This window comes from Leucoraja erinacea, chromosome 12, assembly GCF_028641065.1.
Source record: "Leucoraja erinacea ecotype New England chromosome 12, Leri_hhj_1, whole genome shotgun sequence".
NCBI classification, from domain to species: Eukaryota; Metazoa; Chordata; class Chondrichthyes; order Rajiformes; family Rajidae; genus Leucoraja; species Leucoraja erinaceus.
Window position 1 is genome coordinate 21,516,818 of NC_073388.1, and position 72,089 is coordinate 21,588,906.

General features: G+C 40.5%; 2 protein-coding genes across 2 annotated transcripts; one reads left to right on the forward strand and one right to left on the reverse strand.

Moving 5' to 3' along the window:
* Positions 1 to 42,146: 42,146 nt before the first annotated feature.
* Positions 42,147 to 54,121, reverse strand: si:ch211-153b23.3 (uncharacterized). The gene is made up of 10 exons (XM_055643767.1): positions 52,102 to 54,121; positions 48,822 to 50,285; positions 47,293 to 47,385; positions 47,068 to 47,172; positions 46,851 to 46,969; positions 45,680 to 45,874; positions 45,389 to 45,551; positions 44,816 to 44,981; positions 44,623 to 44,717; positions 42,147 to 44,168 (listed from the first exon to the last, which is right to left on the reverse strand). Exons 1-10 carry the CDS (start codon positions 52,256 to 52,258, stop codon positions 44,083 to 44,085), a joined length of 2,643 nt encoding a protein of 880 aa, XP_055499742.1. The 5' UTR covers positions 52,259 to 54,121; the 3' UTR covers positions 42,147 to 44,082.
* A 5,612-nt stretch (positions 54,122 to 59,733) lies between these two features.
* Positions 59,734 to 65,282, forward strand: irg1l (immunoresponsive gene 1, like). Its single transcript, XM_055643768.1, has 6 exons — positions 59,734 to 59,998; positions 60,121 to 60,178; positions 60,754 to 60,941; positions 61,692 to 61,784; positions 61,953 to 62,158; positions 63,830 to 65,282. Exons 1-6 carry the CDS (start codon positions 59,873 to 59,875, stop codon positions 64,746 to 64,748), a joined length of 1,590 nt encoding a protein of 529 aa, XP_055499743.1. The 5' UTR covers positions 59,734 to 59,872; the 3' UTR covers positions 64,749 to 65,282.
* The last annotated feature ends 6,807 nt before the right edge of the window (positions 65,283 to 72,089 follow it).

Below are 72,089 nucleotides of genomic sequence, written 5' to 3' on the forward strand. Positions count from 1 at the left end.
TATGTGTTCGGCACGGAATAGAAGGGTCGAGATGGCCTGTTTCCGTGCTGTAATTGTTATATGGTTATTGTTATAAGGTTAATAAGAATTCTGTAGTGCCCGTGTGAAATCTGTTATGGTTAATGGTTAAATAAATAATAAAGGAAAAAACTGTACAAAAGATCACATGAATCTTTGTTTGGTGAACAGTCTAGCTTGGCTGTTGCCAACGGTCGTTGTACTTGACGCTTTTACATAAAGTATAGCTTGGATTGCCGTACCCCAACCTTGTGTTTTAAAGTTTTCTTTAACAGTGTATGCAAAAGTTACATTTTGAAGTGTATGCAAAAATAAAAGTTCGATTTTGAGTCGGGGATCAATATGGTCAGCAGTGCAGGAACATATGACACAATCCATGATATGGGGAATTCTTCAGGGAGTCATGAGCTTAACGGCAAAAATGAAAGCAAAACCATGAGGAGGTTCAACACGGGATGCATCACGGCCTGGAGCTGGAGGAACATCAGCAATGATAGAAATGGGAATTGATAAGCAAAGGAGACATAGTAGCATTCATTTTATTTAATGTGTATTTGGAGAGTGAACTCATATCACAGTGCAGCACAAGAAAACATTAGGCATAAAAAGCAGAGCTACGGAAAGCCAAGGTACAGAGACCAGTTAGAGTGTGCACATGTACAGATAGATAAATATCAGGAGCCGTTGGAGCATTTACTGTGAGAGGAGGGTACATGGGACAGTAAAGATTACATCAGGAATAGGATTAATTATTCAGGCATTGGGACAGAATTAAAGAAAAATAGAATGTAGCCCTTGGGGTGGGTGGTCGCTGAGTAACAGCCATGGCACAAGCCAAAGAGGAAGGTAACAAGGTGGATTGGGGAGCACTAGCTCAGGAGGTCAACAAGTAGGAATATACCAGCCTGTGGGACAGTCTAGATCCAACAGTGTTTATCAGGAAGACACCCACTGAGACTAGTTGATGGCAGGCTCAGAACCCTGATGACACCATCCAGCCACTCACACATTTCATCATCGTGAACCCTTCAATCCAGGGGAAAATGGAGCATACTGTCCGAGCTTCCCTCTCTCTAAGATGTGTGTGGAAATATGTAGTTCTGGCGTGCAGTAGGGATGATGATTGAAATCTTCCAGATGCACCTAAAGTGGGATATGTTTTGGTAAAAGATAAATGCCTGTAGAATACATGAGACAGCATAGCTCAGTGTGTGGGATGATGCACGGGCGAGTGAGGAATGTCTGTAGCAAGAACAATACCACAGCTTTAGATAGACACAAAAAGCTGGAGTAACTCAGCAGGACAGGCAGCATCTCTGGAGAGAAAGAATGGGTGACGTTTCACATTGAGACCCTTCTTGGGGTAGAAGATTGCAACCTTCACGTGATCCACCCTGTTTCGACTAATGCAATCAACTTGACGTGCACAAACGGAAGATCACTTAGAACAAGTTGTCCAACAACTTTAGGCTGTGCACGCCACACGATAGAAGAAGAAGAGACCCTTCTCAGAAAAACGTCACCCATTCCTTCTCTCCAGAGATGCTGCCTGTCCCGTTGAGTTACTCCAGCTTTTTCTGTCTATCTTTGGTTTAAACCGGCATCTGCAGTTCCTTCCTACACAATACCAACGTTTTAGCGGGGGAAGTGAAACAGTAACGCAGGGGTCATGAAAGGGCTGGGCATTAATAACATCTATGATTCAAAATATCCGTCATGGTTTTTATGAGAGATTAGGCTTACGAAAAACAATCCATGACTCAGTGATCAGAATATGAGCAAGAATTGGGAGAGCTAAATCCATATGCAGTTATTGGATCTGACAAACGAGTGGTCCAGACTGGACATATTAAAGCAAAGGTATTTGCAGTAATGGAAATCGCTATCAAAATATGGAGGGGATGGGATGACGGGGGGGACACAATTTCTTGGCAGCCGCGCGCGCATGCGCACACTCTCACACACACACCCACACACACACGAGGCTTCAAAGCAAAGATTATAGAGGAGCTAAAATCTTTGCTTCCAAGGTTTCTGCCGTGGGCCCTGTGAACGGTAATTACAGCTCAATCCTGCGCTAAATGTAACTCAACTCTGCCTGTCTCGCCGGGTTAACCTACAGCCCTGCCTGGACTGACGAAATACCAGTCCGGAGCCGTGGAGCTAGCGCTGATTCTCCGCACTGGCTGTAAACCTGGGCCATATTTCCCTTAAGTCCAGGCAGGGCTGTAGGTTAACCCGGCGGGTGAGCCAGAGTTGAGCTGGGTTTAGCGCTGCTTCTGTGCGCTGGCTGTGGCCTCCGTCCCCACCTCAATGAGTTCTGCGCCCGCTGCGATTTGGAGCTCTTCTACCGAGGGCAGTCTTATGACAATACTGCCAACATGACTGGTAAGTACAAGGGTATGCAGCAAAAAATCCTCGAAAAAAATAAATTTGCAAGATTTATTCCATGCGCTGCTCACTCATTAAATTTGGTGGGCCGTTCGGCTGTTGATTGCTGCCTTGATGAAGTGAACTGTTTTGGAATTATCATTAAAATGTATACCTTCTTTTCATCCTCCACAAAGAGATGGGCAGTTCTAAAATCATTTTTGCAACCTCAATCAAAAGTGGCTAAATATTTGTCAGATACTAGGTGGGAGAGTCATGCAAAAGCTGCGGAAGCTATTTTGGAAAGTTACAGCGCTATCACTGATGCCCTCAGTCATTTGTACTCTGATGTTAATGTGAAGGGTGATACCAGGCTTCAAGCTAACAATCTTTTGCAGAAAATGGAAGAACTGGAATTTGTGTTTATGCTGCATTTTTGGACCCGTCTGTTAGGTCATTTCCACAAGGTCAACAAAGCCATTAAGAAATCAAAACTGTTATTGAGTACTTGTGCAAGTTTGTACAGTTCACTTCAGGATTTTGTAAGCTAAAGAAACAAGCAAAGGCCACCTTGCCAGACGTTAACTACAGAACTGTCACAGGAAGACAAAGAGTAAGGAAATGGCAAGGAAATGATGGAGGTGCATCTGGTCCTGATGCTTTAGATATACTCTCTTCAAGGGATAAGTTTAGGATAAAATCCTTTATTCCTATACTAGATGCACTTGAAACCAATTAAAAAATAAGAGGTACTGTGCACAGTGAAGTTGCACAACAGTCACATTGTCACTGTCAGGTAGTCATGGTCCTCTAGTCGTGGGGGTGGGGGATGGGGGGGGGGGGGGGGGGGGGGGGGGGGGGGGGGGCTCACAAGTGAAATAGCTTAGGGCCTCTCTTCATCTAAATCCGGCCTTGATGATTTTGCAACAATTCCACCCAGGTTGAAATCAGGAAACAATGTTCATAGAAAATGCTCTGGAGATATCGTCACTGCTTCAGGCAAGCTCCTTAAGTTATGTGTTGTATTTCAAACTGCAGGTTAAAATTGAGACCACGACTACTGTGAGTTTCATGTCCACAGGCAGAGAGGTGTGGCACAGGTTGATCAAGAGAGCTGTTCAGCAGCAGTTGGCTGTGGTTACCTTATTTGGAAAAAAAGATAGACACAAAAAGCTGGAGTAACTCAGCAGGACAGGCAGCATCTCTGGAGAGAAGGATTGGGTGGCGTTTCGGGTTGAGACCCTAATTCAGACCTATTTGGAAATATTAGTCTCTGAATGCACTGCTGGCCAGATAATTGTTTGGTGGGCACTTCTATCTTTGTTAGTGTGGCATAGATTGAGGACAATCAGTAACAAGTGTAACATTCGGATCATCAAAGAAGTCACGTATACTAATTTAGATTATATTCACAGCAGGGTGTTTGTCTGTATAAATGGTTATGCTGAATGTGTGCGTGCATGTCTGTGTTTGCAGGTGTTGTAAAAGAATAAAACTGTAAAAGACAACAATCATTGAGGAGAAGGTGGAGAATGAGGTGAAAACGTAACAGGACGGCTGATAGCTGCCATGGGGGTTGGTTTTGAAGAAAACCCAAGCACATGATGTGTAGAATTTATAGCTATTTTTAGAGCATTCTGAGAATAAGTATTCTGTAGTGCCTGTGTGAAATCTGTTATGGTTAATGGTTAAATAAATAATAAAGGAAAAAACTGTATAAAAGATCACATGAATCTTTGTTTGGTGAACAGTCTAGCTTGGCTGTTCCCAACGGTCGTTGTACTTGACGCTTTTACATAAAGTATAGCTTGGATTGCCGTACCCCAACCTTGTGTTTTAAAGATTTCTTTAACAGTGTATGAAAAAGTTACATTTTGAAGTGTATGCAAAAATAAAAGTAAGATTTTGAGTCGGGGATCAATATGGTCAGCAGTGCAGGAACATATGGCACAATCCATGATATGGGGAATTCTTCAGGGAGTCATGAGCTTAACGGCAAAAATGAAAGCAAAACAATGAGGAGGTTCAACACGGGATGCATCACGGCCTGGAGCTGGAGGAACATCAGCAATGATAGAAATGGGAATTGATGAGCAAAGGAGACATAGTAGCATTCATTTCATTTAATGTGTATTTGGAGAGTGAACTCATATCACAGTGCAGCACAAGAAAACATTAGGCATAAAAAGCAGAGCTACGGAAAGCCAAGGTACAGAGACCAGTTAGAGTGTGCACATGTACAGATAGATAAATATCAGGAGCCGTTGGAGCATTTACTGTGAGAGGAGGGTACATGGGACAGTAAAGATTACATCAGGAATAGGATGAATTATTCAGGCATTGGGGCAGAACTAAAGTAAAATAGAATGTAGCCCTAGGGGTGGGTGGTCGCTGAGTAACAGCCATGGCACAAGCCAAAGAGGAAGGTAACAAGGTGGATTGGGGAGCACTAGTTCAGGAGGTCAACAAGTAGGAATATACCAGCCTGTGGGACAGTCTAGATCCAACAGTGTTTATCAGGAAGACACCCACTGAGACTAGTTGATGGCAGGCTCAGGACCCTGATGACACCATCCAGCCACTCACACTTATTTCATCATCGTGAACCCTTCAACCCAGGGGAAAATGGAGCATTCTGTCCGAGCTTCCCTCTCTCTAAGATGTGTGTGGAAATATGTAGTTCTGGCGTGCAGTAGGGATGATGATTGAAATGTTCCAGATGCACCTAAAGTGGGATATGTTTTGGTAAAAGATAAATGCTTGTAGAATACATGAGACAGCGTAGCTCAGTGTGTGGGATGATGCACGGGCGAGTGAGGAATGTCTGTAGCAAGAACAATACCACAGCTTTAGATAGACACAAAAAGATGGAGTAACTCAGCAGGACAGGCAGCATCTCTGGAGAGAAAGAATGGGTGACGTTTCACATTGAGACCCTTCTTGGGGTAGAAGATTGCAACCTTCACGTGATCCACCCTGTTTCGACTAATGCAATCAACTCGACGTGCACAAACGGAAGATCACTTAGAACAAGTTGTCCAACAACTTTAGGCTGTGCACGCCACACGATAGAAGAAGAAGAGACCCTTCTCAGAAAAACGTCACCCATTCCTTCTCTCCAGAGATGCTGCCTGTCCCGCTGAGTTACTCCAGCTTTTTCTGTCTATCTTTGGTTTAAACCGGCATCTGCAGTTCCTTCCTACACAATACCAACGTTTTAGCAGGGGAAGTGAAACAGTAACGCAGGGTTCATGAAAGGGCTGGGCATTAATAACATCTATGGTTCAAAATATCCGTCATGGTTTTTATGAGAGATTAGGCTTACGAAAAACAATCCATGACTCAGTGATCAGAATATGAGCAGGAATTGGGAGAGCTAAATCCATATGCAGTTATTGGATCTGACAAACGAGTGGTCCAGACTGGACATTTTAAAGCAAAGGTATTTGCAGTAATGGAAATCGCTATCAACTGGCTAGATAGTTCCACTCAGCAGTTGGAGTGGATAAGAATGGAGAAAGAGGAGTGCTATCCGCACGATATAGGAACGATCCTGCTCTCACCGATAAAATTGAATAGTATAATATATAAGAAGAACCCAATTATTCACAATATAATAAGAATTTGGAAACAAATAAAAGCATCCTTGAAATTAAATAATTTATCAGTACTAACCCCACTATTGAACAACCCCGCATTCAAACCTTCTCTTATCGACAACACATATCAACAATGGGATAGACTGGGGATTAGGAAAGTAGGGGACATGTATGAAGTGGGCAAACTGTTATCATTTCAACAATTAAAATTAAAATTTAAATTGAAGGATAATCAATATTTTAAATATATACAGGTATGTGACTTTATGAAGAAACATACACATAGATTTCAAACTATATTTTTAGATCCTTTAGAAGAAGCAATGAATATCAAGGCTGATTCACAAAAATTAATATCATACTTTTATAATAATATATTAAATAGAGAATCACCCTCAACAGAAGCATTAAGGGAAGATTGGGAACAAGAGCTAATGACAAAGATCTCGAAGGATAGATGGGAAAAATATTTGATGAATACACATAACTGTTCTATCAATGCAAGATAATTTAATTCAATTCAAATTATTACATAGACTATATTATTCAAAAACGAGGTTGAATAAATTTTATCCAAATGTCTCTCCCAGATGCGATAAATGTTTGTTTCAAAACGCTAATATAACACACTCATTTGTTGGATGTACAAAGTTGAATAAATTTTGGAGTGATATATTTGATATATTTACAAAGATTTTCAAGTCAAGAATAGAACCCAAAACGGAATGGATTATATTTGGAATAATAGGAGAAGATACCAATTTAAATAAAGATCAAAATGTTTTTTTTAATTATGGGTTAATAATTGGAAAGAAATTGATACTTAAATTTTGGAAAAATACAACCACACCAACTGTTAAAATGTGGATTAGGAATATGATGGACATAGCACGCCTTGAAGAAATGAGACTCCGACTAATAGATAAATATGACCAATTCTTAAAGAGTTGGTCTCCTTTCATCGACTTTTTGGAATCATGTGATGCAGCGGTGCCGTAAGGATTGCCGATTTCAGTTCATGACGCGGATAGAGCTACATCTCCGAATACAGATTTGAAAAATTCTCTTCTAAGGGGCCTTCTCTTCTATTTCTACTTTCCTCTTTCTCTCTTCCTTTTTTTACTTTTTATATACACACTTCACGTTTTTCTACTCTCTACCGTCTATTTTTCCACTTTTTCCCCTTTCTATTGCTTTCTTTTTCTTGTTCTGCTTACTTCTTTCTTATAACATAAAACTAGAGGTTGTACATAGAATGGATTACGGTATTACATAGTTGGCACCTAAAATTAGGTGCCACTGTACTGTTTTGTGCTGTATTAACTTCTAATAAAATAAACAAAAACAAAAAAAAAGGAAATCGCTATCAAAATATGGAGGGGATGGGGCGACAAGGGGGACACAATTTCTTGGCAGCCGCGCGCGCATGCGCACACTCTCACACACACACCCACACACACACGAGGCTTCGAAGCAAAGATTATAGAGGAGCCAAAATCTTTGCTTCCAAGGCTTCTGCCGTGGGCCCTGTGAACGGTAATTACAGCTCAATCCTGCGCTAAATGCAGCTCAACTCTGCCTGTCTCGCCGGGTTAACCTACAGCCCTGCCTGGACTGACGGAATACCAGTCCGGTGCCGTGGAGCTAGCGCTGATTCTCCGCACTGGCTGTAAATCTGGGCCATATTTCCCTTAAGTCCAGGCAGGGCTGTAGGTTAACCCGGCGGGTGAGCCAGAGTTGAGCTGGGTTTAGTGCTGCTTCTGTGCGCTGGCTGTGGCCTCCGTCCTCACCTCAATGAGTTCTGCGCCCGCTGCGATTTGGAGCTCTTCTACCGAGGGCAGTCTTATGACAATACTGCCAACATGACTAGTAAGTACAAGGGTATGCAGCAAAAAATCCTTTCGCAAGATTTATTCCATGCGCTGCTCACTCATTAAATTTGGTGGGCCGTTCGGCTGTTGATTGCTGCCTTGATGAAGTGAACTGTTTTGGAATTATCATTACAATGTATACCTTCTTTTCATCCTCCACAAAGAGATGGGCAGTTCTAAAATCATTTTTGCAACCTCAGTCAAAAGTGGCTAAATATTTGTCAGATACTAGGTGGGAGACACATGCAAAAGCTGCAGAAGCTATTTTGGAAAGTTACAGCGCTATCACTGATGCCCTCAGTCATTTGTACTCTGATGTTAATGTGAAGGGTGGTACCAGGCTTCAAGCTAACAATCTTTTGCAGAAAATGGAAGAACTGGAATTTGTGTTTATGCTGCATTTTTGGACCCGTCTGTTAGGTCATTTCCACAAGGTCAACAAAGCCATTCAGAAATCAAAACTGTTATTGAGTACTTGTGCAAGTTTGTACAGTTCACTTCAGGATTTTGTAAGCTAAAGAAACAAGCAAAGGCCACCTTGCCAGACGTTAACTACAGAACTGTCACAGGAAGACAAAGAGTAAGGAAATGGCAAGGAAATGATGGAGGTGCATCTGGTCCTGATGCTTTAGATATACTCTCTTCAAGAGATAAGTTTAGGATAAAATCCTTTATTCCTATACTAGATGCACTTGAAACCAATTAAAAAATATGAGGTACTGTGCACAGTGAAGTTGCACAACAGTCACATTGTCACTGTCAGGTAGTCATGGTCCTCTAGTCGTGGGGGTGGGGGATTGGGGGGGGGGGGGGGGGGGGGGGGGGGGGGGGGGGGGTGAAAGTGAAATAGCTTAGGGCCTCTCTTCATCTCTAAATCCGGCCTTGATGATTTTGCAACAATTCCACTCAGGTTGAAATCAGGAAACAATGTTCATAGAAAATGCTCTGGAGATATCGTCACTGCTTCAGGCAAGCTCCTTAAGTTATGTGTTGTATTTCAAACTGCAGGTTAAAATTGAGACCACGACTACTGTGAGTTTCATGTCCACAGGCAGAGAGGTGTGGCACAGGTTGATCGAGAGAGCTGTTCAGCAGCAGTTGGCTGTGGTTACCTTATTTGGAAAAAAAGATAGACACAAAAAGCTGGAGTAACTCAGCAGGACAGGCAGCATCTCTGGAGAGAAGGATTGGGTGGCGTTTCGGGTCGAGACCCTAATTCAGACCTATTTGGAAATATTAGTCTCTGAATGCACTGCTGGCCAGATAATTGTTTGGTGGACACTCCTATCTTTGTTAATGTGGCATAGATTGAGGACAATCAGTAGCAAGTGTAACATTCGGATCATCAAAGAAGTCACGTATACTAATTTAGATTATATTCACAGCAGGGTGTTTATCTGTATAAATGTTTATGCTGAATGTGTGCGTGCATGTCTGTGTTTGCAGGTGTTGTAAAAGAATAAAACTGTAAAAGACAACAATCATTGAGGAGAAGCTGGAGAATGAGGTGAAAACGTAACAGGACGGCTGATAGCTGCCATGGGGGTTGGTTTTGAAGAAAACCCAAGCACATGATGTGTAGAATTTATAGCTATTTTTAGAGCATTCTGAGAATAAGAATTCTGTAGTGCCCGTGTGAAATCTGTTATGGTTAATGGTTAAATAAATAATAAAGGAAAAAACTGTATAAAAGATCACATGAATCTTTGTTTGGTGAACAGTCTAGCTTGGATGTTCCCAACGGTCGTTGTACTTGACGCTTTTACATAAAGTATAGCTTGGATTGCCGTACCCCAACCTTGTGTTTTAAAGTTTTCTTTAACAGTGTATGCAAAAGTTACATTTTGAAGTGTATGCAAAAATAAAAGTTCGATTTTGAGTCGGGGATCAATATGGTCAGCAGTGCAGGAACATATGACACAATCCATGATATGGGGAATTCTTCAGGAACTTAACGGCAAAAATGAAAGTAAAACCATGAGGAGGTTCAACACGGGATGCATCACGGCCTGGGGCTGGAGGAACATCAGCAATGATAGAAATGGGAATTGATAAGCAAAGGAGACATAGTAGCACTCATTTTATTTCATGTGTATTTGGAGAGTGAACTCATATCACAGTGCAGCACAAGAAAACATTAGGCATAAAAAGCAGAGCTACGGAAAGCCAAGGTACAGAGACCAGTTAGAGTGTGCACATGTACAGATAGATAAATATCAGGAGCCGTTGGAGCATTTACTGTGAGAGGAGGGTACATGGGACAGTAAAGATTACATCAGGAATAGGATGAATTATTCAGGCATTGGGGCAGAACTAAAGAAAAATAGAATGTAGCCCTTGGGGTGGGTGCTCGCTAAGTAACAGCCATGGCACAAGCCAAAGAGGAAGGTAGCAAGGTGGATTGGGGAGCACTAGCTCAGGAGGTCAACAAGTAGGAATATACCAGCCTGTGGGACAGTCTAGATCCAACAGTGTTTATCAGGAAGACACCCACTGAGACTAGTTGATGGCAGGCTCAGAACCCTGATGACACCATCCAGCCACTCACACTTATTTCATCATCGTGAACCCTTCAACCCAGGGGAAAATGGAGCATTCTGTCCGAGCTTCCCTCTCTCTAAGATGTGTGTGGAAATATGTAGTTCTGGCGTGCAGTAGGGATGATGATTGAAATATTCCAGATGCACCTAAAGTGGGATATGTTTTGGTAAAAGATAAATGCCTGTAGAATACATGAGGCAGCGTAGCTCAGTGTGTGGGATGATGCACGGGCGAGTGAGGAATGTCTGTAGCAAGAACAATACCACAGCTTTAGATAGACACAAAAAGATGGAGTAACTCAGCAGGACAGGCAGCATCTCTGGAGAGAAAGAATGGGTGACGTTTCACATTGAGACCCTTCTTGGGGTAGAAGATTGCAACCTTCACGTGATCCACCCTATTTCGACTAATACAATCAACTCGACATGCACAAACGGAAGATCACTTAGAACAAGTTGTCCAACAACTTTAGGCTGTGCACGCCACACGATAGAAAAAGAAGAGACCCTTCTCAGAAACACGTCACCCATTCCTTCTCTCCAGAGATGCTGCCTGTCCCGCTGTGTTACTCCAGCTTTTTCTGTCTATCTTTGGTTTAAACCGGCATCTGCAGTTCCTTCCTACACAATACCAACGTTTTAGCAGGGGAAGTGAAACAGTAACGCAGGGGTCATGAAAGGGCTGGGCATTAATAACATCTATGGTTCAAAATATCCGTCATGGTTTTTATGAGAGATTAGGCTTACGAAAAACAATCCATGACTCAGTGATCAGAATATGAGCAAGAATTGGGAGAGCTAAATCCATATGCAGTTATTGGATCTGACAAACGAGTGGTCCAGACTGGACATATTAAAGCAAAGGTATATGCAGTAATGGAAATCGCTATCAAAATATGGAGGGGATGGGGGGACAGGGGGGACACAATTTCTTGGCAGCCACGCGCGCATGTGCACACTCTCACACACACACCCACACACACACGAGGCTTCGAAGCAAAGATTATAGAGGAGCTAAAATCTTTGCTTCCAAGGCTTCTGCCGTGGGCCCTGTGAACGGTAATTACAGCTCAATCCTGCGCTAAATGCAGCTCAACTCTGCCTGTCTCGCCGGGTTAACCTACAGCCCTGCCTGGACTGACGGAATACCAGTCCGGAGCCGTGGAGCTAGCGCTGATTCTCTGCACTGGCTGTAAATCTGGGCCATATTTCCCTTAAGTCCAGGCAGGGCTGTAGGTTAACCCGGCGGGTGAGCCAGAGTTGAGCTGGGTTTAGCGCTGCTTCTCTGCGCTGTCTGTGGGCCTGCGGGCACCGCGACCATCTGACTCCCGACGTCTCTGGCAACCCCCGGGCATGGGGGGGGGGGGGCACTCGGGTGGGGACAGGGATAGTCCAGTGGAGGTTCGGCAGCGATTGCAGCGCCGGAGACCCGGGATCGATCCTAGCTGCAGATGAGGTGCAGGTCTGTGTCCAGCAAAGATCCTATAGCGGAGATCCTATCTTTGGTGTCTAGGACTGCCGATGTGACCCTATGACCTGGGAACACCTCCCTCCTCCAATCATCGCACTCAATCATCATGTCCCGCCCCCCATTGCCTGCTGATCGACGTCTCTCTCGTCCAATCGGCGCCCTCGATCAGCAGTCTCACCCCCACACTCTCACCGGGTTTTAAAATCCGGATTACAAAAAATGGGGTGTCTCTCAAAACAGAGGGGGGTGGACGTGCCTGTGGGGGATGATTTTTCTGTGTGTAAGGTACTTTGTTAGTCTGTGTCCAAGATGGCTGTCGGAAGAGAGAGTGGACGCTGGCACGCTTTAGCTGCCGCTGCTCTCTCTTCACATTGTATTTTTTTTGATTTTTTGATTTTGTGTCTTTGGAGCGATTTCTATCTTTAATTTGTGTATTGATGATGTCCTTATTATTTATTTTTCTCCGACTCCATGTTTTTTTTCTCTTCTGTTTAATCTTTGTAAGGTGACCTTGAGATTTGAAAGGCGCCCGAAAATAAAATGTATTATTATTATTATTAATATCTTATAGAAACTTACAAAATTCTTAAGGGGTTGGACAGGCTAGATGCAGGAAGATTATTCCTGATTCACAGTTTAAGGATAAGAGGGAAGTATTTTAGGACTGAGATGAGAAAATCATTTTTTACACAGAGTGGTGAATCTGTGGAATTCTCTGCCACATAAGGTAGTTGAGGCCAGTTCATTGGCTATATTTAAGAGGGAGTTAGATGTGGCCCTTGTGGCTAAAGGGATCATGGGGTATGGAGAGAAGGCAGGGATGGGATACTGAGTTGGATGATCAGCCATGATCATATCGAATGGCGGTGGAGGCTCGAAGGGCCGAATGGCCTACCCCTGCACCTATTTTTTATGTTTCTATGTTTCTATCTCGCATGTTTTAAACATAATTCTGTTTCAACACTTTTTCTTTAGTTAACATTATATTTGACTGAATGCAACTCATTCAGACTTCCAATTTATACGTAGTTTGGTATCACATGAATAATTCACAAAAATTGACGCTGGCAGAGTGGCACAGTGATAGAACTGCTGCCTTATAGTTTCAGACACCCAGGTTCGATCCTGGCTATGGGTCATGTCTGTATGGAGTTTGTGCTTCTTTTCTGAGTGCTGTGGTTTCCTATCACACTCCAAATACATGCAGGTTTGAGGGATAATTAGCTTCGGTAAAAAAGAATTGTAAATTGTGCTTAATGTGTATGATAGTATTGGTATACAGGTTGATTGCTGGTTGGTGCAGATTCAGTTGGTCAAAGAACCTGTTTCCGCGATGTATCTCAAAACACTAAACTGAACAATAGCTTTTTCCAGTGTTTCACTTCCATCCCATTGGTGATCACCACAATATTATCTCTACTTTCAAATGAATATATCCAAAATCTATGCGTCATGGAGTCTTACAGTGTGGAAACAGGCCCTTTGGCCTAACTTGCCCACACTGGCCAGCATGTCCCATCTACATGAGTTCCACCCACCTGGATTTGACCCATATCCCTCTAAACCTGTCCTAAACTATTTCCTTCAGCAGCTCGTTCCATGCATTTACTACACTTGGTGTGAAAAAGTTACCCCTCCGATTCCTATTAAATCTTTCCCCCCTCACCTTAAACCTATGTCCTCTGGTTCTTGATTCTCCTACTCTGGGTAAGAGATACTGTGCATCTACCTAATCTATTCCTCTCATGATTTTGTACACCTCTAAAAGATTATCCCTCATCCTCCTGCGCTCCAAGGAGTGCAGGAGGATGATCTTTCCCTATTGCTCAGGCCCTCGAGTCCTGGCAGCATCGTCGTAAATCTTCTCTGCACCCTTTCCAGCTCTCCTCTAACTACTAATTTTGATTTGTTCCAGTATGTTTTGACTAATGTTTCATAGTCAGTTTTTCTGTGGGGTTTGTGTCTATTTATTGGTGGTTTTGATTGCTATTTAATCTCCTGAACTAGATTAATCATTTACAACTTGCTGCTGAGGTCAGAGATTTGTTCTTGGTTGTAAATTCATGATGTATTTCCACAGTACAATGCCTCACACAATCAATCATATTTGTATTTCACTTTAGTATCGTGTTATCCAATGCAAAGCACCTATCCCTTCCACGTAATCTTCCAAAGAGCTCACCATAGTATTCTGTAGGCTTGGACTTACCTCTCTATATCTCAGACGGTGGACATAATATCAAATACAATTCTCCTAAGCTGGGGGGCATTATTAGCTGTGTGGAGGATGCTAGGAGGCTGCAAGGTGACTTGGATAGGCTGGGTGAGTGGGCAAATGCATGGCAGATGCAGTATAATGTGGATAAATGTGAGGTTATCCACTTTGGTGGCAAAAACAGGAAAGTAGACTATTATCTGAATGGTGGCCGATTAGGAAAAGGGGAGATGCAACGAGACCTGGGTGTCATGGTACACCAGTCATTAAAAGTAGGCATGCAGGTGCAGCAGGCAGTGCAGAAAGCGAATGGTATGTTAGCATTGATAGCAAAATAATTTGAGTATAGGAGCAGGGAGGTTCTACTGCAGTTGCAGGGTCTTGGTGAGACCACACCTGGAGTATTGCGTACAGTTTTGGTCTCCTAATCTGAGGAAAGACATTCTTGCCATTCTTGAGGGAGTACAGAGAAGGTTCACCAGACTGATTCCTGGGATGTCAGGACTTTCATATGAAGAAAGACTGGATAGACTCGGCTTGTACTCGCTAGAATTTAGAAGATTGAGGGAGGATCTTATAGAAACTTACAAAATTCTTAAGGGGTTGGACAGGCTAGATGCAGGAAGATGGTTCCCAATGTTGGGGAAGAACAAGGGGTCACAGTTTAAGGATAAGAGGGAAATCTTTTAGGACCGAGATGAGGAAAACATTTTTCACACAGAGAGTGGTGAATCTCTGGAATTCTCTGCCACAGAAGGAAGTTGAGGCCAGTTCATTGGCTATATTTAAGAGGAAGTTAGATGTGGCCCTTGTGGCTAAAGGGATCAGGGGATATGGAGAGAAGGCAGGTACATGATACTGAGTTGGATGATCAGCCATGATCATATTGAATGACGGTGCAGGCTCGAAGGGCCGAATGGCCTACTCCTGCACCTATTTTCTATGTTTCTATGTTTCTATGTTCAGAGACATGGACACAAACTTCTCTGAAAATAATAATCAGATTTAATTACACTGTTAAGTAATTGAAGCAGGTACAATAACATTTAGACATTTGGACCGGCACATGAATGGGATGGGTTTCGAGGGATGTGGGCCAGAGATATGTGAGTCAATGGGACTAGGTTAGATGGGACATTTTGTGTGGCATGGACAGGTTGGGATGAATGGCCTGTTTCATTGCTGTATGCCTCTATGATTCGATTCCATGAATGAAAGCCCTAAGTAACATGTCGCTTATTCTGCGACAAATGCTGTTTACTTCAGTAGTCAATTCTTTGGATATTTCAACTGCTCTTTTGTTCTCTCTATCTCTTAATCAGTGTTCTGGGGTGTAAGATTACAACCTGCATGAGGTCCGCCCTGTTTCGACGAATGTAATCAACCCGGCGTGCACCATTTTACAATCCTACGTTATCTTCATTTGTATTATTCCTACATCCTCATCAACTTCCCCAGAATATACCACTCATGACATGAGATGATCTAGAGTGGCCAATTAGCCTGTCAACCAGCTTGTCTTTGGTATGTGGGAGGAAGATAAAACATTTCAGCGGAGAGCTCCGTGATTGTAGGAGAATGTCACAATGCCCCTAATGTCATAAATGCCACCTAATATTTAGCATTTAAATTGGTGCAACTGATTACACCAGTATGATCCTTTACACTATGCACAGAGACATTGATCATTGGTAAACTAACTGACCAAATTGTACATTAATGAATGAATGATACTTTATAATCACATACGACATGTCGCAATGAGATTCCTTGTTTTGCGTAGACTAGTCTGCAAAGAGTCACCACATATTGGGCTCCGACAAAGTTACAAAGTATTCCATTTAGACCCCAATGGTCTCCCTTTGTCCCCAACCCCTTCCCCCCCTCCCCCCACACACCGGGTCCCACTTTGTTCTCGATGATTCTACTGACGAATTTTGGCTGTCTGGAAACAACATGGGTAATATCGAAGAACTGGTTTCTAGGAGACGCTCGCTGCCTTCTCCAGTCCCGACTCATATTCCCATGGAGTTGCACAATAAGATGCACGTTCCTACGACGACCACAGAGAACATGGCACAAAGAGTACAAGTGGGTAATCATATGAGGGGAGGTTACAGTATGTTATCAATGCCTGTGACTTCACTCTCTGAGTTTCCATTCTCTTGATCAGTTCCTTCCTGATCATTACCTTGATTATCGTGCGCCACCATTCTCGTTATCATTGCAGCTCCCCTCCCCTCAATTGATGTGCCAAATCTGCAGGAGAGATTCATAGGCTATGAATGTGAACAACTCAGGTATAAGGTTTTAAGTACATGTGTGTGTGCCCTTGTGTGTTGCAAGAAATATCAGATGAGAATAGGATGTGCTTACTTTGGCAGATTCTATGATGTGCTTACTTTGGCAGATTCTATGATGTGCTTACTTTGGCAGATTCTATGATGTGCTTACTTTGGCAGATTCACAGAAAATGATAATTAAACTTTATGGTGAAACTTGAAGAACATCCCTGCAGCGTTCCATTACTGCAGGAATTATTGTGATATTAAGGATGGAGGTTGTTTGTTCTCTTTCTTTCTTTGCAAAAGGTATTTATGCTGAAGAAGGCGGTTACAGATTTTAATGATCTCAAGTAAATAGAAACTCAATTAATCAAACGCCCTTTGTCAAGTGGATTTTTCTTCCAAATTCTTGTATGGTGTTTGCCTGTTCAAAATGGCCATAAAAGTCCTTAAGTTCATTTGGCAAAGATAGGCTGTTGCAAGAGATTGTCTCTGATTTTGACATAGACTGTGATGGTATTCAAGCCATGCTACAGTCATCTGGCAATCATTTAATTGATTGAGCCACTAATTAGTTCTTTCTTGGCATCCTTCATGCCTTATGAAGATCGTTATTGGCCATCTTCAAAGTATATGGTCATTCATCTTAGAAGTCTCGAATCTGTTCTTTAGCAGGGAGTAAATCTCCCAGCTCATCCAAGGTTGCTGGTTAGGATTAACCCTAATGGTCTTTGTCAGAACGTAGTTGTCAATGCACTTCTTGATATAACTAGTGACGACTGTGGTATGCACGTTCAGGCTGGATGAATTGCTCTTGCATATGTGTTCCAGTTCACCACCTCTAGGCTGTCCTGAAGTAGACCATCAGCCTCCGCAGAGTACTGTTGCTTTACTCTCATTTTTGATACTGAACGTTTCAATCGCTGCCCGTAAGCTGGCAGGAGCAGCACTGAGCGGCAAATGATGCTGCTGGTCACAAAGAGGGCGAGGGATGGAGCGATGGGCATATTTGATGGTGGAGTAGTAGTGATCTTTACTGTTATTGCCCTTTGTGGGACCGGAGACAAGCTGATGATAGTTTGGGAATATGTTCGTGAAGTTAGCTTGACAGCGATGATAAATAGGGCATCGGGGTTTGTTGTCCAAAGAGAGTTGACGTCCAAGTATAATTCATCCAGTTCCATCTTAGCATTGGATTGGGGTAATATGTATGAGTGTTATGTAATAAAATGATAGAGGTTAATTCAGTAAATAAAGGATACATAGAAATAGAAATAGTAAATAGGCCATCAGGCCCTTCGAGCCTGCACCGCAGCACTGATACGGCATTATATTAACAGGTATTCTAGGCCAGTGGAGCAGAAATTAATTGTAAAGTGTTTTATTAGTTGTCTAATAGTGTATTTGCCCTTTCTAGGTCACATGCTAATTTATAGTTTTTATATGTCCTGTTATATATTACACTGACAAAGTTTGATGTGACATAAATGTTTCTTGAGGCTCCTTTTGTAAGTGGTTCAATTCATAGGTAATCAGTTCTCCCTATCTTTCAACCGTAGAACCCAAAATATCAACCTCTTTTAACTCACAACCTTAATTTGTTCTCATATAGTTTGGTCAATTTAAATGTTTCCAATTCACTTTCTCTGTTCAATTTGTGAGAAATGCATTGATGGCTTAATATTTTATGTTTCTTCTGGGCTGAAATAGCCACTTCTGCATATAGTATACTGAGCATGTCAAATTTATTCTTCAATGTAAAATCAACATGTATTTCCATTGTTCCCTGTCTCACTTACACCCAGTCACATTTAGTACAGTATCTGAACAACATATTACATGTGTCAACAATTGATGACTAACCTTTGGCTTTTACGTTATCTTGAAATGAAAACAAAATATCTGTAGATCTAGGCATGTCTATGTGTGCAGCAATTGGGCCGGGGCATAGATTTGTATGTTTAAAGAGAATAATAAATGATATTTAATGACAACTAGTGTGATGCTATCACCAAATAAAATGTCATATCTTCAGTGACTTGTACGGAGGGAATCAATCTTTAATCCCATTCAAGAAAAGTTTTGGAAAACTTCCCAGTTAGGTGCGTGACCTCCATTTGTCAACATTAAGATCAAATGTCCAGTAGAACACTTGATATCACAACTAGTATCTTTATTAACCTGAGGAAAGGAAATATCTATTTCAAGGAAAAATAATGCTTAATATTATTTCACATTTGACCCCAAACCACGTCTCCTCTCAAATGTATATTTCTGTTTGGGATTTATGACTCTCAATGTCCACATATCATTAGTGTACTGCTGGTAGATTTAATGTGGTTGTTGTGTTGCAGGCATTAACAGTGAGCCACAGTCTACATTAGTGCTCTGTATTTTGCGCCATACAAGCTTTAACCATAATTCTTTGGAGCATCTTTGCTGTTGGTATTATTTTTTGTGAATAAGTTTAGTCTATTCTAGAATTTTACATTATTTTTTATATCATCTTTGTCATGGTACATACCATAAAAATCCCCTACTATTAAGTGCTCTGTTGAAACATGGCAAGTTGCCTATCCTCTGTCTTTACGTGACCTGTATCATCCAATTCTAAAGGTTTAACATCACACATGAACATTTTCTGGATCAGTCTTCCAATATTCATCTATTAACTTTTTGAATAACTGGACACGAGACCTCTGCCCCTGATCAGAATATCATCAAAACAAATCGTGCCTTTAATCCATCCAGCATCCAGCATTGAATCTCTTCAATGCTGTATTGTACTCAACATTTTATGTGTGTCCATATTTCTTGTTGTAATCAGATGTCTTTCCAAAGTCAGCACATCTCCTTCCATTACAGAGATTTATTTTTTCAGGAACAAGTATTATGGGCATTTTATGTCTAAATAGACATTCCATTCGGATTTATCATCTCAACAATTAATTTATTTCATATAATGTCCTTGTTGTGTTGCAGGCATTAACAGTGAGCCACAGTTACATTAGTAATGTATTTTGCGAAACAAGCTTTAATTTATTTAGCAGGGTACTGTTGGTACAAAGTCTATTCTAGAATTTTACATTATTTTTTATATCATCTTTGTCATGGTACATACCATAAAAATCCCCTACTATTAAGTGCTCTGTTGAAACATGGCAAGTTGCCTATCCTCTGTCTTTACGTGACCTGTATCATCCAATTCTAAAGGTTTAACATCACACATGAACATTTTCTGGATCAGTCTTCCAATATTCATCTATTAACTTTTTGAATAACTGGACACGAGACCTCTGCCCCTGTTCAGAATATCATCAAAACAAATCATGCCTTTAATCTATCCAGCATCCAGCATTGAATCTCTTCAATGCTGTATTGTACTCAACATTTTATGTGTGTCCATATTTCTTGTTGTAATCAGATGTCTTTCCAAAGTCAGCACATCTCCTTCCATTACAGAGATTAATTTTTTCAGGAACAAGTATGTGGGCATTTTATGTCTACATAGACATTCCATTCGGAATCATCTCAACAATTAATTTATTTTCATATAAGTCCTAATTGTAACAGTCAGTTTAATGAGAGAAAACAGGTTTAATTTATTTACCAGGGTACGGACATTTGTTCTGTTTCCACATTTCATACAATCGTAATCATGTCTCGTATCTTAAACATCATCTCATATGAACTCCACTGTTGATACATGGCAAATAGTCCAAGGAAACCACATGGGGGTTCCTGATTCCACTGAACTACATTGTTGATCAGAGACACAGATTAAAGGACTCCAGGAACATCTTGAACATAAAAATGTAGACACAAGGTATTGCAGATGCTGAAACCTTGAACAAAATACAAAGGGTTGGAGGATGTCAAGGGGTTAGGCAGCATCTGTGGAGGAAATGGACAGATAATGTTTTGGGTGGGGATCCTTCTTCTGACCAATGGAAGTAGGGGACAAGAGGTGAGTGTAACAAAGCTGGGCAAGTGATAGGTGGATACAGGTGTGGGAGTGGGTTGATTGGCTGATGGGTGGAGTAAGTATTCTACAGTTAATTCACATTAATCCGACACAATCTGTTACAATGTGTATATGTTGGAATATCAAATATGTCAGATTATCAAATTTTATGATCTCCAAAGTTACTGACTTCACATCAACTGTCCGGGAAAAAAAATCAGTTTTGTCCCGGTTGTACATGTCATTGTGCTTGTATGATATGAGATCTTCTTTCAGGTGGAGTCTACCCCCTTATTCAGAAAGTGGTTATTAAGTTGGAAAACTTTTGGGTGTTATAGATTAAATTTTGATTTATTTTTATGTATAAACACTGCTAAAAACCAAGAGAATGTAGATGTTGCAATTGAGATTCCGAATATCGATATTAAAGTTATCACTAATCACACTGTGATTGGCTGTGAGAAGGACAGTACACTGTGATCTTATAACTGAGAATGGGCAGGATAATTATAAATGTCTTTTGATTGACTGAAAGTTGTTGAAGAATTGGAAGCATGTGGCCTGAAATATTTGTTTTGTGCTATTTCAGATAAACTAGATTCAAGATTCAAGATTCTATTTATTGTCATGTGTCCCAGATAGGACAATGAAATTCTTGCTTTCTTCAGCACAACAGAAAATAGTAGGCATAAATAAATACAGAACAGAACTGATCAGTGTGACCATATACCAATGAATATATATATATATACTCACATAAATAAACAGATGAAGTGCAATGGGCTATTAATGGTCTGAAGAAGTTTCGGCCCAAAATGTTGCCTATTTCCTTCGTTCCATAGATACTGCTGCACCCGCTGAGTTTCTCCAGCATTTGTTTGTGTACCTATTAATGATCAGAGTTTTGTTTGAGTTGAGTTTAATAGCCTGATGGCTGTGGGGAAGCAGCTATTCCTGAATCTGGATGTTGCAGATTTCAGGCTCCTGTACTTTCTCCCTCAAGGCAGCGGGGAGATGAGTGAGTGGCCAGGATGATGTGGGTCCTTGGTGTAATGTTATTGAAATGTATTCAGATTCAGATTCAAACTTTATTGTCATTGTGCAGTGTACAGTACAGAGACAACGAAAAGCAGTTAGCATCTCCCTAGAAGAACGACAAAGAATATGATGTAATGTTGTCAACAATTGATTAGCAAATTGTTGGATTAAAGAGTACATCTGTGCTGGATTAAGATCAAATACGCACAGATCAGTGTTGTATAGGGAGTAATTTAATATATGAATGTTGGATTAACGAGAATTAACTGTACAAATCATTATCGTCACAACAGATACACAGAGCTAATAAATGTTGTTTTGGTCATTCCACAGTTTCTCAAATGTTTGAAAAAGTAATATGCAGATAGAGTTTCACTGGCAAAATTGATGTCAACTTTTTTTTAATGTTCCTTTCTAAATTTGCTGCCACCCAGAAGTGATCATTGGAAACTATTAGGCCTCCTTTGCTTTTAACTGCCCTGGTGCAGCGAAACCATAATGCACTACTTTTTAAACTTCTATAAAAGTTTGATCATTCATTCCGACCTAATGTAAATTTCTCTGTGTACACCTTGTCCCAGAAAATAGTAAACAACCCAGCAACATATTAGGTCCATGTTCCTGGCAGATAAAGCCTAATGTGTCACAAGATGTATGTTTGTAGAAAGCTGCTTATTTTTTTTAATTGACTGGAAAATGCTAGATCTGAATGCAGCTTCTATCATGATCATCCATTTAAAAAAAGAACGGAATCAATTTAACATCCCCAGAGTTAATTCTTCCAGTTAAAGTTAGACAACTAGGACAAGAGAGCTGTCTTTGTAACTTATCTGAGGGGTTTCTTCCAGGCTAGCAGCATTTCAACCACACAAACATCCAACAACTTTCAATAGTAACCACAAATATAGTTGATAGATAAAGCTTTACATAGCTTTCTAATTCACACATCAGATATATTATTTCATTTTGAACAAGCAAATAATTAGAAACTAGGATTCATTTACTTTTTACCCCTATATAAACGTTGTGAATATTAACAATATTCAAGAATACAATTATTTCACAGGGATGGAAGGGACAGATTGAAGTGTTGCTTGCTAATTGGTCCTTGTCTCAGCTTTAGCTCCTGTCTCCTCCTGCACTTTTCTTTTCTACATTTTTAAACATTGTGAAGCAGCAACTTTCTCTTAGCTCCCCGTACGTCTCTGATCTTGAGTTCCTAATCTGAGGAAAGGCATTCTTGCCATAGAGGGAGTACAGAGAAGGTTCACCAGACTGATTCCTGTGATGTCAGGAATTTCATATGAAGAAAGACTGGATAGACTCGGCTTGTACTCGCTAGAATTTAGAAGATTGAGGGGGGATCTTATAGAAACTCACAAAATTCTTAAGGGGTTGGACAGGCTAGATGCAAGAAGATTGTTCCCGAAGTTGGGGAGGTCCAGAACAAGGGGTCACAGTTTAAGGATAAGGGGGAAATCTTTTAGGACCGAGATGAGAAAAACATTTTTCACACAGAGAGTGGTGAATCTCTGCAATTCTCTGCCACAGAAGGTAGTTGAGGCCAGTTCATTGGCAATATTTAAGAGGGAGTTAGATGTGGCCCTTGGGACTAAAGGGATCGGGGGTATGGAGAGAAGGCTGGCACAGGATACTGAGTTGGATGATCAGCCACGATCATATTGAATGGCGGTGCAGGCTCGAAGGGCCAAATGGCCTACTCCTGCACCTATTTTCTATGTTTCCCAGCTTCAACTGTTCCTCACTTTACCTTAGATCCTCTGTTGACTCAAGGCTCTAACATCCAATGATTTACCCAATAAGAATTTATCTAATTCTGTCCATATTTGCTATTACACCCAACCTTCCTGTCACATGTAGACCATTCATTGGCGAATGATTCAAACAAACATTTGTGCTTGAACCTGGAGCAACAAACAATCTGCTGGATAAACTCAGTGAGTTGAGCACAATGTATGTGCGGATAGGAATGGCCGGCATCTATGGCAAAACCCTAAATCGGGACTGACATTGGAATGAGGATGATTGACAGTCTAAAGAGGCGAGGGAAGTGGTGAAACAGAAGAGGGATGATAGGTGACCTAAAAAATGATAATTGGTAGAGGAGTGTTCCAATCTACAAATCCTATTGCAACATCAATTTTAATTGGTTAAGCAGTTTGTGTTCCCAACATTAACTGATGCTAACTCATTTCCTTTACTCACTTGTTTATTGGAACATATGCAAGGAAGTCACCAAAATACAGAGTTCCGTGATGAATTAAAAACCCCAAGTTATAAAATGTTTATTACAATCTTGCCATACCTTGCCACACCTTGCCACACCTGCGCCATCCAATTCTAAGCCTACGCATCATAGATTAACATTTTAATAAAGGTAACGTCTTAACCTTTAAACAGCCAGAGCTGAAACTTCTGTCAATGATCAGAATCTGATCATAAAAAAAGTTAGTCAGTTTCCCATCGTGGGAAAAATCTGATTGTCCACCCTATACTATATATCTCTCATAAATTTTATAAAATTATAACAGTTTCCCCCAGGTCTCTGATGCCCCATTGAAAACAATCCAGTTTATCCAACCTCTCTTTATAGCTGATGGTCTCTAATCTAGGTTACATCCTGTTAATTATCTTCTTTACCCTTGCTGAAGCCTCCACATCCTTCCTGTAATAGCGCACATATTATGCTCCAAAAGTGGCTTAACCAAAGTTTTGTAATGTTTTAACATGACTTTGTGACTCTTATACTCGTTGCTCTGACTGATGAAGGCTCGAATACCATACACTTTCTTTATCACTCTGTCTACTTGTGTTGCTACTTTCAATGAGCGATGGATTTGGACCGCAAGTACATCAATGCTTTTAAGGGTTCTGCCACTAACTGTCTACTTGCCCCTCATATTTGATCTCTCAAGTGCAAACTTCACACTTGCCCGGATTAAACTTTATCTACCTTTTCTCCGGTCCATATCTATAACTGATCTATGTTCTGCTATGTTCTTTGACAGCATTTTCCTGTCCTATACCTCCACCAATTTCTGTGTCATCTGCAAAGTTACTAACCAGTCCATCAACATTTTTGTATGTCATTCAAATATATCACAAACAACTTGATACTGATTCCTGTGGAACACCACTATTCATAAACCTCCAACCAAAATTACATCTTCCACCATTAACCCCTGTCTTCTATGAATAAGTTCAGAATCCAAACTTCTAATGAGACCTAACCACTTCCTTTTTGATTTTAAAATCCCTGAGCATATTCGCAGACACTACACTGATCTCACTATCCTCCACAATCTTCTTTTTGACGAATATCAATACAAAGTACTTGTTTGCCACCTCACCTCTACTCTATCCTCTGACTTCATGCATCAATTCACTCCTTTATCCCTGAGTAATCCTCACTCTTGTCTTTAATGTATGTATACAATGTCTTGGGCTTTTTCTTTACTCCTATTTGCCATGGACATTTCATGGCCTAATTCCTCCCTGAATTCTATCCTGCTTTCTTTATGGCCCTCAAAGACCCTGTCTAATTTCATCTTTCTAAACTTTAGAAATGTTTCATTTTTTTTGTCCAAATTTACAAAGTTTCTTGTCATCCAAGGTTCCCTTACCTTGTAAGGAGGCTGCCAACATCCCTCTTCCTTACCAGAATAAGCTGAATTCTGATAGGCACAAAGTGCTTGAGTGACTCAGCGGGTCAGGCAGCATCTCTGGAGAAAAAGGATGGGTCGGGACCCTTCTTCAGATTGAATCCCTCTTCAATCCTTTTTCTCCAGAAATGCTGCCAGATCCATTGAGTTACTCCAGCACTTAGTATCTATCTTTGGTATAAACCAGCATCTGCAGTTCTTTGTTTCTACTTTAATGCTGCACTTTGGTTTACTGGTCTTTGAATTACTACCACTTGAAGATGTGGATTTATCTAGCAATGGTTCTTTCCAATTTACTCTTCCTAGCTCCTGCCTAATAAATTTTGTCATTTTCCCTCGCCCAATTTATTACTTTTCTCACTCTATTCAGGAATATCTTAAAACATACGAGGTTGTAATGGCTATTCCCAAACTGCTCTCTCACTGAAACACGAGTAATCTGATCAGGCTTGTTTCACAATACAAGGTTCATTATGGTCTGTCCTCTAGTTCAAATATGCGGTTTCAAGTAACCCTCTTTGTTTCAAGGAAGAATTGGGAAATTCTAGATTTACCTAAGGGTAATTACTGACGTTAATTCAATCAATTAGCCAAATAGTCAGTTCGGCTGGACGTTAATTACTAGCCATGCCCTCTGGGATTATGTTTGGGATTTCCCCTCTTTCTTTCCGTATAACCATATAACCATATAACAATTACAGCACGGAAACAGGCCATCTCGGCCCTACAAGTCCGTGCCGACACAACTTTTTTTCCCTTAGTCCCACCTGCCTGCACTCATACCATAACCCTCCATTCCCTTCTCATCCATATGCCTATCCAATTTATTTTTAAATGATACCAACGAACCTGCCTCCACCACTTTCACTGGAAGCTCATTCCACACCGCTACCACTCTCTGAGTAAAGAAGTTCCCCCTCATGTTACCCCTAAACTTCTGTCCTTTCATTCTGAAGTCATGTCCTCTTGTTTGAATCTTCCCTATTCTCAAAGGGAAAAGCTTGTCCACATCAACTCTGTCTATCCCTCCCATCATTTTAAAGACCTCTATCAAGTCCCCCCTTAACCTTCTGTGCTCCAGAGAATAAAGACCTAACTTATTCAACCTATCTCTGTAACTTAGTTGTTGAAACCCAGGCAACATTCTAGTAAATCTCCTCTGTACTCTCTCTATTTTGTTGACATCCTTCCTATAATTGGGCAACCAGAATTGTACACCATACTCCAGATTTGGTCTCACCAATGCCTTGTACAATTTTAACATTACATCCCAACTTCTATACTCAATGCTCTGATTTATAAAGGCTAGCATACCAAAAGCTTTCTTTACCACCCTATCTATATGAGATTCCACCTTCAAGGAACTATGCACGGTTATTCCCAGATCCCTCTGTTCAACTGTATTCTTCAATTCCCTACCATTTACCATGTACGTCCTATTTTGATTTGTCCTGCCAAGGTGTAGCACCTCACATTTATCAGCATTATACTCCATCTGCCATCTTTCAGCCCATTTTTCCAAATGGCCTAAATCACTCTGTAGACTTTGGAAATCCTCTTCATTATCCACAACACCCCCTATCTTGGTATCATCTGCATACTTACTAATCCAATTTACCACACCTTCATCCAGATCATTGATGTACATGACAAACAACAAAGGACCCAACACAGATCCCTGAGGCACCCCACTAGTCACCTGCCTCCAACCCGATAAACAGCCATCCGCCATTACCCTCTAGCTTCTCCCATTCAGCCACTGTTGAATCCATCTTGCTATTCCTGCATTTATACCCAACAGTTGAACCTTCTTAACCAACCTTCCATGAGGAACCTTGTCAAAGGCCTTACTAAAGTCCATATAGACAACATCCACTGCTTTACCCTCGTCAATTTCCCTAGTAACCCCTTCAAAAAATTCAAGAAGATTAGTCAAACATGACCTTCCAGGCACAAATCCATGTTGACTGTTCCTAATCAGACCCTGTTTATCCAGATGCTTATATATATTATCTCTAAGTATCTTTTCCATTAATTTGCCCACCACTGAAGTCAAACTAACAGGTCTATAATTCCTAGGTTTACTCTTAGAACCCTTTTTAAACAATGGAACAACATGCGCAGTACGCCAATCCTCGGGGACTATTCCCGTTTCTAATGACATTTGAAATATTTCCGGCTCCTTTCTTTTTCAACAGAAGCCAATTATCTATATTTGCAACTCTATTATCCCAGAGACAGCCACTTTATTAGTTGGAGCAAACCTGAACCTATTTTTACCTCAGCAAGTCAATATGAGAGTTGTGAATTTATGGAAATCTCTGCCGCAGAAAGCAGTAGAGGCCAATTCACTGGATGAATTTAAAAGATAGATAGAGCTCTAGGGGCTAGCGGAATCAAGGGGATATGGGGAGAAGGCAGGCACGGGTTACTGATTGTGGATGATCAGCCATGATCACAATGAATGGCGGTGCTGGCTTGAAGGGCCAAATGGCCTCCTCCTGCACCTATTTTCTATGTTTCTACATGTTCTTGTTTGAAATGACATCATAGTCCCTTATTGCTGTGGAATTGCATCAAAGACTACAATAATTCAGTAATCAATGGTGAAATTGTCACAAAGATTAATGTCCTCTCATGATCTCTGGTGAATTGTCAAAAGACTGCTACGATAATTACATTCCATTAATTTATGATTGTGTATTAAGAAATTTCAGTTTGATTTATTATTAATTAATCTCTCTGAGAGCTCCAGTTTCATCTGATTGAACTTACAAACTTATAAACTATTTTAGGATATCTTCAGCGTTAAGTTCATAAGTCCTAGGAGCAGGATTAGGACATTCAGCCCATTAAGTCTATGCCGCCATTCAATCATGGCTGATCTATCTTTCCCTCTCAACCCCATTCTTCTGCCTTCTCCCCTTAATCTTTGAATGTAATGGATAACGAGATGGCTGTATCCTGAAGAAATTCTGGAACTATAACGACCAATCGGGCTGAATAAATAATATCTTAGTCAGTTGAAACTTTCAGCTTAACCAGTTTTTCTCCACCCAATTCCAATTAAACAAATGGTGCAAGATATCTTCAGAGAGGCCATGCAACTGTGTAATGCAAGCAAACCACATAGGTGTTTGATTGCTCTGGAAAGTATGTTTTTGGGGTAGGTCTATCATCCGTTGCTGACTCTAATGTAACTATGATGTTGTAAGTACGCTGTTACACTACATAGCCATAGATTCCACCATTTTCCCAACAATTGCTGATATGCTACCTCTTCTCCAGTTGCCTGCTTTCTCTCTTGGCCTTTTAAATAGTGGTATTGTAAATGCTACAAAGGTACATTAACGGCTTGTGGAAATTCTGGAATTGTGAGGCTGCAAGCTCCCTGCTTACAGAAGACTAATGAGAAGGATTTACTATAATGGGGAAAGGATTTACATGAGCAACTTTAGTTACAAATGAAGTACTGTGTTTACATGGGAGTTCTTGACTTTGCATCCTTTCACAGGGGTCCCGCCCCCCCCCCCCCCCCCCCCCCGATTTAATGAAGAATCCACTTGAATTTGTGGCAGTGAAGAGAGGGCACATGAGGTTGATTCCATCAATGATACAGAGGATTTTTGAAATGAATTAAAATTGGGGAGACATATACTCATTGGAGTTTCAGAGAATGACCAGAGATCTTAAATGAACACATAAGATTCTGAAGGAAATTAACAGGGGGAATGCAGAGAAATGTTTTACCCAAGTGGGATAATCTAGAACTAGACAGCAGCGTTACATAATAATTGCCAGCCATTTAAATATTGTTACACAGTTCTATTCCAAGGGCAATATTTTTAATTTAGTTTTAGTTTTGAGATCTAGTGTGGAAACAGGCCCTTCAGCCCACAGAGTCCGTGCCCAACAGTGAACCCCGCACACTAACACTATCCTACGCACACTAGGGACTTTTTAAAGGTACACAAAATTGCTGGAGAAACTCAGCGAGATGCAGCAGCATCTATGGAGCGAAGAAAATAGGCGACGTTTCGGGCCAAAACCCTTCTTCAGACTGATGGAGGGTAGGGGGGGGGAGAAGGAAGGAAAAAGGGAGGAGGAGGAGCCCGAGGGTGGGGGGATGGGAGGAGACAGCTCGAGGGTTAAGGAAGGGGAGGAGACAGCAAGGGCTAGCAAAATTGGGAGAATTTGTGGGAGGAAACTGTAACTCCCAAGGAAAACCCACGCAGGTCATGGGGAGAACGTACAAACTCAGTACAGACACCGTCCTCCATGCAATATCTGTTGATGTAATGTTCCATGATACAATATGATGAAATATTGGGAGATTCTCTCCTCCCTATATTGCTGCTGTGTCTGCTGAAGATGTGGTTGCAGAAATATATGCCACATGATTGCCACATCGAAGGGTGATGACTGTGGGATTCTCCAGCCCAGAGAGCTGTGGAGGTGACTGAATGGTCTTCATATTGCAGCAAAGACTGAATCCAAACATTGAGGAATATATTTCAGTTATGTAGGACACACACACGCACTGCATTGGCTCCTATTTTCCAAGGAAGTATGTTAATGCGTGAGAAATAGTTTGGAGAAGGTTTACTGGACAACACGAAGAATGATATGGAGGCTGTCTTATGAAAACAGATTGAACTGCTTACTCTGGAGCATCTCTGGAGAAAAGGAATAGGCGATGTTTTGGGTCGAGACCCGTCTTCAGGGGAGATAGACACAACATGCTGGAGTAACTCAGTGGGTCAGGCTGCATCACTGAAGAAAAGGATTAGAAACACAGAAACATAGAAAATAGGTGCAGAGTAGGCCATTCGGCCCTTCGAGCCTGCACCGCCATTCAATATGATCATGGCTGATTAGGTGACATTTCGGGTAGGAAGTCTTCTTCAGGACGTTTTAGGTCAGAACCCTTCTTCTTGGTGGGCGGGGGGGGGGGCTTCTTTCTGCTGGGATTTATAAGAGTATAATGTCAATTGGTTGAAATATCTAAGTTCTTGAGAAGTTCTTGAGAAGTTTTGGAAGAGTGAAACAGGGATGGGATAGGAGTCTGCTAAATATTTCCCCAAATCAGTAGTTTGTTAGAAATATTCTTTAAATGAGGTGCACAATGTTGATGCATGATGCAAAGGTCATTTTATTTTAATGGTAGAATGAAGGAGCCCAAGGATGAATCAAAATTGTGAACAGAAAAGTAAATTAATCATTACAGCCCATAATCTAGTCTAGGATACTATAGTTCCTGACGGGACAATGGGATGGTCTGAGGAAAATTAGCATACCGAGAGTACACTGGTCTATGATCACTGTACAATTTATCCAGTATAAAGATTGAATTGCTATTCTGCCAAATTGCCAATGACAATTGAAAAGATCCAGTCTCTACGTCCATCTTTGGGCCTTCAAATAAACCATGCTTGGTGATCTTAGCACTTGAAGGAATTTGTTCAAAAGTTAAGTAAGTTAACATGCCCATGGCCATGCTGTCTCCATGGACACGGGAAGCGAACGTGGTAAGAATTACTGGAATTAGATAGAGAACATTTGGGGTAGTTTACATTTCAAAGTGATTGCTACAGGTGTGTCATTTTGTTATTATTTTATTACTGGAATTAGATAGTGTACATTCAAGGAAGATTTAATGTAATTTTGTTGTGTCATTGTTACAGGTGTGTGTTTTTGTTGTCATCATTAACATGAGCAGATAACCTCAAAAGCATTGGAAAATATTAAGTCATCATCTAACTGCTTTAAAAAAAATCAGTGATTGCCTGTCGTCTGCAGAGAACAGGTATATTCTGGTTTTATATATATATATATAATATAACAAAACAATCTAACAAACCTATGGTGGACTCGCCTCTATTCCTTGTTTATCCTGCTCCCCCCACCCGCTTCCTGCTCCAGATGCGCATACCTTTCTTTACACCCCCCCCCACCCCGTCACCTCCTCCATCTCCTCAACACCCACCTCTCCCCACTCTGGGCTTCCCATCTTTCACTCCCACACCATTCTTTTCTACTCTCCATCCCTCCGTCAGGATCTCCATTTCACTTCCCACCTTTTCTTATCAGATTCCACCATTTACACTTCTTTGTCTCCTCCACGTCATCTCCACCCTTCACTCACCCACCTTACTCATTTGCGTTATGCCCCTGTCCCACTTAGGAAACCTGAACGGAGACCTCTGGAGACTTTGCACTGCACCCAAGGTTTCCGTGCCGTTCCCGGAGATTTTTGTCAGTCTCCCTACCTGCTTCCATTACCTGCAACCTCCAGAAACCTTGGGTGGGGCACAAAGTCTCCAGACGTTTCCGTTCAAGTTTCCTAAGTGGGACGGGGCATTACCCTTGCCCTACCCCCACCCCTCAACTATTTCTACCAACTATCTCCCCTCTACTCCATCAGTCTAAGGAAGGATGCCAACCAGAAAGGTTGCCTGAAAATATCCCCCACAGACGCTGCCTGAGCCACTGAATTTCCTCAACAGTATTCTTTTTGCTCAATACATCTCTCCACTTGTACTCAAATCACTTTGCAATAAGGACCAAAATGTTTCTTAATCAATTCATGAACCTACATGGCAATGTGCAGAGATTTGTGTATCAGACCAACGTTCCACTCAACACTGACATCTTTCACGTTCAAATCCAGTATAATATACCATGTTTTTTTTAATCACATGTATACGACTCGCCTCTCTCTCTGACACATTGGAAATTCACTACATGGGCTAATCTGCAGCCTGTGCTGCCCTTGACACAGGAAAGGGAGGTGGATTCTCCTGCACTTGGGCAGGGGTCATCAACAACCTCACAGGCTGACTGAAAGGTTACAAACACAAAATATGGCTTGAACCAGCCACTGCTGACTGAAATGAATGGCCTGAACAGGTTATAGGCATTGTGAGCTTCAGTTCCTTCTTACTAAGTTACAAAATGTATGTGAGAAGGTCACACACTATGCCATGTGGAAGCACGGGGGTCAGAAGACCACAGCAAACTTTTGTGTATAACTGGTATTGGTAAAGCTCACAAAAAGTGAAAGTGTTCCCATTGCGTTTTGGAAAGCAAATTGTGCATCAGTAGAGTCTTGCGATGCTAAGTTAAAGGATGTTACACAATTCAATTCCTTGCGCAATTTCTGTGAGGAAATTTTTAAACTGCATGCACTTGTCATGGAACATTTGATAATGCAGTGTAACGAAAAGTCAAGGAGTCTTTCTTTATCCCTCATAGTCACTCTGTTTCTTGGAAATTGGGTGCAGTCATAAGGTAATGCCAAGTCTACTCTGTCATTCAATTAGGGCTAATAGATAGAGAGTAGGTAAATAGGAAAGCTGCTGGAACATTGGCTTTGCTACAAGGAAACCAGAGTTTAAAGTAGAGAGGTTTTGAAACAAATTTACTGGACATTGTACAGCAAGGCTCGGTGCTGGGACCGCAGCTATTTACAATATATATTAATGATTTAGATGAAGGGAATACAAGGAACATTAGCAAATTTGCAGATGACACAAAGCTGGGTGGCAGTGTGAACTGTGAGTAGGATGCTATGAGAATGCAGGTTGACTTGGACAGGTTGGGTGAGTGGGCAGATGCATGGCAGATGCAATTTAATGCAATTTAATGTGGATAAATGTGAGGTTATCCACTTTGGTAGCAAAAACAGGAAGGAAGATTATTATCTAAGTGGTGTCAAGATGGGAACAGCAGACGTGCAACGGGATCTGGGTGTCCTTGTTCATCAGTCAATGAAAGTAAGAATGCAGGTACAGCAGGCAGTGAAGAAAGTTGAGTATAGGAGCAAAGAGGTCCTTCTGCAGCTGTACAGCGCCACAGTGAGACCACACCTTGAGTATTATGTGCAGTTTTGGTCTCCCAATTTGAGGATGTACATTCTTGCTATTGAGGGAGCGCAGCGTAGGTTCACAAGGTTAATTCCCAGGATGGTGGGACTGTCATACGCTGAGAGAATGGAGCAGCTGGGCTTGTATACTCTATTGAAACATATAAGATTATTATGGGTTTGGACACGCTAGAGGCAGGAAACATGTTCCCGAAGTTGAGGGAGTCCAGAACCAGGGGCCACAGTTTAAGAATAAGCAGTAAGCCATTTAGAACAGAGATGAGGAAACACTTTTTCACACAGTGTTGTGAGTCTATGGACTTCTCTGCCTCAGAGGGTGGTGGAGGTCAGTTCCAGAGTGAGCTAGATAAGGCTCTTGAAGATAGCGGAGTCAGAGGATATGGAGAGAAGGCAGGAATGGGATACTGATCGTGGATGATCAGCCATGATCCCATTGAATGGCGGTGCTGGCTTGAAGGGCCGAATGGCCTACTCCTGCACCTACTGTCTATTGTCTATTGTCTATTGAAGAGATCACATCAGGAGCACCGTCTGCAGTTTTGGTCTCCATATTTAAGATAGAACATTGTTGATTTGGAGGCAATGCAGCAAAATGCAGAGAAACTATACCTGCCATGCAGTTGGCCAGATTTCAAATAATGACGAGATGTAGCACAGGAAGGAGATTGAGAACCTCAAAACCTGGTGCCATAACAGGAAAGGGCATGTGGAGAATTGCTGGAAATAGATATTCATTAGAGACAGTTTACATTTCAATGTGATTTATTGCAGGTGTGTGATTTACTGTAATTGTTATTTTTGTTCAGAGCATTTTCAAAGCATTGGTAAACATTAGGATGATGTATGACTGCTTTCTGTAAATCAGAGTAATATATAATTGTCTGCTATTTCCACAGAACAGTCTTAATCTGGCTAATCTCACATTTAATGGCAAACCAATGATCCCTTGACAAACCCTATTGAGCAATGTAAAAGATACTGAAAGGAATTAACTTTTCATTCTCTGCGCCAGAGAATGTCGGTGTGAATTCTAAGAATCCATTCTAAGCATGAATACCATCCGCATGCCACTATTGATCATAATCAGGAAACGCCGCTCCAGTCCGATGTTGGGCGAAAAGCAGCTCGGAGGGAAGCCGCCTCTCCGACCAGGTAGGGACTAGGAAATAAAGTTTCCCCTTCCCCTCCCCCCACCCACCACATAAAAGAAGACCTCCAACAAACATTTTGTTTTTAACAGGACTAAAACAAAATTTAAAAAGGGTGAATGGACGGACTGCAGGCAGAGCAGCCATACACAACGACGCCCCACTCCTGCAGTCCGCCATCGTTTTGTCAATGGTACATTGACAGGAATAATGCAAAAGATGTGAGGGATGAAAGAGCTTCGAAGTGTAAAAGGATCTCAACGTCCAAATGTGAAGGAAAGATACAGAAATAATTAGGAAAGGTGATGGACCAAGAGTACAATTTACTACATCTTTCCAATAACTTTACTGGGCACAGTGACATTGTGCAGTACAATTTGCTGTTTTGTTTTCTGTGTTTAATAAAGAATATCCTTGAATTGGAAGTGGTGAAGAAAAGGATTCCAGATTGATTCCAAGTATAAGGGAGTATAAAGAGAAGTTGAACAAATTGAACCTATCCTCATTGAAGTTTGAAAGAACAAGAAATGGTCATATCAGAGCAGTAAGGTTCTGAAGGGAAATGACATGGGAGAGACAGAGAGGATCATCATCTTGATGCTCATGAAATATCTCACACTTTTGCGGGTGTTATTATTTGATTGTTAATATTAACATGAGTACAGATAATTTCCAAAGCATTGGTAAACATTAAGCTAGTGTATGACTGCTGTCTGGAAATTAGAATGATTTGTGATTCCCTGCCGTCACCAGAGATCACGTTTAATCTGATTAATATTACCTTTTATAGCAAATCAGTTGTCCCCTAAAGCAACCTAACAAGAGCCACGTCAAAGAAGATTTTCTGTTAAGTTGCCGGCAGTCGTATGAAAAACTGACAATTGGAACGGCGACTGTCAGAGTGCAACACACACACACTCATACACACATCGCTTCCTTCACCAGCCCGTTCTGCAGGCGGGGGACAGGGCAAGCGGGGGGAGCGCTGTCTGAATGAAATTCGCACGGTGCAAAGCCAAGGTAATACAGACACACACCGCGATGAACAGGAAGGTTGGCGCTGTAATTAAGACGGCTAAAGCACAGTGAACTGTGAGTCCTTTAAAAGGGGGGGGGGGGGGGGAGGGGGGGATAACGGAGGAGAAGGAGGGAGAAGGAATGGAGACAACCTTTAAGAAGCCAGAGATACTCCTTTGACTAGGAGCGACTTCAAGTCCAAGTAACCTACACCTGTTTCTCACATTCTTTTGTACCAACAAAGTGTTAGTATTCATTGTGAAGGAAATTGAATGCAAAATGAGGGGGGATATATTTCAGTTGTATTGGGTGATCATTGAAATATAAGAAATCCAGTTGAGTCTTGATTGGGTGGAAGTGAAGAATATGTTTCCTGTTGCGAACTAGGGATCATGGTTTAAAAATTGCTTTTGGCCCATATTCCGCTAAACCTATTCTTTCCATGTACATCTATCTATCCATCCATCCACCCATTCATCCATCCATCCCTATCCATCCCTATCCATCCATCCATCCATCCATCCATCCATCCATCCATCCATCCATCCATCCATCCTCTTGTTATCTTCCAGTTTGCACGTTTTTTCTATTTGCGCAAAAACGGTATGGGATAGCGTATCAATCTGTCAATATGTTGGCCACGTGGAATCTTATATACATTCTTGGATGAACAACTTTTAAGATTACTAAGCTTAGTCTATTTTTCGCATTGAAAATTTATAAGCAGTTATATATTGCTACATAAATTTAAAATTATAATATAGGAACTCTCTGAAAAGACTGAATTGTCCATCTTTCTTTTACCTCAAAAACAGAGGTCAGAAATGCAATCTGATAAGGGTCCTAAATGTTAAGTAATGAATAACTGTGGTGGAGAAAGAGACAATGATTCTACTTACATGATCTTCTGAACACAAACCATCACTGGTATCTGCAAAATGATTCATGGGGATAAAAATATTTTGTTACACTGAGATTAAGTAAACTGGAATATGGATGATATGAAGCAGGAGTGAGGTAGAAGGCTGGCAAATGTAAAGGGCTCCCATTGGAGAAGTAGTGAAGTTAGTGTACATTTTTGAAGTTTATATTTAATTTTGTTCTGCCATTACTACACACTTTAACTGTTGTCAGTTAAAGTGAGGTCTGATAACCAGATAAAGCTTTGGTAACATTTAAGGAAGTGAAAACTGTTATCCGGAAATCAGAGGAATGTCTGGAATTTGAAATTGCTCGTGAGCCTTGGAGTGTAGACACATTCTGCTTAACCTCTATGTTATGTCAAACCAGTTTCCCCTGGAGTCAATCCAACAAATCTTTACTGAACTCCCTCAATTGCAGATGTATATTTCTTTGGTTAGGAGACCAGTGCTCAATACTCCAGATGCAGTCACTTAGGGATTTATGTTACTGGAACAATACATCTTTATTCTTGTACTGAAACCATTGTGTAATAATGACACATTCCATTTGATGGGGAATTCTTCAGGGAGTCATGAACTTAATGGCAAAAATGAGTGCAAAACCATGAGGAAGTTCAACACGGGATACATTAAGGCCTGGAGCTCTTGCAAGAGACTAACATTCAGGATGTTGTCAGGACTTGAGTGGCTGAGCTATAGGGAGAGGCTGGGCAGGCTAGAACTCTATTCCTTGGAGCGTGCGAGCAATGGTGGAAATGTGAATTGATGAGCAAAGGAGACATAGTAGCATTCATTTTATTTCACGTGTATTTGGAGAGTGAACTCATATCACAGTGCAGCACAAGAAAACATTAGGCATAAAAAGCAGAGCTACGGAAAGCCAAGGTACAGAGACCAGTTAGAGTGTGCACATGTACAGATAGATAAATATCAGGAGCCGTTGGAGCATTTACTGTGAGAGGAGGGTACATGGGACAGTAAAGATTACATCAGGAATAGGATGAATTATTCTGGCATTGGGGCAGAACTAGAGAAAAATAGAATGTAGCCCTTGGGGTGGGTGCTCGCTGAGTAACAGCCATGGCACAAGCCAAAGAGGAAGGTAACAAGGTGGATTGGGGAGCACTAGCTCAGGAAGTCAACAAGTAGGAATATACCAGCCTGTGGGGCAGTCTAGATCCAACAGTGTTTATTAGGAAGACACCCACTGAGACTAGTTGATGGCAGGCTCAGAACCCTGATGACACCATCCAGCCACTCACACTTATTTCATCATCGTGAACCCTTCAACCCAGGGGAAAATGGAGCATTCTGTCCGAGCTTCCCTCTCTCTAAGATGTGTGTGGAAATATGTAGTTCTGGCGTGCAGTAGGGATGATGATTGAAATCTTCCAGATGCACCTAAAGTGGGATATGTTTTGGTAAAAGATAAATGCCTGTAGAATACATGAGGCAGCGTAGCTCAGTGTGTTGGATGATGCACGGGCGAGTGAGGAATGTCTGTAGCAAGAACAATACCACAGCTTTAGATAGACAGAAAAAGCTGGAGTAACTCAGCAGGACAGGCAGCATCTCTGGAGAGAAAGAATGAGTGATGTTTCGCATCGAGACCCTTATTCAGAAGAACATCACCCATTCCTTCTCTCCAGAGATGCTGCTTGTCCCGCTGAGTTACTCCAGATTTTTGTGTCTTTCTTCAGTTTAAACCGGCATCTGCAGTTCCTTCCTACACAATACCACAGTTTTAGCGGGGGAAGTGAAACAGTGACGCAGGGGTCTTGAAAGGGCTGGGCATTAATAACATCTATGGTCCAAAATATCCGTCATGGTCTTTATGAGAGATTGGACTTACAAAGAACAATCCATGACTCAGTGATCAGAATATGAGCAAGAATTGGGAGAGCTCAATCCATATGCAGTTATTGGATCTGACAAACACGTGGTCCAGACTGGACATTTTAAAGCAAACGTATTTGGAATAATTGAGACATAAATGCCTCTGGTCTACTTGGCCACCTAATCTCACAAAATGTGCCCACCTAATCTCACGGCCATGATAGAATTTGGTGAGCTGTTAATTGCCTGTCAGGGATTATCATTGTGTGTAAGAAGTATGAATTACATTGAATTTGATTTTTGGGAAGATTTTTCCGCTTTGCTTATATTGAGTTTACATTTGCCTTTTAAATCTATGTATCCCATCTCCAGGAAATAGCTTTCCAACCATGAAAAAAGCCTTTAAATTCCAGTAATATGACACAGACACAGTTAGAACTTTTTTTGCAATAACTCCTTGCAAGAAGTGTCAATGTTACAACATTGTCCTGATCTTTGTTTTATACGAACCTGCAGTGTTTCTTAACCCATTGATTCAACCCAAAGTTACATGATTTTGTCTTTAATAAAAATCTATATTACGAATTTGCTATAGAGAGGTGGCTGAAATTATCAACTTTGTGTTTTCAGTGCAATGAGATTCCAGAGCATGCATCAGCATGATTTCCTGACAACAAATGTATGAGATGGGTTTGTAACACTTCTGGAGAATAAATACTAACAAATGGATGGCAAAATTCATTTCATAAGAAGTAGAAAAGAATACAAAGAAATTAGGTTGAATGGCAATAATCTCAGAAATTAATCTTTTCCACATGACACTTAATATTTATGTGCATAGTTCTGTGCTTGCCAGTGCAAAGTTTAATGGAAAGTTGATTTTGAATGACATACACTGTCTGAATGAAAACAAAATGGCAGATGATGGAAATGTCAGATGAGAGAAGAGGTATTTGTTCCACTGGGATGGTTGTCATTTGAACCGTGTTGATGAAAAGGTTGTGCACAGGGCCTTGAACTATGTTAAGATGGTTTTTGTGTGAGTTGGATACTTCAACAGAAAACAAAAATAAACCATCTCCGTTTTGAATAATTGGAGCAAAGAATTGCAATTGCTGGAAATCCCAGACAAGTGCTTGACTCAACAAGTTAGTGGCTTTCTATTTCAATCTGTATCACTCTGAGATGTATTGGACATGTTCATAATACATACAAAAATACAATATTAGCAAATCTGTGCATGGTGACTAAAAATTGGAAACTCTGTGTTTCCAGTGCGATGAATCCCCTGAGAATGAGCATGCATCAGCATGATTTCCTGATCACAAGCAAATCTCCAGACTTCCCCCAAAGTAAGGTTAACATAGGGCATGCATTGCTCATTTCTTAAGAACTACAAGAGAATCTAAAGAAAACTAGTTGAATCACAGATAGGTTCTTGGCTGGGTGACGCTTAATATTACTGACCCAAACATTGCAAAAGATCAGTGGAAATATTATTTAGAATGATTTGTGCATTATTTGAAAGAAAAGCAAGTGACTGACAGATGATAGAACAGTCAGATGAAAGAAGAGGGATCTGTGCCATTAGGATGGTCGTCATTTGAACCATTTTGCAATCAGTGTCCTGAGAATTGCCCAATAAAGATTGTGGACCATGGCCTTAAACTAAAGCCCCTGTCCCACTGTACGAGGTAATTCACGAATTCTCCCACGTTTTCCGCTGATTCGAACTCGGAGGAAGTCCGTAGCGGAACCGTAGGAGTTTGTTTGAGACTCGTAGCGGCTCGTATGAATAAAAAGTAACAATTATTTGCATCACGAGTATTTATTTACTCGTGGGCATTTTTTACAGAGATGAAAAAAATGTCACGAGTTTACCGGGTGTCCCGAGTACGTACCGTTAGCATTACGAGCCGCTACGAGACATCCACAAACTCCTACGGACCCGCTACGGACATTCTCCGAGTTAGAATCAGTGGAAAACTCGTTCAGTGGGACATGGGGCTTAATTATACTGGGCACATTTCTGGTGATGGGAAGTTTTTTTTTATGAATCATTGTACAGGTAGTAAAGTGAAAAATTAAGATCAAAACGGTGGTGCAGCTTAGAGAGATACTGCCTCACAACTCCAGTGAATTAGGTTCAATCCTGACCTCAGGTATTGGCTGTGTTAGGTTTGCAAGTACTCCCTGTGAACACATGTATTTCCTCCATTGCCCTGTTTTCTCCCTTCATCCCCCAAAAATGTGTTGCATGGTAGCTAATTAGCCACATCTTGCGAATGGTATGTGAGCATTCATAGCAAAAGGATTTGAGTATAGGAGCAGGGAGGTTCGATTGCAGTTGTACAGGGTATTGGTGAGACCACACCTGGAGTATTGCATACAGTTTTGGTCTCCTAATCTGAGGAAAGACATTCTTGTCATAGAGGGAGTACAGAGAAGGTTCACCAGACTGATTCCTGGGATGTCAGGACTTTCATATGAAGAAAGACTGGATAGACTCGGCTTGTGCTCGCTAGAATTTAGAAGATTGAGGGCGGATTTTATAGAAACTTAAAAAATTCTTAAGGGGTTGGACAGGCTAGATGCAGGAAGATTGTTTCCGATGTTGGGGAAGTCCAGAACAAGGGGTCACAGTTTAAGGATAAGGGAGAAATCTTTTAGGACCAAGATGAGGAAAACATGTTTCACACAGAGAGTGGTGAATCTCTGGAATTCTCTGCCACAGAAGGTAGTTGAGGCCAGTTCATTGGCTATATTTAAGAGGGAGTTAGATGTGGCCCTTGTGGCTAAAGGGATCAGGGGGTATGGAGAGAAGGCAGGTACAGGATACTGAGTTGGATGATCAGCCATGATCATATTGAATGGCGGTGCAGGCTCGAAGGGCCGAATGGCCTACTCCTGCACCTATTTTCTATGTTTCTGTGTTTCTATGTTTGACTTCCCAGAATGCAACACCTTATGTCTAAATGAATTAAACACCATTAGCCATTCTTTGGCCCACTTTGCCAGCTGTTAAAGATCATGCTGCAGTTTTTGATAACCATCTTCATTATGCACGACACTACCTATTTTAGTGCCGTCTGCAGCTTACTAACCATCCCTGTACATTCACATCCAAATCGTTAATATAGATGACTTACAGCAATGGGCCAAGTACTAATCCATGAGGCACACCACTGGTTCCAGGCCTTCAGTTCAATAAACAATCTTTGACTATCACTGTATGCTCTAAAGGCTACTCTGAAGCCAATTCTGTGTCAAGTTAGCAAGCTCTTGCTCTAATCATGCAATTTAACCTTCGAGAGCAGCCTACCACGTGGATCAAAGATCTTGCTGAAATCTATATAGATTGTGTCTACAACCTTGCCCTCATGAACCTTCTTGGTTTCCAGAATGACAACTTGGGCAACATGAACAAGGTGGGCTGAAGTATTTGTTTCTATGCTGTATTGCGCTATGACCTTATAATGTTTGATCTTCTTGTCTGTTGAGAGGTGTCCTCTTTGTAAATATTTAATTCTACAGGGTCACAGTCCTACACTCAGAATGTTGAAGTGAACAATGCAGAGTCCAGGATATTAAACTTAAAGCCCTGGACATTCAAGACAGCTCTGTGGGTTTGATAGCCGCACAGAAGCATGGTCGCTGCAATTACCTGCTAATTTCTCATCTTTTTAGTTCTGTCAGCACTAATCCTTTGACTTTATTACGTTCTGTTAAATAAGTTGGCAATGTTGTAGATTTTACACAACATAAATCATTCCTCTGTGCCTATTCTGTCCTCTGTGCTAATCTGTGCCAGTTCAGTGCTAATTAACCAAAATGTTGCCTTGTAAACCTCACCTCTGCTTTGTGGTCATTTGTTTCAGGGTGATTTTGCTTTTGTTCTACAAAAACATCATCATGGCAAATAAATCTGTCAACAGTTCCCATGACCTTAATTTTATGGCTCTCTATCCACTGACGTCTTGTCATTAACTATCTTCTACAGTGCTCCATACCCTTTGTTATATCAGTGTATTCATGACTTCTTAACATTATACAATAGGAGTTCAAAAATAATAATAGAAAATGTTTTCACTCATGACCTCTCGGGCTTAATCTTTAAAAGCCAGTGTGAGTCCACCAGGGAAGTAGTACATTAAAATGTAGGACTAACATGTTTCACAACGGTGTCTTTAGATCTAGTTTGTATTCAGTTAATAAGTAAGAAGTTAATATGTAAGTAATTAATGAGGAAGGAAAAATTAATTGCTGACGTGGTATTATTGACTTTGTATTCTTTATTGACATAATATGAACATTTACACAGTGGAAAATATTTACAATTCTTCCATAAAAGATTGATTTTCTACATTGTTCAATCTTCATCTTATGAACTACATTTTCCAGCAAAGTTCATGTTATTTGGCACTCAAGCGTGTTGACGTAGTCAGAAATTTGCTGAGAAATTCATCCTGGTCAATAGAGTAAGGTATCGCCATCCAACTCTGCTCCTTTTTCAAATTTCAACTCCAGTGAAGTCAAAAGAACCAAATCTGAGTGCACAACTAGGTTGGAGTATTTCCAGACAATTGTGTCCATTACAATAAAGGCACATGAGAACAACTAATAAATATGAGGCAATGGTTAATGAAAGTTGTACCTCCAGTTACCAATTCTTTCAAAGTTCTTCAAAATAAAACACAAAATGTTTTAATCTTATGTTAAATAGCCATAATTTAAATAATTTAAAATACAGTATCATTTCTATATATACAGAATCACTGATTCTTGCTGCACAGCAGGCAATGTATATATTGACACTTGGAAAGTGCCATACAATTAGTCCCAGTCTTGCCCCTTTAGATTTCTACTATTCAGTTATATATCCAATACCCTCCTGAACGTTACTATTGAATCTGCTCTGCTTCAAACACATTTACCACAAAATCCTGATGATAAAGCATTACAATAAAAAAGATCAGATAAAAATATGATGTTCTAGGATTAAGACTATTAGCATTATGTGTGTCCTCATAAAAGTCCTTATGATATAGGGGAATATTTGACCCATTGAGTCTACGCTGCCTCACAGAGCAACATTTCAATACCATTTCCTTGCAAACTATTCTCTTTCATATGTCTGCTAACCTCCACTAATTTTCCTGCCACACCTACATTAGAGATGCCTTTTCCTTATGACTTTGCTATTTACTTTACAGATTTTTTTTGTTTTCTATTAAAATTTGTGTTAACAAAATAGTTTTATCACCAAACCAGAAGAAAAAAATGATTGCATTATTGATTATGATTAATTTATAAATAAATACATTTGTCACAAGGAATATGACTGGAAGGATAAAATAGAGGTAGATTTTCATATGCTGCTAGAGTCATGGAGCCATATAATGATACAGTGTGGAAACAGGCCCTTTGGTTCAACTTGCCCACACTGACCAACATGTCCCAGCTACACTCATCCCACTTGCCATGTTTGAACCATATCCCTTCAAACCTACCCTATCCATGTACCTGTCTAACTGTGTGTTAAACGTTGGGATAGTTCAATTTTCAACTACCTCCTCTGGCAGCTTCTGGGCTCAAAAGGAGGGATTGGAATGTGGTTATTACTTGAACAGTGTTTACAGTATTTTTGCATTTTATGACAGGTTTAGACCATCAGCAGTCTTTTAATTTACTTTTGATTACATTGAGATGAAGTAATATTCATGCACATTGCAGTAAGAGCATTGCAGCTGCATCTCCTAATTAAAGATACAGTTTCAAATTGCAAATGCAAGGATCTGCAGATTTATGTTTCAGATCTTCAGTTAATGAATTCAGCACTACCCTTTATAGAAATAAGCACTTTTCTTTTTTACTTTATAATAGCAGAATGGTAGAATTATTGAAATGACATAATTTCATTAAATATTCGGTTATTAACTATTGAATGCAGTTTCAATTCAGAATTTTGTATCCTTTTCTTATAAAGTGCTTTTTTTACATGGCAAACTAATACCTGATAAAGTACAACAAAACATTGTTTCCTGTGTACTCTATGCTGAAAGGATCCCACAATAGGTTATTGCATGGCACATCTGTCAAATAAATAACAAATCAATCTAATATGTAATGGACATTATTTCCATTCTGTAACCAAATTTCGGTAATTTCCGTATCTTGATTTGGTGTCTCCTGAAAATTTCTGTTGGTTGAAATTTGCCATTAATCAACTTTGTTCTTCACTTGCTCAAAAATCTGCAGGACCTTTGCAGCTGGGACACATCCTTCTCTTAAAATAGTGATTCCGTCTGAAAAATATTTTTTAAATTCTGTTAGAAACCAACAGCAGAAACCCATTATGGTTGTAGTGGAAATTAACTTCGGAAAGCACTGATAACATTGAATTACAGAAGATCTCATTAAAGTCAGTCTCTCCAAAAGCAAATAAACATAATTCTCAGCTGGAACTCAGCTGTTGAAATGAAGTCAAGTTGCATTTGCACTTCTCTGTGAAATTCACAGCTGCCAACATGATTTGCACTGCATGTTAATAGGACATCAATTGATCTGATAAAATATCTGACTTTGCCAGCCAAGTCAATGGAAATCACATCTTAACTACTATGATTATATGTTAAATATGAATACTGTGTAAGTTTACGGTATAAATTCATAAATATTAAGGTTTAAATTAATATAGAATTATTGGATAAAATCCAACATAGTCAGTAAACAAAAATGAACATTAACATGTGTAAATACCTTCATCAATCTTGATGCAGTTGACAACAGTCGAAGCAACTAATTCATTGGAACTTCCATCACATAAAACACCATTGATCTTGTGCCCAAGACGCCTGTTAATAAACGTTAATAAACATGTTAATAAACATGTTAATACAAAGATTGAGATAGATTAGTGCAATAATTGACAATTATAATATTTGGTACATACGAGATAACCATGTCGTGATGGATGCTGTCAGATGCTCCACTAGGATTTGCTGAAGTAATGGCCAGTGGTCCAGTCATATTCACTAGATGAGCTGTCACAGTGTGGTCAGGAACACGGATCATGATGCTGTCCTTCGTGCCAACACGATCATAAGCAGCACCAACACCTTTGGTAAATGACACAATCAGATTACCATCATTCATAGGGTTAAAAGTGAGGGTAGAAAGATTTAATAGGATCCTGAGGGGTAACTTTTTCACACAAAGGGTGGTATGCATATGGAACGAGCTGCCAGAGGAGGTAGTTGAGGAGATACTATCACAACATTTAAGTAACATTTAGACAAGTACATGGATGGGACAGGTTTAGAGGGATATGGGCGAAACACAGGCACGTGGGACTAGTGTTGATGGGACATGTTGGCCGGTGTGGGCAAATTGGGCCAAAGGGCCTGTTTCCACGCTGTAAGACTGTATGACACTATTTCCATAGAATCTATTCTTGCACTCATTGTTCTGAAAAGACTTGCTGCTTAAATAAGAATCAAAACACTTTCCAAAACATAATGCTTACCTAATTTCTTCAGCCACTCTCCTTTCTTTACAACACAACTGATGCCGCCAGGGTAGACCTGGTTCATGAACTCCCAGAGCAATGGGCTGAATGGAGGTCGCACTGCAGCAAGCTGTTCCAGACTGGAGATACAAATGCAGATTGGCTTCTCTGCAGGACGCTCCTATAGCACAGAGAGCAATACCACATTAGGAAGCTGACAAAGGTGCTTTGTGACAGTTAGTATATCACTGACTCAGATAATGCGTTTAAAGGTACAGAGTAATGCTTTATTTATTTCCGAATCCTTACTTTTATGTTGTATATACTTTCAATGGCCTCTGGGTGCTTACAGGAAGCAGCAAGGGCATACACTGTATCAGTTGGGATTCCACACACATGGCCCGAATCCAAGATCTTTGCAATGGTTTGTAGACCACTAGTCAGACGTGAAGAGAAAGTGGGACAAGGTGAAGACTTTTCAAATTTATTTCTGTTTTTTCCTGGCTGTGGTTGAGAAATAAAAAGTGAAAGGTATTTTAGAAATACTTTGTCTAATTGACATGGTATAGCCCATTCTTTTTTTATTAGTCAAACATGACCTTCCAGGCACAAATCCATGTTGACTGTTCCTAATCAGACCCTGTTTATCCAGATGCTTATATATATTATCTCCAAGTATCCTTTCCATTAATTTGCCCACCACTGATGGCAAACTAACAGGTCTATAATTGCTAGGTTTACTCTTAGAACCCTTTTTAAACAATGGAACAACATGCGCAGTACGCCAATCCTCCGGCACTATTCCCGTTTCTAATGACATTTGAAATATTTCTGTCATAGCCCCTGCTATTTCTACACTAACTTCCCTCAATGTCCTAGGGAATATCCTGTCCGGACCTGGAGACTAATCCACTTTTATATTTCTCAAAAGTGTCAGTACTCCCTCTTCTTTGAATCTCATAGTTTCCATAGCTACTCTACTTGTTTCCCTTACCTCACATAATACAATATCCTTCTCCTTGGTGAATACCAAAGAAAATAAATTGTTCAATATCTCCCCCATCTCTTTTGGCTCTGCAGATAGCTGTCCATTCTGACTCTCTAATGGACCAATTTTATCCTTCGTTATCCTTTTGTTATTAATATAGCTGTAGAAACCCTTTGGATTTACTTTCACCTTACTTGCCAAAGCAACCTCATATCTTCTTTTAGCTTTTCTAATTTCTTTCTTAAGATTCTTTTTACATTCTTTATACTCCTCAAGCACTTCATTTACTCCATGCTGCCTATAATTATTGTAGATCTCTCTCTTTTTCCGAACCAAGTGTCCAATTTTCTGAATCAAGTGTCCAAAACAACATATGTTACCTACAATTTACACAGAAAAAGGCTCAAGTGCTTTCTTTCTAATCTAATTGTTAGGCTGCATGGTTCAACATATTGATACATGAGTAATTCTGGAAATAAATAGATATCTTACAGCATTAGCCTTGAAGATGGGACCACCAAGAGGAATTAACTGTTTCCCAAACATATGGTTAGCCAAAGAGGCAGCTGCTCCGTAAACACAGACGAGGCTGAACAAGGCCAACATCACACCTGTGTGGTAAATGGTGGAGAGAAATAAGTTTTAGTCTATACGCAGAAAAATTAGACGTGCTCTAAAAAATAAAAAGAACTTTTAAGAAGTTACTGACCTTCTAAAGGAAGAGGCAGCTTCTCCAAGGTGAAGAGTAGAAAGCAGATGATTATCACTTCCATGATCGCTGTGGTTATCAGCAGCACTATATTGATATAAGCAGCTGTGTGTGTGTGACAGAGGGAGAGAGAGAGAGAGAGTGAGAAACCATACAAACAATTTTCCATGAAGAACAAATAATGAAGTGCATGGTGAAAATGGAAATTGCCATCAAAAGACTTACCTAAGACAACAAGAAACACGTTGACTACAAGGAATGCAATGGCTCCTGCAGTGAATGCACCATCAGAATTGGTGTCAATATTCAACAACTGACCTGAAATATGTAAGTATATGTACTTATGAAACTGAAACTTAAATGTGGAGTTTACTACAAACCAATATAAAATCTACGTTAGAACATGAAATTATGGCTGGGAATTTCCTGCAGCCACAATGATAAGGGATCTTTCTTGCAAATGTTCAGCTAACGAGAACTGGCATAGCTTTTTTCTTTAAAAAGTGAAACATTTTGTGTAAAATGTTAATACATATGCAATAATATTCTCCTGCTGTTATTTTTACCAGAGTGTTAATCTATTTTAACTGTTGATAAAATAATTATAAAAAAGATATGATATAGTTGTTAAACATTCATAAAACCTCCAGAACAAAAGGTGTTAGTTGTGATAGTTTTATTGCAGAATAATAACATAAGACTTCAGCACCTTCTATCTACTCTATGAACCATGAACATATAAAGTTGGATAAAGGATCCAGCAGTAAGTGGACAAGGAATATTAACTTTCACTTAAAACTATGGTCTTCAATTCTTATTACGTAGACAGTTGACAATAGGTGCAGGAGTAGACCATTCGGCCCTTCTAGCCAACACCGCCATTCCATGGGATCATGGCTGATCATCCCCAATCAGTACCCTGTTCCTGTCTTCTCCCTATATCCCCTGATTCCGCTATCTACTAAATAAAGCTACAACCACAAGTTTAATTAAATGCAATAAACATGGATATATAGATTGAAATTATTTCACCCAAGTCTTAAACATGCTCCCATGTGTTATCCATGCTGCCAGAGTAAGCTTGTGTCTCTTGGGTTCAATTGAGTTTCAAGCCTTGATGCCAAGAAAGTAAAACTGCAGCCAGCCAGGGAGCAGCTGGCAGATCCAGAAAGATCATCCCAGATTAACCTAAAAGCCCCAGGCCGCTTATCTTTTCAAGCCTGTTCTACAAACACATCTAAAAGAATGAGGTTGTGGTGTATATGCTCACCAGGACTAAGGATGCAGATGTGAAGTGTACTTGGTTTGCCAGCTCGGCATAGCTACAAATTATCCCTATACTTATTGTTGAGTCTAGGAGCAGAGTGGGACATCTTGAAGTGCAAGCATCCGACCTTCAAAACTTTTCTGACTAACCCCTTGCGAGGCATAGACATTGAAGTCCAAAGAATGCTAACTCACACAATGCTTTAGCCAGCAGCTCCTTGCAGAACCATTAGCTGTATTTATAAATGACACTGCCTGTATTATATTTTTCTTTATAAACTGGAAGCAGAGTGCAGAAATAAATAATAAATAAACCTATTACATTGTGGTTGTTGTCATCATGAGTGGATATGTTTCTCAATGAAAGGGATGATACATGCCTAGAAATTAATTCTCCTGACTGCCAATTATTTTAAAGTAAATAAATATGTTAGACGTCAACTTTCAAGGATTTCATGCGCATGGTAACATTGCATTGACTAAAGTACCTGCAAATCTAAGCCAGGCCCAGGTTGCCCAGATAGCTGCATAGCAAAATGGTAGCACGGAGCCAAAACGCCTTCCTCCTCGAACTTGAATCCTGGATACGTAGATTTGGATGAGAGCTCCAGGGATCAGCACCCAGGGAATAGTGAGATGAGCTTGGAGCTGGTCCATATTTGCACCCTGAATGGCAGCCAGAGCTGCTAGCCCATTGCAGATGTAGAACAGGGCATCTGGAAGCTGTACATCAGTAGAGGATGGGAGCTCGTCGGCTTTGGTGAACAATTTTTTCATGGCAAATAGAACATTTTGAAATGTTTTTGTGGAGAGGACCTGGGTTCCAATAGGAATCAACGCCTTTTCTGCTATGGAGTTGATCAGACTCGCAAACGTTATGTAAAGGGACAAGGCCGTGAACATTGAGCAAATCGCACCAAAAAATCTATAGTATGGAACATTGTCGATCTGAGGAATGGTGGAGATGGTGAGTAGAATGAAGAAGCCATTGTGGATTATTTCAAGTTTGCTTCTATTCAGAGACATCAGACATAAAATCAAAGCGGTGGCCAAAAAAAACCAATCGCCAGTCATTCTGACTCTTACGATATTTAATATATCACCATTGCTCAGAACTGAGAGAATGAACTCCTCCCAGGACTTCACAAGCCAGAACATACTATGTACACCAAACTTTGTGGCAAAGTAGACATCAGTACGTAAGTAGCTATAATAGCTTCCATAAAGCTGTGCAATAGAATTGATACTGACCCACACTGCTCCCACATAAAATGTTCTCATGTACCCAAAGCAGTAAAAGGCAAAGACAAAGGGAGAAATTACGCTGCATAGGTTACCAAGAGCCATTGGCTCTGCATATTTAGTATTCTTCTTCTTCTCCTCACCAAGGCTCTTGGAAGAAGAATTGTCATTTGTCCCTAGAAGCAGAACATTAACTAATGCATTGCCAAACCCAGGAAGGACGTATCTCTGCGTGACTCCCTTTAAAAGTAAGGCAGTGGCTCCGTAAAGCCCAAAGACAACTATCACTAATTCAAAGATTCCGGATACTATTAAAGCCCATTGGCTAAAGAGGCCGATGGCCTCAAAAATTAATGTTATTGTAATGGCCCCGAACACAAAAGGCATGATATAATTAGTTGTGGCAGAACAAAAGGACAATATAAATGCCACACTGATGTATGCTACAAGCCCAGCAACAGCTGACTCACTGATTTGGGGCATGGCCACATTTAGATTACTAATTGGCAAGCTGCTGTTTATTGGATATAGGGTGGTGGCTGTCTCATTCAGAGGGGAATTGGCTCCCAAAATAATCCGAGTTGCTCCAAAGCTGCTCCACAGAGCTGAGAATGCTATAAAGGCTGTGCCTCCAAGATGGTCATACTTTCTGAAGGCCATTAAACCAGCAAAAAGTTGTGTCACTCCGCCAATCAGAATAAGGTGAACTCCTATAAAACATAAAAATAAAATATTTAAATACCATTGATTCCTTTGAAAGGTCTCTTAATTTCAAACCTATCATCTTAAAGAGTGCCATGAAAAGTTAACACATTCAAAAGACATTCCTTAAAAAGGGATCTCAGCATCAGAATTATTTAAGAACAATCTTTGAAAATCTCCTATTTATTAATTTAAAATGGTGGGCTTCTTAGAAGTTCCTTTCACACTGTTACAAAATTATAGCTTTAATACTTGGCAGGCAGATCGAAACGGGAGTGAAGGACGATGCATAGAGAATGCAAGCTCTCGATGCTGGGATTTGACATTGCATGGTGTATCAATTGTTAGGCATTTGAGAGGCGTGCAATATAATTTGTTTTGGGTCAGATTAACATCAAGGGAACTTTGAAGTAAGATGGATGCTGCACAAGAATTATAGACAATTCAGAATCAAAGTGGCACAAGACTGCTTACTGCAGAATATTTCAATGTCTGTTTCAGCAGCAAACAGGGCTAACAGCATTAGTGTTATTATGAAGTGAAAGCAGACCTGCACTCATGCCCAGCTGCAGTAAAATATTACTACATCTTAATATCGGTGTCAAGATTCTAAAGGGATTGTCGGAATGATAGATAGCCCCTTAGCAAAGCAATAATGATGTTCCATAAACATTGATTAATTTGACTTTCTTCGATGTTGCTTCATAACATATTCTCTATGTTGTACTAAAGGATATGGGTATAGATAACAGGAGCACATTCCTGGGTGGGTTCTCCTGATTATTATGCATGGCGTCAACAAAGGAACTGTGGGACCGCTACATAATCAAAAGACATATTCACATTTTTTGGGGCTATTTTAACTGTTCCTCCAATGTTACTCCAATGAGTTAGATATAGCTCTTAACTCCTAGGGCTAACGGAAACAAGGGATATGGGGAGAAAGCTGATTTAGGATGATCAGCCCTGAACATATTGATTGGTGGTTCTGGTCAAAGGGCCGAATAGCCTACTCCTGCACCTATTTTCTATGTTTCTACATTTACAATCAAGAGAATGCCTGCAGAATTATGTCTCCATTCAATCAACTGGAAGCATCGTCAGAGCAGCAGAAGAGATAATTTAGCTCTAGAAATATTGTTTGTTGCAAATGGTGCTCCAATCTTGTCTCCTCAACTCTGAGATTAACATTTGATTAATATTTTCAAAATTCCCTTTGGTATTAAACAAATATGCAATAGAATAAATTGACAAATACTTGTTTGGATTGTAAAACAAATAGCATTCCATTTCAGGGAAATTAAATCCTCTCAATTCAAACCATTTTTATTCATGTAAGGGATGTGGATGTCATTGGCAAGACTTGCATTCATTGCATATTTATAATTGCCATTGAGTTGGTGGTTGGTTCCCACCTCCTTGAATTTTTAAACTCCCAATTTTTCTCCCCAAACTGGAAAAGGTTTTTGACCAGGTGTTTCATGACCTAGATACATTGACAGGAGGCTTTGTTAACTTGGATCTGAATCTGTAGGTGGTGGATTTTTATAAGTATCTGCTATCCTTGCTCTTTGAGGTTGCAGAGTTCATGGGTTTGGGAGATGCTGTTACTACATCCTCAGGGTGTAGCTGCAGTGCATTTTGTAGATGGGACAGTCGGGAGTGTTCTCTCCCCGACAGCCATTGAATTCAGTTGTTACTTGAACAACATCACAACAAAATATTTCAAGATTGTTAATATAAAACAAAATTGTTTCCTCTGGTCTATTTTATTGCTATCGTTTTCAGTCACCAGTTACAACGTACTGCGGTACTATTACTAACCTGCCAAAATGTTTTCAGTTCCATTAGCCAGAATATTTGTATTCACTTGTGCAAAATTCTGCAGAGCTACAAGGAAGGCACTGATCACGTTGGCCAGAAGCCCAAGGACTCCTGGCTCGCTGTAAAAGACAGCAGCAAAACCTTCTGGACTGGACATTTTGTTTTATATCTAAAATAAATGAGCAAAGAAATATTATGATTTAGTAAAATGCACAGGCCATCGTCTTTAAGTCTAACATGAATCAATTTACAAATGGACGTCATTAAGAACATGACATCTCTCATTATCCAAAAATAAATCAAACGTTACAAGTATTTCAGTTCAGAAAAATAAAATAATAATATTAATTGAAGTGAAGTGTAGGAACATAGATATGATCCCAAACAAAGTATTAGCATTTTTTAAAGTTTAAAGGTGTTGTTTTTACAAATGTGATTGTGCCCCTTAATATGAGGCTGCTCACGAGACTTCATAAAAAATAATTAAAATTCCATTAACTTGCTTTATCAAATCTTACTTTGGCAAAATACAAACTGCAATCAATTTTGTGCACATTTTCACAGCACCACTAAATTTTCTATCCCTTTGTCTTTTTCTCTGTATCCCAATCCATCCTTTCTTTTCTGTCTTCTCCCATTTTTGTCCACCATTCTCGTCACCATTAATATTTTTCCTCAGCTTCTTTTTTCCCCTCCTTGTCTCCCTCTAATTTTTTTTTATGCCCCAGTAAATACATTTGGTTGGTAATCCCATGAACATTCTCATCTGCAAATGTCTCTTTGGACTTCATCAAAAGACTATTTGTTTGCTCATGAACAAACATTACCACTTCTGATCATTATTATGGATGTTACATTGACATCACACCTTTGATCAAAGTTATCCTGACTTACTGAAGCCCCTCCAGATGAATACACCTACTCAAAATGTGGTGGCAAGGTTGTGAATCTTATCACCAAATCGCACCTCGACCTCCGTTCCTTTCTCGGATATTTTCTCCTTTGAACTCTTCATCTTATTTCACTGCTCTCATTTCTCTTTTAAAATCTGGTTGCAAAGCCCCATTTCAGGTTCTGCCTGGAATTACTTCATTTCCTCACAGAGCTTCTTTTCTGAATCTAGGTAATTTCCCTCTCTTTCCCAGCTCTCCATGCTTTCATGTCCCATGATGATCTCATCCCTAACTTTTTCCTCATTATATATTGCTCAACCACCTTTAGGGATATCCCCTTGAGCTCCATGGCCTCTCCACTACTAAGAATGATCTCACTATTTCTGCCTTCACTTGGACGTACTCCATCATTTATATCACCAATCCCTTGTGTTTCTATTCTAGGAATGAGGCCCCTCTTTTGTCATTTTACTTTTGAACTTTGGATAGCCAAATATTTGATGTTCCATTTGCCACCATACTTCTCCACCTGTAACCTCCTGACCTCCATCTTTGGTTCTCCAGGAAAATCTCTCCTCTGCACTATGATAATCAATGTTCTTTTATCTTCCTTTATTCTCTCAAGGCCCAGGTTTATATGCTGCAAGTTATCCACCCTTCATTAAACACAATTGGTTACCGATTCCTCTCCCTGGAGCCTCAAAACTGTCCAGCACTCCAGACTATTCTGGGAGCAAAGGTAAGCTTCAAATCTTATTCTCTGGCAACAAACTATTTCCAAAGTGTATGGGAGCTCTTTGATCATTTTATCAATTTCCATTCAGCACATTATGTTTCTTTCTTTTGCATATTTAACAATCTGAGCCCTTTCTTCAAACCCTTGACTGTTGTCCACATCCTTATGGAGCTTTCTGAATATATATCACCTGTGATATGTCTTTCGCAAACTTGATGCCTTTCCTATTGAACTGCTTAAGTATGAACCACATTGCAGACCCACTGCTAGCTATTATTGCAAGAAGGATCACGATCTAGAGATGCTGCCTGTCCCGCTGAGTTACTCCAGCTTTTTGTGTCTATCTTCAGTTTAAACCAGCATCTGCAGTTCCTTCCTACACATTGGAAGACATTCCTTCTTCACAGTTCTGTTTTTTTTTCCACCTTGACCTTTATTTTTCACATACTTCATGCTCCATACTTTGTTTCACCTCTCTCACTCCCTTAAAATCCTGCTGCCAAGTCCCATTTTCAGTTTCACTCTTAGTCACCTCTGTCTGTCTTTCCACCAGCTCTCTCCACTTGTTTACTGCCTTATGCTCTTTATCTTTATCTAGTATATTTGCACTTTTGGTTATGTGCGATGAAAATCAAAACCAATGCTTTTAACTCGCCACCTATCCACCCTGTTGCTGTCTCAAGCTGTGCCAAGTTAGGATATAACTTGCTAAGCTACCCATCAGAGATTTGCTATATTTACCTCTGTGGCACTGTCTATGCACCTGAACACCATTAACCGCTGACAATTTCAGACCTTCCTTTAATACCCTAACTATTGCCATTTTTTTTTGTGACTGACTTACCACTTTTGGTGTATATCAGGTGCATCTTATTTCTTTAGTTCCACATAATTCCTTAGCCATCTTATTACAGAATGGCGTTGGATTTTGGTTCATAGATAACTTAAATTTGAAACTGTAAATCACAGTTAAAATTACCACATGACCTTGTTTAGCTGGACCCAATTTCACTCAATCTTCATCACGACCACCAACACAACAGTGCTCCTCCCCCTTCCACGTTTTCCTATTTATATTCGCCACACTTTCCATTTTAGGGCATATCATCCTCAATCCCCTTCAATTCTGAATTAATGGATTAATGTTCATTTGCAACCACCATCTAACAAGCCACTTTCAACTATTCCACCACACTCGAGAATCCTTTAAATAAAACTTATTTGCTGCCTTTCCATGTTTTATCCGTTATAAATAACCTCAAAGAGTCACAGTGCAAACACAAGTTGCAATTAGTGAAAACATTTTGTTCGGGCTGTTTGGAAAAGTGATCTAATCTATGAGGTTTTCGTAGGAAATTCAACAATTGGAGAGGTTGAAATAGAAGACCGGAAAAAAAACAACACAATTGTGAATTTGGCGCCATCTAAAGGGTTTGAAGAAAATGTGCACAACATTCACTGTCAAGTTCCCCATCGCCATCCATCCCCGAAGCCACCATACCCGCGATCGCTGGAAAATAATGTGATAACTGCATTAAACACCGCAACAGCAAACAATACAACTCAAAAACTACGGTGGGAGCAGGAGATCAGAAGCAAGAGCGGGAGGGGGAAAGTGTAAGGCAGATGCAGTCTGACCGACGAGAACTCCAAGAACTCGGTAACATTTATTACGACTTTATTACAGCACCCTGCAAATAAATCTGAATGGGAAAAGTGTCACCAAATCATTGAAAGTATCTGTCTGTTGTGTCTGTGTCTGTTTCCGACGCCGATATCAGCACAAGCATTAAGTTTATTTTGTACTATCTGTAATCGATGGTATAATTAACTAATTCTTACTTTAGAGAAAGAAAACAATGCGCTCCAATACATTATTATAATTATTATTCACGAAATTATTCACAAATTAAATCGCATTGATGTGAGCCAGGCTATGTGAAGAATTTGAACTGTCATTTCCACACACTTCTGCTGGAGAGATATTAAGATATTGAAGCCAACGATATTTTACATATTTGATATCTAAACGTGTTAAACTGTAACATATTTAGAGCCCTTTAAAACGACATATTATTTACGGCAGATGTTTGAACCACTGAACTGTTTCAACGTTAATAAAGTTTATATCGAAAGCACTGTGTCTCGCTTACATGCAACGTTTCAGCACCGCCTTCCTCTTTGTCATTTATAAGTCTTCTGGATTCCGTTTTATAGCGGCCCGGGAAGAGGAAATCGATGCAACTGTGCTCCCATAATAGAACCACCCCCAGGGGCTCGAGTTAAAAATAAACCCTGACGCTTCGTGTCTCGTCACACCTTTAATTACAAATATGTACTCACATGTCAAAGAACACTAACTCATCAGATAAGTGGAAAACTGAAATCAGGAAACTCGTTGAGTGCTCATGGTTTTGGAATGAAGAAGACATTTGTCCGTGGTACTGCCTTGGGTGGGGGAGTCATTGTTCAGTTGTTATAACACGTAGAACACGTTTTAATCTCAAATGCATTATATATATATATATTATAGCGATTACACTGGGGTTTAAATTAACGTATAAGCCGTCGCATTGAACACCAATGAAGGGTCTTCGACCCGAAACGTCACCTTTTTCTACAATATTTCCTATTGTTTTCACTTTAAACCCGGAAAATACTTTACTTTTGGCACTCACTTTCCCTAAAAGTGCAATGTGAAACATCTCCAATTCAAGCAGATTTTTGCATAACCAGTGATCTTAATTACAGCTTTTTACTCTAAATCTTAATTACAGCTTTTTATACAACGGGGGCGAGATGCTGTCATCAGTTTGATACAGTTGCCCAAAGCATATACAATATTGCAGGGGGTGGAAATCTGAAACGTAAATAAAATGATCTTGCGTTGAAGTTGGAAGGGGGCAGTGGGTAAAGCAGAAAAAAAAAACTTAACGGAGGAAAGAGGATGGTGTGGGCTGAAAAGGTTTAAAAAAACTGGTGGAGATTAATGCAGGCGACAGAATCACTATCTGAAATTGTGGTGACTAGGGCGCTACCTCTGCGGTCAGTGCTATGGCCCCAGCACTCCACATTACACCTCAATGATTTGGATAAGAGAACTTAATGTAATATTTCTAAGATTTCCAAAGACACAAAACTGAGTGTGGTTGTAAGAAGTGAGAAGGATTCAGAGGTTTCAGACAAATGTAGACAAATTGAATGAATCGGCAATGCATAGCAGATGTAATATGACAATAATACATGTAGTTATCCACATTTAAAATATGAAGTATCATTTAAGTGATAATAGATTGGAAATTGTTGTACAAGTTGATTTGTGGGTTGAGTGCACCAGTCACTAGGAGGTTTGGTGGTTATCCTGAAAAGCAATAATTTCTTGTTGCAGACACCTGCAGCGTTTGAAATTCCCTCTGCAAATCAAAAATATAAAACATGAAAAAAGGCTCTGCAGGTTGAGTATATGTTGTTCACTAGGATGTAGCATATTTTTTAAAGGGTGGTGGAGTTTCCAAGACCACAACAGCAAACAAAGTCTCAAAGTCTATTACTTCATCTTTTTGCTCAATTTCCTGGATGACAATCATATTGGAGTGGTTCTATACACTCAGAGGACTCCGGAAATGTGAATTGTTATTAATCATCCATCCAGATTCGGAGTATTACGTCTTAAATTGCAAATTATTTTACTGGTTCAATTGCCCTTATTTTGCCTTGAACAAGAGTTTCCATGAATCATGAAATTTAATTCACAGGAAAAGGTTGCACAAATTGAAATTCAGGCATTGACTCTTTTAACTGTCATGCTTTAGAACGTCCATGTTTAAAACAGAAATATAATTGTCCTTAATTGGTAATTAGACTGAAAAGTTGCACAATGACATGATGACTTTGATAGGGACATATGCACGACAGGAGATTATTTGCATTCTATCAGCATCTCCCCAGTCAATATTACAGCAAGCCAGTGCTTTAGTTTGCTCTGTAATATTGGCTGGGTAGATGCTGATAGATGTTGGTGAGTTTAGATATTGGCACCACAATTACCTCTCCAAATCAGGCAACCCCCTCACTAGGCCTAAGCGGGCAGATGCAAATCTCACTTTCCCTAAAAGTGCATTGTGAACCATCTCCAATTCAAGCAGATTTTTGCAGAACCAGTGATATTCTAAATCTTAATTAGAGCTGATCTTTCTCAAATATCCAAATGCATACTTCAAAATATTTCAAACATTCCATTGATAAAATAAATAAAAGAAAGAGCCAAAATAGTGGTCAGAAAATAGAAAATGCAAGGAACAATCTTTGTTACAATAATTGTTTCCAAAGATTGTTCATTACATTTTCTATGTTTATTTTAGTCTCACAAACCTAGTTCACAGAAGAAGAATTAATAGTCAATATGAGACACCAAATTTACCACAGCCCATATTAGCTTCATAAATTCTGGCTACAAAGGATGAATTTTAGAGAATATGCATGAACAAGCATATTTAACTATACTATGTCTTTGCTAGTCACAGAATGTGGTGTAAGGTATCGGGAATATGAAAAGAATCAAACATTTGCTGATGCTTAAAATACCAAGTCTTTTCTCAAAATGTCAATGCATCAAAAAAGGTTTAAATAGATTGCAACAATACTAATGAACATTGTTGAAAAATAATTGGTGGCTCAACTTTCTTAAGCAACCATCACAAAGACCGGATGCAGCTACACCCTTTTTCCCCAGCATTTTGCTGATCTTGTCTCTCATGAAATATGTTCCAGAAGACTAAACAGCATGCTCTGATCAGAAAAAAATGTTCTCAATGCATGTACATAGTTCAATATGCAAAACGTATCCCAAACGATACAATTATTTTAACATCTACAGATACTACACTTGGATGTTTTACAACTTAGTAATTATTATAGCCTCGAACATTTGTTGCTTTCATTGAATTAACTAGCTAAGAATTATGATTGATTGATATTACCCTTATTGGTTATAAATGGTAAAACATTCTAAGCTTGCCTGTTAAATTATCATATTTCATTGATGTTAACACATATTCCCTTAATTGGTGATACACAATGAAGAGTTTATTTAACAGTAGTATTTTTGCTTATCCATGCTGGCAACTACTTGGTGGGAGTAAATAAAAGCATCCAGTGCTTTATGGCAAGCATCCATAGTCATGTAGGATTCCATACAATGCACTCCTAATAGGTAGCTCTCCCTATTGGAAGAATGTTTAAAAGGACCAAAATTTCATCCAAGCAATGCAATCCTTTAATCCAACTATTTGAATCTAGAAGCCAGCATTTTCTTATTTCTCAGCAATGTGGAGGTCCCTTTAATACAAATAGGAGAGTGTTTCAGGAAGACGTGATCACAATCTTCCCAAGAGTAATAAGCGATGAGACTGAATATTGGCATTGCTACCAAGGTCCTCAATTTATGAAAGAAGGAGAACAGTATTTGCCCCCTGTAAGATCAGAATTGTAAGCAACGACAAAATGTTCTCCTGCTCTTGGCATCCACTTTGGAAAAGGATATTGAAAGTATCATGGTTGAATTGCAGATGCTCGCTCACACCGACATAAAATGCTGGAGTAACTTCAGACTGAAGAAGGGTTTCGACCCAAGAAGTCGCCTATTCCTTTTCCACAGGGATGTTGCCTGGCCCGATGAGTTACTCCAGCATTTTTGTGTCTGCATTAAGAGATTATGCACAAATTTAACTTTGGGGATGGCCAGTTGATATCTGGCAGTAGCGGGCTCAGCAAAAATCTGCACGTAATCACTCGAGATGTCCAGTGGGATGTTAATGTTTTTGATGGTCGCCACCTGTATCACGAGGCGCCCAGATTTCTCAGTGGAAGGGGGATTACATATTCGGTCAGATGCAATGAACAAGGAAATTATCAGCTACCACCATGCAAGGGAAATCACGGGGGGCATCACGCGAAGCCGGGGGAACTCGGAAGCTGCCAACGCCTTCTGTAACTTGAGTCCTCCAATGAGAAAATGCGGAAAACAGGGAAATTCCCGGCGATTCTTATTATGCAAATCGCTGATAATAGCATCAAGGGGGTGTTTATTGGGCGTGTAAAATTGGGACAGTGAATGACGTGAGTTTTGTTGCCCGGTTCTCAAATGGTATATAAATCCACAATTAAAGAGGGGAGAATTAGAGAAAACTCGACCTTAAATATCTTCGCTGCGTTCGTATCTAGATCGATAGAGAGAGAGAGAGAGAGCAGAATGCTTTCAATATTGCAGGTAGATATTTTTACAGTTTCGAAAGATTAACCGTTCCCTTTCGTTGTAATCATGTTTTATTTGTTTGATTTCAATTTGTTTAAATGATTACTAACTCTGTTCTAAATTCTGCCCTTCTTTAGAAAACGCGGTCCTCCGTACCAGTTGGAAAGCGTATGTACCACAAAATATCTCGGAAAGGTAAAAAAAAATCCTCTATTTGGTTTCTAGTATGAAAGCAAATTAAATTACTTGCAGTTGATGTATTCGTGCGTGTTTCCTTTATACAGTGTAATTGTGACAATAAAGATGAATACGGATTATGCGAAATCTTAGTTCTGTTGCTTTAAGATTTTCTTAAATTTTTATAAAATTTCGAATGCGAAATTGTTCAATTCGTACCACCATGGCTCTAAAATCAGTGCTAAAGTTGTCACTTGAAGAGTGAAAGGTCGAAAGAAAAATGATTTAAATCGTGTGTTTGTTATTGGACAATTAGTTTCGCATTCTGTAATAAAGCAGCATATGCAACACATGATCCGAGGCGACGGTATCACTTCCAACATCCGAGCGATATCACTGCGAAATCCGCTCACTTTACCAGAAAATGTTGCACCTGGTGCCTTGATTGTTCTTTTTTCTGTTACCGTTTTAGTGACAAGTTCTAGACTTGTATTTAACTCTTGTAGAGCTTGTAGTTATACATTCACTGTTCTACCAAGACCCACCCCATAATTCCATACATCTTCACAGAGCTTGTTTCTTTCTCCTGTTAGCTATTATCGCCCCGGACTTGAAAGAGACGGTAACTGGCAGCTTCGCCTCGTTTATTTATGGGGTTCAGGCTGATCATCTCTCGGATGTGGTTCTGCGGAGGAGTAAGCGCATGATTCTGGACAACATTGGTGTCGGGCTACTGGGCAGCACCAGTCATGTTTTTGACATCTGCCTGAACTACTGCCAGGTAATTTCAACGTGAACTAACTGCGAGCGGACAGTTATCGCAATACCCCGCGCCAAATCACTACTCGTTTACCTATCTTTGAACTTCCCGCCTTAAACTGGGCGAGTTTCCTTCGATGCGGCGGATAGCTCAAGCTAAGTGAATTATTTATGTAGAAAGTTAATTCATTGTTAAGCAGAGTTCACATCTCGGTATAGCGCCGCCAGGTGTGCATTTATTTAAGACTATCTGAACAGCGAGCAAGTTGAGTGCAAAAATAAAATAAAAATAGAACAAATCTGTAATTGTAGACATAAGGAATTGCGGATGGCGATTTACCCAAGAAAGGTAATGCTGAAGCAACACAGTGGGTGGATCAGGCAGCATCCCGAGAGAACATGGATAGGTGATGTTTCACGTCGAGACCCTTCCTCAGACGATGGAAACTTCACCTCTCCGGTTTCCTCTACAGATGCTGTCTGATCCGCTGAGTTCCTCCAGCATTTTGACGAGTTAGTAATCTTGGAGAAAACTTTGAGCTGATTCTCAAAGTTTACGGCACAAAACGCAAGGAGTAATTCTGGTTGGGTGAAAGTGCGTGAAGAATCCGTCGCCGAGTCCCTTTGCCCGCTTTACACCGTCCGCGACCTCTGTGGACCTGAATGTAGAGGGAGTGGCGGCTCCGGTCTCTAGACCCATTGGCCGGACACAGTTCTTGGTATGCGCGCATTTTCTCCATTCCTAACCTCTCCCCATTCTTTCTTCTGACAGCAAATGTACAGCCAAGACCCGATCAGCTCGGTGTATGGACGGGGTGGTTTAAAACTTTCCCCAACTCTGGCTGCTTTCACCAATGGAGTGGCGGTAAGTTATTTGTACACTATCGGCAGCCCCTGTGTTACGTCGCACTGAATCTAGACACAGCAACTCCATTAACGATTAAAAACACACTCCGCCTCGTATCCTTCGGAGACGTCTGGCCATTGGTTGTTGTTGCACCGACTAATCTGGATGCTGCCTCTTCACCCCCAGGTCCACTCCATGGATTTCGACGACACCTGGCACCCGGCCACTCACCCGTCGGGGGCTGTGCTACCCGCCCTCCTGGCGGCCGCCCAGCTATTGCCAGAGAACTCCAAACCCAGTGGCGCCGACTTACTGCTGGCTTTCAACGTGGGCATTGAAATTCAGGGCCGCTTGATGCGCTTCTCCCAGGAGGCGCAGAACATCCCCAAGAGGTAAGATCCTGGCGCTAAACTTAAAACATTGATTTTATTAAGAGTTTAATAGTGTTTCTGGAAAAAATAGATCAAATTGTGCCGTTTAGTGTGTCTAGAATACAGTTGCAGATATGTATGTGTAGAAAGGAACGGCAGATGCTGGGATATACTGTGCCGGAGTAACTCAGCGGGTCAACCACCATCTCTGCAGAAAAAAGGATGGGTGACGTTTCGGGTCGGAACCCATTTGTATAATGTGTACCATCAAAAAAATACACTGCGGAGTCTCCACTCATCCCCGCCCCGCCCCTGCCTTGCCCCTTCCAGTCCACCATCCCTCCTCTCTTCTCCCCACCATCCTTTCCTGCGCCGTCAATGTGTTTTTTGGCTGGTGGCCCATGTACAACGGAGAGCACTCTCTGCCAACGCCAGTGTGTCTCTCCTTGGTCAATCAAATTGAGGAATGAAAACAGAAAATGCTGAAGATACTCAGCTAGTCAGCAACTTGCGGAGGAAGAAACGCCAACGTCTCATGTTCATCTTTCAGCAGAATAGTGACTGCAGTAATTTGCAGTGTAGTATTTCCGATAAGCAGTCGTAAATTACTGTGGTTGTGCGTGGAATCTAGACTATTTAATCCGGTGCCAACTCATGTTAAGAAAGTGAAACAGTAAGAGGAAAAGAAAGATACAATTAAGGGAGAAATCTTTTCCAAATTATTAATTGTGAAAGTTTGGCTGGTAGTTATTTAATTTCGCAGTTTAAAAAAACCCACATTTAACCAGTCACAACCCAGTCTTTGCTGTTTCTATTGTATTCAGACCGGTGACATCTACGCGGCCTTTATATATTTTTGAAACCCAACCAACAAATCTGTAGAAGAGGATTTGAAACCCAACCAACAAACCGAGCAACAATTTACTGAAACCAATTAACCTACAAACCTCTGGAGAGAAGATATGGGTGACGTTTCGGGTCGAGACCCTTCTTCAGACTAAAGTCTCCCATTCCTACTCTCCAGAGATGCTGCATGTCCCACTGAGTTACTCCAGCATTTTCTTCAATTTAATCCAGCGTCTGCAGTTCCTTCCTACGCAACCTACAAACCTGCATGTCTTTGTAGTGCGGGAAGGGAGCCCAGTGGGGAACCCGGAGAAAATCCATCCAGTCATAGGGAGAATGTAAAACTCTACACAGACAGCACCCGGAATCAGGATCGAACCCTTTTACAATATCTCTGGCACTGTAAGGCAGCAACTCTCCCGCTGCGCCACTTTATTTTCATGATATAGGCGTTGCAGGGTAGGAAGGTTTTCTTGCCAACCTCTAATATCACCAGGCAAGGTATTCCAGGGTTGAGACGCGTGATAATGAGGGAGCAGCATTATATTTCTGGGTCAGTCTAGGAGGGGACAGAGGGGAACGTGCAGGTAGTGGTGTTCCTAGGTGCCAATTGCTCACCTTGTCTCTCTTGGTTAAGTCTCTGCTTTTCGAAGGATTGTTAGCATTGACGGTGAGAAACTGCAGTACATTTTACAGAAGCTACACATTATACAAATCTAATCCATAAAATAGCACGTTATCAAAGTATCACAGCATTTACTGTAAAATCTATTGGTATAGTTTCATATAAAGCAACAGTAACAACACAGCAATAGTATCTGATTTGAATATGCTTTTATCTTCCAGGTTCCACCCTCCAAGTGTTGTGGGGCCAATGGGCAGTGCTGCAGCCATTGCTAAATTTCTCAAGCTTGAGCCCAATCAATGTGTTAATGCCCTGGCTATTGCAGCTTCACTTGCAGGGGCACCAATGGCCAATGCAGCCACCCAGGCAAAACCCATCCACATTGGCAATGCTGCACGGCTGGGCTTTGAGGCAGCCATCCTAGCCTCAAATGGGATGGAGGGAAATGCTAGCATTCTGGATGATACCCCTGGCTGCTTTGGATTTTCTGCTTTCTATGGTGATTATCAACCTCAGGAGATAGCACCACTAGAGCAGACAAGCTTTCTGCTGGAAGAGCAAGACATTGCATTTAAGCGCTTCCCAGCTCATCTGGGCATGCACTGGGTGGTAGATGCTGCTGTCTCAGTGAGGCAACTAGCAACTATCAATGAGGGTGTTTTTTCACCCTCTATGATTGAGAAGATCATTTTGCGTGTCCCTGTTTCCCGGTACATCAACAGACCATTCCCAAAGACAGAACATGAAGCTCGCCATTCCTTCCAATTCAATGCATGCTCTGCATTGTTGGATGGAGATGTGAGCATTGAATCATTCAGTGAAGCCAACCTGCAGCGAGACGCTCTTAATGAGTTACTCAAAAAAGTGGAGCTCCAACATCCCGAAGATAACGTGGCCAACTTTGAGAAAATGTATGGAGAAGTGGTTCTGGTTCTGAAGAACAAAGATGTGCTCCGTGGAAGATGTGACACCTTTTATGGACATTGGAGAAACCCACTATCTAGAGAATCCCTGATCACGAAATTCAAAAACAATGCATCATATGTGTTGCCGCAGGACAATATTAACTTTATTATTCATACAGTTGAAAACCTTGAACATTTGAGGGATTGCTCCACATTAAGTTCTGATTTGGAATGAAAATGATCAACTCCATACTAATATCCAAATGTAATATTAGCATCATGGCTTTTCAAATTTGATGGGCGGAATGTAATCTGTGTATAAATGATTGAAACTCTGTGTACCACAGAGTGTGAATTTTCTGGTATCCCAAGTCTGGAGGGTACAGTATGAGATACTCTATTTCCACTGACTGGTGGGTCAGTGACACTGAATTATAACCCATATCAAGAGTTTCTGAAGATGTCCTTAGTATAATTTAAGTATAGTCCTTGAATATTCTTTAGACAGATGAATAGATGGGTTATCGGGGCTGGCAGGAATACAGAGTTGAGGTTACTGTCAGATATTGCATGAATGCTGCTTTGGAAATCCCACCCACTTAGTGTAGCTTTGCTGCTAGCCACTCCTGCCTTGAAACTTGGCTAGAATACACACTGAAAGATGGACCATAGACCACTACTAGTGTCCATCAATTTCTCACATTATAACTGCCTCAAAATTCTGGCAGTGTTTTTGTAAAAAAAAAAGGCAAATGCCTAAAATTTCTGACATCAGAAGTATGCCCAGGTTTTATCGATGCAGTCACTGTTTGGTTTAAAGAGATAGGGACAATATATAATTCCAAGAACACCCAGGGACAATACTAGATATACTTTCAAAATGATGAATGTGTTATTGTCTGCCTTTCAACTGGAACGTGGCAAATCTAGTGAATCTGGATTATACTAAAAATCATTCGCCATCTTCAAACTTGCAAGCTATCCTTTCCCAAGAGCTTTGAGCTTATGGTATTTATCACCAGTTTTCCTGAATCCTCACACTGCAATAAACTGCAAATGTACCAATCAGTTGTAAAACGGTCAATGTATATAATGGATATAATTGTTGAAAATTTAATAAATATTTATTCTAAATTTTAAACATGTTTATGACTGTTATCTTGGTCAAAAATGTTAGCTTACTTTAGTTTTAGATCAAGCTCTTTTTTAAAAAAAATAATAAAACACTTATAATAAAGTAAAACTAATATTGTTTTACTTCAGAAGGCTGTCATTGCTGTGGCTGGGGCTGTGAAGAAAGTATTTAGCATGTTTGCCTTCATAGACAGGCATTGAATAGAACTGTTGGGATGCTGTGTTGGAGCTGTACAAAACATTGGTGAGGCCACACTTGGAATTTTTTGTACAGTCCTGGCCACCACACTAGAGGAAGTAAGTTGCAGCATTAGAAAGATAGCAGAAGGGTTACTGCAGAATGTTGCCTGAAATGGAGCATGATGTATAAAGGGAGGGTACTTTCTTTGTCTCGGTTTGGAGAGGCACCCGGCTCTGCAGACTCATAAATAAACAAATTTCTTGTTTCCACGACTTTGTCTCTGGCATCGTGATTGTGAGCACTTGAACACATCTCACAATCTGATTTGTATTCCTCTGTATCATCCCATTACCTATGCTATGAACTACAACACCATTTGTTGTGTGTTTGACACATACATTTTTTCCTTGCTTCCCCATACCATCATGGGATACAACAGGCCCTGGGGCCCTTTCCACCTACATTGTGCCAATATCTCGGACATCGTTCCCGACAGACACGTTCCAGAATATCAGCATTCCCCTCTCCTAACCTTCCATTTCTCACATCCTTATTCCTGGTGAAGACCAACGAGAAGTATTCATTTAAGATCCTGCTCATATCCCTTGGCTCCACGTGTAAATCTCCTGACTCCTCATGCTGCAAACAAGTGCAAAGGTCGTAATCAATAGTAAAACATGCAATGTATTTAATGAACATAATTATTGAAAGTCCCCGAGATGGCCTACTCTTTCACAAGCTGCCTTCTAACTTTTAATAAACATATGATTGTTGCATATAAATGTTGTTTAGATAAGCACCTGGATATGTAGGGAAGAGTAGAATATGGATCACGTTGAGGCAAAGTAAATTAGTTTAACAGCATCAGCAACTCAAGAAAGCAAACTCAATGCTAGCATTTATTTCACAAAGACTTGTACACAAAAACAGGGATGTAATGCTGAGGCTCTATAAGGCGCTGGTAAGGCCGCATTTGGAATATTGTGAGTAATTTTTGGCACCATATCCGAGGAAGGATGTGTTGGCCCTGGAGAGGGTCCAGAGGAGGTTTACAAGAATGATTCCAGGAATGAGTAGGTTAGCCTATGATGAGCATTTGTCGGCACTGGACCTGTACTCGCTGGAGTTTAGAAGAATGAGGGGTGACCTCATTGAAACATACAGAATAGTGAAAGGCTTGGATAGAGTGGGTATGGAGAGGATGTTTCCACTAGTGGGAGAGATCATAGCTCAGAATTAAAGGACGTTCTTTTAGGAAGGAGATGAGGAGAAATTTATTTAGTCAGAGGATGATGAATCTATGGAATTCTTTGTCACAGAATGATATAGAGGCTAAGTCAGTGGATATTTTTAAGGCAAAGACAGATAGATTTTTGATTAGTACAGGTGTCAGCGGTTATGGGTAGAAGGCAGGAGAATGGGGTTAGGAGGGATTGATAGATCTATTAGCTGTGATTTAATTGCAGAGTAGACTTGATGGGCCGAATTCTACTGATATCACTTATGACTTTATGACCACGTTCACCACAGATATTGTGGGTTGAAGGGCCAGTTCCTGTGCTGTATTCTATGTATTATGTTGAAAAGACAGAATGTGACATACACAAGTTTGTTGACAATGCCAAATTGATTAATGGAGAATTAAGGGAATCAAAAATATGAATTTTGGTTGGAAGAAAAACAGAATAGTTAAGAAAATTGTTAATTTTAGTAAAAGGATCCTTGTGATCTCATTTATGAAAGTAAAGTGAAAGCTGCAAGAAACATTGAGAAAGATAAGTGGTTGTTTTAATCACAATGGGTTGGATTACAAAATAATACGCTGACATTTTACAGGACTTTGCTGAGATCAGATTTTTTATTTTTTATTTTTTTATTTTTATTAGAAGTATGGTAAATTACAATACTACACAACACATATATCTTAATACATTTTTTGTACCACTTCATTTATTTTTGAGCTTTAAGAAAAAGATAGAAGTAAGGAAAGTAAAGAAAGTGCGCAAGAGTCGTGAAGTGCAAGAGTGTTGGGAAAAGAAAGCCCTTAGAAAAGAAGTTAGAGAAGGAAGTAAAGTGAGAAAATAGACCCTAGAAAAGAAAGAAAGAGAAAATAGGAACAATCGCTCTATTATAACATTAAACTCCGCAGAGCTGATCAGCTGAGATCAGATTTGATTACCATTTGTTGTTCTGCTAAGGAAGGATATTCTTGTCTTGCAGTTAGGGCAACAGTGTGATTCCTGGGACTTTTTGTGAAGAGGGATAATGATTGGCCTTTACTTATTGGTACTTAGAAGAGTATCTCACAGAGAGTTTTAATGGCAAATGTCAACTACTGAGTCTTTATCTATGGAATCAAAAAATTAGTTCCAGTGGATTGATCAATCATTGAGACAATCATTAAGGATAAATCTCTTTGTGTCAGGGGTAGTAAATTCTTGAAATTATCTTTGAGATTTTATGTTAACAACATTTGGGGATACAAGGAAAAGGTGGGAAAGTAGAAGAGTCAGAGGATCACCCATTCTGATTGAATGGTAAGGTCTGAGCGGTCAAAAAACCTTCTATCTTCTTTCTGTGCTTTCAATTTTATATCCAGAGAAGACCCTTGTGCTTGGATTATTTTTGTTATAACCTTCCATTGCATTTTGAAAGATTGGATAAATGCATTTCCTGGTCCTTCATCAAGATCCAAATTAAAATCGTATCAGGAAAGACATACATTATCTGTGTTACCTTTCTTACCAGAATGAAATGCCTTATTTACCGTATGAGGAAAGTCATTCGACAATTATAAAATCATTCTTCAAGGCTATAATGTGTTTGGTATTCCTTTCATGACTACATCCACGTGACACAGTTTGGCACACCTTTCTACTTTTATTGATGTGATTTCCTATTATTGCATTATATTATGATCTTATTTTCAGTTATAATCTTGCCTGTAAGTTAACTCTTCCATTTTAAATGTCTTCTAATTATAGTTCCACTATTTAATTGACTGTGCTCAAATTCAAGGGCCAGTCAATTCACATTTTGAGTTCAGCTAACAGTTTGTAAGAGCAATTTTTTCTGGGTATCCGTCGCTCCAAGTATGAACATTTTGATTAAGAATCCTTCAGGTTGATAACATGTTACATTAAACTGAAAGCTTTCTGCTTTTGTTCAACCAATCGCAAAAAAAAGCAGGAACAATGGTTTTTCCTTGTTAGCAACAGGGAGAACTGCTTGTAAAGAGGTGTAGGAAAGAACTGCAAATGCTGGAATAGACACAACATGCTTGAGTAACTCAGAGTAACTGAACCTCTTTACAAGCAGACACAAAATGCTGGCGTAACTCAGCGGGACAGGCAGCATCTCTGGAGAGAAGGAATGGGTGATGTTTCGGGTCGAGACCCTTCTTCAGACTATTCTTCAGTCTGAGTTACTCCAGAATTTTGAGTCTGCTTGTAAAGAAGGTTCAGTATCCCAAGAACAAAGAGAAGGTTGTAACTAGTGACTTCATTCTAAAAGTATTGTAAAACACTTCATGGTGACCATAAATCCTTACAAGGCATTCATAAATGCACGTTCTCTGTTCTTGTTATCACAGAGGTTGTTAGGAAGCTTAAAAGTTCCCCTTTTGTAATTTGTAAACCTGTTTCACAATCAGGAAAAGAATAATCTATTTATGTGCCGAACAGTCTAGTAAATGTGAAATTACAAGTGACGTTTGGGGAGGGGCATGTGACATTTACCAGAGACCATGGTGTTTAGCAATAAGCTAGGAGAGGCATGGGGTTGTGCTGTCTTGGACATCCTGACTTAACCAGTTGAAATTTTACATTATACAAATAGGTTTCATATTACTTGCCCAGCATTGCTATTGTACCCCAAAAGTGGTAGACTTCAAAGGTAATAGAGTCATTCAGCATGGAAACAGGCCCCATGGCCCAACTTGGCCATGCCAACTAAGATGTGCTACATACATTAGTTCCACCTGCCCAAGTTTGGCCATATTCCTCTAAAACCTGCTTATCTATGTACCTGTCCAATGGGTTTTTAGATGTTACTGTACCTGCCTCAACTACCTGCTCTGGCAGCTTGTTCCATATACCCACCATCCTCTGTATGAAAATGTTGCCCCTCAGGTTCCTATTAAATCTTTCCCCATCTCATCTAAAATCTATGACCTCTTGTTCTCGATTCCCTTACTCTGGGTAAAAAAATTTGTGTATCTATTCTTTCTATTTCCCTCACTCTTATGCAACTCTATAAGATCACCCCTTATCGTCGTGTGCTCCAAGGGGAATAAAGTTCTAATCTGTAAACGGGCTGAAAAAATAAACTGCACCAGCAAATTTTCTGCTTCATTAGTATCCAATCTCCAGACTGTCTGGAGTACAAATAATTACTGTGTACTTGCATTCAGTCCTTCAGAACCATGTCAGCCTACAGCAGAACAATCCCCTTGGTCCTTATTCAGCAGCCCTGCAACTTACCCTTTTTCTCACACCCATCAATTTCCCTTTGACTCTTTTGCCACTTACCTACACTGAGGGGTAATTTATCATAGCCATTTATGCTACAAGCACAACTTAGAATTGTGTGAAGCAGCCAGACTACATGCTGAAACTGATGGAGAAAACATGCACTGTAAATTCACCAGGCACTGCCCAAGGCTGGGCTTCAACGCAAGCCAATGTAGCTGTCAGCTTACCTCACCCTGCAAACTTTGCCAAGTCTGGTTCTAGATTTCACGGACCGATGCGTTCAAGTGATAGGAACGTGTAGTTTTCTCAGACCATTACCTGCAGCATCTCCATGCATATGTGCATGATATGCAATCATGCACTTAGAGAATAGATTTAAAGAACTCCAGGTACTGGTTTAATGAGAAAAGGCACAAAGTGCTAGAGTAATTTAGCGGGTCAGGCAGCATTTCTGAGAACATAATAGGCAACATTTCAAGTTGGGACACTTTTTCAGACACCAAGCTGAATTGTTCATTTGCTTCTACACTTCTATTTGATTTGATTTGATTTGATTCAATTTATTGTCATTGCCTTCAAGTAAGAGACAACATAGAAACATAGAAATTAGGTGCAGGAGTAGGCCATTCGGCCCTTCGAGCCTGCACCGCCATTCAATATGATCATGGCTGATCATCCAACTCAGTATCCCGTACCTACCTTCTCTCCATACCCCCTGATTCCCTTAGCCACAAGGGCCACATCTAACTCCCTCTTAAATATAGCCAATGAACTGGCCTCAACTACCCTCTGTGGCAGAGAGTTCCAGAGATTCACCACTCTCTGTGTGAAAAAAGTTCTTCTCATCTCGGTTTTAAAGGATTTCCCCTTATCCTTAAGCTGTGACCCCTTGTCCTGGCCTTCCCCAACATCGGGAACAATCTTCCTGCATCTGGCCTGTCCAACCCCTTAAGAATTTTGTAAGTTTCTATAAGATCCCCTCTCAATCTCCTAAATTCTAGAGAGTATAAACCAAGTCTATCCAGTCTTGGATGAAATGCTATTTCCCGTAGTCATACGAATTAAAAAAAACACAGAACACAATAGTGCACAACACAAACATCCCCACAGCGGCACCAAAGTTTCCCACTGTGAGGGAAGGAACCAAAGTCCAGTCAACCTCCTCGCTGATGTTCCCCGATGTTCACCCGTGGTCGTGGCCTCCCGAACCCCCTGCAGTCGCCGCTACAAGCGGCCCGATGTTCAGGCCCTCTCGCCGGGAACGATGGAACCCCAACGTCGAAAGGAAGAACATCCTCAGCGGCCTGGACCTCTGAATCGGCCACCTCCCACCAGAGTCCGTGGCTCCCAAAATCCACAGGCCGAGCTGGGTGGTGATTCAATGCTGGCGCCCCCCGGCAAAGGATCCCAGGACTCCGCGATGTTGGTCCGCGACGCCCGCGTTGGGAGCTCCGCAAACCACAGCTCCGTGATGTCGATGCAGCAGGCCCAGCACTCCGAAGCTTCAAATGGCGATCCCAGGTGAGGTGTCGCCCGCTCCGCGATGTATCCAGCTCTGCGCCGCCGCTGCTGAAGATCTGGTCCAGTCACGGCAGGAAAGGCCGTGCCAATCCAGTTGGTAGGCCGCAAAGAGGGGGGCGAGGGAGCGACTCGAATAACAGTCGCATCCTCGCCAGGAAGTGACTGAAGGACGGTTTCCCCGTAACCATACCCCCCACTCCCACATAAAATACTAAAAAAAACAAAAAAACATACTTTAAACATACTTAAATATAGTTCTGCACCTGTG

What these genes read in the sequence shown, in the direction of transcription:
- si:ch211-153b23.3 (XM_055643767.1), bottom strand. Translation starts at nt 52,258, where the DNA reads ATGTCCAGTCCAGAAGGTTTTGCTGCTGTCTTTTACAGCGAGCCAGGA. An exon ending in AAAGTATATACAACATAAAA is followed by an intron (nt 45,552 to 45,679) that starts GTAAGGATTCGG and finishes TCTGTGCTATAG; the next exon opens with GAGCGTCCTGCAGAGAAGCC. An exon ending in CTGCATCAAGATTGATGAAG is followed by an intron (nt 44,169 to 44,622) that starts GTATTTACACAT and finishes AATATTTTTCAG; the next exon opens with ACGGAATCACTATTTTAAGA.
- irg1l (XM_055643768.1), top strand. Translation starts at nt 59,873, where the DNA reads ATGGTATATAAATCCACAATTAAAGAGGGGAGAATTAGAGAAAACTCG. An exon ending in CTTTCACCAATGGAGTGGCG is followed by an intron (nt 61,785 to 61,952) that starts GTAAGTTATTTG and finishes CTTCACCCCCAG; the next exon opens with GTCCACTCCATGGATTTCGA. An exon ending in GCGCAGAACATCCCCAAGAG is followed by an intron (nt 62,159 to 63,829) that starts GTAAGATCCTGG and finishes TTTATCTTCCAG; the next exon opens with GTTCCACCCTCCAAGTGTTG.